This window comes from Vicia villosa, linkage group LG3 (assembly GCF_029867415.1).
Source record: "Vicia villosa cultivar HV-30 ecotype Madison, WI linkage group LG3, Vvil1.0, whole genome shotgun sequence".
NCBI lineage: Eukaryota > Viridiplantae > Streptophyta > Magnoliopsida > Fabales > Fabaceae > Vicia > Vicia villosa.
In genome coordinates this window covers 79,426,392-79,498,480 of record NC_081182.1, presented here as the reverse complement: position 1 = coordinate 79,498,480, position 72,089 = coordinate 79,426,392, and the positions used below count along the sequence as shown (strand labels likewise).

At 34.6% G+C, this 72,089-nt stretch overlaps 1 protein-coding gene and 1 long non-coding RNA gene across 8 annotated transcripts; both read left to right on the top strand.

Annotated features, from left to right (window-relative positions):
- The first annotated feature begins 8,216 nt into the window (after positions 1–8,216).
- LOC131662005 (uncharacterized) lies at positions 8,217–11,145 on the top strand. 7 transcript variants are annotated; one of them, XR_009301346.1, is made up of 8 exons: positions 8,217–8,456; positions 8,557–8,595; positions 9,110–9,154; positions 9,370–9,467; positions 9,858–9,930; positions 10,049–10,161; positions 10,568–10,630; positions 11,058–11,145. It is a non-coding gene; the product is annotated as an uncharacterized LOC131662005 (long non-coding RNA). The 7 variants fall into 7 exon arrangements; XR_009301347.1 differs by having other exon boundaries at positions 10,054–10,161; positions 10,568–11,145; XR_009301343.1 differs by having other exon boundaries at positions 10,568–11,145.
- A 49,240-nt stretch (positions 11,146–60,385) lies between these two features.
- Positions 60,386–64,366, top strand: LOC131662004 (WAT1-related protein At4g08300-like). The gene is made up of 7 exons (XM_058931673.1): positions 60,386–60,700; positions 60,886–60,948; positions 62,507–62,623; positions 63,055–63,298; positions 63,401–63,559; positions 63,658–63,809; positions 63,947–64,366. Exons 1-7 carry the CDS (start codon positions 60,483–60,485, stop codon positions 64,149–64,151), a joined length of 1,158 nt encoding a protein of 385 aa, XP_058787656.1. The 5' UTR covers positions 60,386–60,482; the 3' UTR covers positions 64,152–64,366.
- The last annotated feature ends 7,723 nt before the right edge of the window (positions 64,367–72,089 follow it).

Sequence of the window (72,089 nt, the reverse complement as noted above, 5' to 3'; positions counted from 1 at the left end):
GGCGGAGATCACTTTGCAAGCACAGTTCAATGAGAAGAACAAGAAGTCGAAAGTAAAATGGCCCATGAAGAGTAAGGGTAATTTTCATAATTTTGTTGCAAAAGATTCACAAAATTTGAAGAGTTCGACATGTCAAAGGGGTGAGAGCAGCTGCAACAAAAATGATGGTCAAGGCAACTTTAGAGGTGACAAGAATTTTGGCAAGAGTAAGGCAAAAATGCTTTAATTGTCAAAAGCTTGGTCATTTTGCAAGAGAATGCAATGTGAAATAGAGGAAATCTCAAGGAGATGAAGTTAAGGTTTCTAGACTAGATATTTATGATGATAATATGCTCTGGGTCATGATCACACAAAGAGAATGTAGCAGTAATAGGCTTCCAGGCAGCAACAGCAGCAGCTCCGGGAACACTGCAAAAATGTTTGCGGAATAAAATGTTATGGTGACTGTGAGAGAAGGAGTCCAATGCAGTGAAGATTGGTACTTGGATTTTGGTTGTTCTACACACATGACGGGCATGAAGTATTGGTTTGTGAAAATCAATCAAGAGAATGGATGATTGGTACGCGGATGACACCATTTTAGGGGCCAATGGGATCAGTGATGTTTTGATCATGAGAAGGGATGATGGTCATTCCTTGATCAAAGATGTATTATACATTCCAGGAATAAAATTTAACCTTATAAGTATTGGCCAATTGATTGAGAAGGGATACAAGATTCTAATTAAAGACAAGACATTGCGCGTTATGGATGCAAATGGGGTTTTGGTCCTTAAAGCTCCTATGGCTACTAATAGAACTTTAAAGATTAAGCTGAAAGTGATGGAGCATAGTTCTCTTGCTACAGCGGCAAGTCAAGATGAGTGGTTGTGGAATTACCGTGTTGGGCATCCCAATTTTAGAGATCTCAATGTGTTACAAAGGAATAGTATGGTAATCGGGTTGCCATCCATCAAAATTCTAGCTGAAATTTGTGAAGAGTGTGTGAAAGGGAAACAACACGAGAGTAAATTCACCAAGGATGCAGGTCATAGAATCAAGCATCACCTTGAGGTGGTGTATTATGGGCTGATACAAGTTAACTCGTGTAGTGGAAAATAGGTACTTTGTCACTTTTATCGACGATTATAGTAGAAAGCTATGGACATGCCTAATCAAGATAAAAGATGAGGTATTCGAAGTGTTTAAGAAGTTCAAGTCCATGGTTGAGCGGTAAATCGGTCACAAGCTCAAAATTCTCAAAACGGATGGTGGAGGCGAGTATGTCTCAAATGACTTTTGGAAGTATTCTAATGAAGAGGGGATAATGCATGAGGTTATACCATCCTTTACACCGCAGTAAAACTGTGTTGTCAAGAGGAAGAATCAATTGATTATGAACATGGTGAAAACAATGTTAAAAGGGAAGAACTTACGAAAAGAGTTGTGAGGAGAAGCGGTTTCCACAACTGCCTATTTGTTGAATAGATGTCCTACAAAGAAGCATGAGAAGATAACTCCAGAAGAGGCATGGTATGAATTCAAACCAAATCTAAATCATTTGAGAGTTTTCAGTTCCGTAGCATTTCAACATGTTTCCGGTCAACTTATAAAGAAGTTGGACGACAAGGGTGAGATGATGATACTTGTTGGTTATCACCCTACTGGAGGTTACAAACCATTTGATGTTGAAAACAGAAGGATTGTGATCTACCTGGACGTTGTAATCGACGAATTGAAGCAAGTGGAACAACTTGTAACCGGTTACATGCAGACGTTAAGTGGTTACATGCAAGCGTTAACCAATTACAAGAAAGAAGTAACCAGTTACACACACAAAATTTTGGATTTTGGAGAATCTGAAGTTGCTAAACAGCCACGCGTTGAAACTAGAATGGAGGAAAATGTTAGACGACCAATTAGGCAATGGGGTTTGCCTCAAAGACTCCAAGATTGTGAGATATTCCATGATAACAAAATCAATGATGATGGTGACTTCGGCCACTTTCTACTTATGGTCGAATCCGAGCTCGTTAACACAAAAGAGGCATTGAGTGATCCAAAGTAGGATTATGAAATGAAGGAGGACACGTAATTGATTGAGAAAAACAGTACTTGGGAGTTGGTTGATCTACTGAAAGGAAAGAAGCCGATTAGTGTGATATGGCTCTATAAGGTGAAAGCAAATCCCAAAGGTGAAATAATCAAACATAAGGCTCGATTAGTTGCGAAAGGATTTTTACAAAGAGAAGGTATAGACTTTGATGAGATATTTGCACCAGTTGCTAGGATGTAAAGAATAAGGCTAGTTGTTGGCATTCCGAATAGCAAAAATTGGTCTATCTATCAAATGGATATGAAGTCCGCATTTTTGAACGATCTGTTCGAGGAAGAAGTGTATGTAGAACACCCCTGGTTTTATTGTGAAAAATCAAGAAGGAAGGTTTTATAAGTTGAGAAAAGCGCTATATGGTTTGAAGAAAGCTCCAAGAGCTGGGAACAAGAGGATAGATGGTTTCCTAGTTGATGTTGGCTTCAAGAAATGTGTGGGCGAGCATGAAGTTTATGTGAAGTTGGATACAAGTGAAGGTGCGATCCTACTTTGTTTATATGTTGATGATTTGTTGATCACGGGCAGCAACGAGAAAGGTATTTCTAAGTTCAAGAGTGAGCTTATGAAAGAATTCGAGATAACTGACCTTGACATTATGACATACTTCCTTGGCATAGAGTTCCACAAGTCCAAAAAGGGATTGGTTATGGGTCAAAGGAGATATGCACTTGAGATATAAAAGATGTGTGATATAGAGCATTGTAATGCTGCCATTACACCAAATGAAGCATGGTTGCAGCTGTCCAAGAATGACGAGGAGCAGAACGTGGATCTCACTCAATATAGAAGGTTGATTGGATCATTACGTTACTTGTGGATTACCCGGTTATATTTGGTTTTTTGTGTCGGTATTGCGAGTAGATTCTTGGCTACCAAATTCTCTTTCCCGCAACGGATACGAGCAGAAAATGAAATTTGCTTTGTTTTACCGATTCTAATTGGTGCGGAGATAATGATGATCGTAAGTCTAAAGCTGGATACATCTTAATGTTCAGAGGGGCACCAATCTCATGGTGTTTGAAGAAGGAACCGGTAGTTGCGCTCTCGTCTTGTGAGGCCGAGTATATTGTCGTTTGGTTATGTGCGTGCCTAGCCGTATAACTTATGAATCTATTGGAAGAGTTGGACATCAATGAGGGTGAGGCTGTCACACTCTTAGTTGATAATGTTTCAGCCATTAATCTTGCTAATAACCCAATTGGACATGAGAGGAGCAATCACATTGGGATGAGGTTTCACTACTTGAGGGAACTTGTGAGCGAAGGAAAATTAAGATTGAGATATTGTAGAAGTGAGGACCAAGTTGCTGTTTTGTTGACTAAGGGAGTCACAAATGATGTGTTTAAGAGGTTCAAGATGAGCATGGCGTGAAGAACTTTGAGCACTTGAATTAAAGTGGTGTGTTGGATGAAAAAACCAATAATTCAAGTGCTATAACCAGTTAACACGGGGGGTGTAACTGGTTACAACTAGGAGAAAAACACTTATGCAAATGGAAAAAGCTGGTTTTGCATTGTTGTAACCGGTTAACCAAATATGTTAACCGAATACACCTGATACTGAATTGTTTTGTTGAGTTAGTAGTAACATGTTAACTAAATGTGTTAACCTATTAGCATCCCAAATTTTTGTTTTTTCTTGTTTTTTAAGTTGTTGTTTTAGGTCCCAATTATTTGAAAACTCTTGTATAAATGTACAAGATGCATCCTCATCTCTATTAATAATAGTTTTGATTCAAACACATTCTCTCTAATTCTATCTTCTTCTCTCGTTACCTTCTTCTCCACAAGCCCTAAACCTCCATTGATTTACCAATGGTGTGATTTCATGTTCTAATAATTAACAATACAACAATACTATAAGTGGTTAAGTTGACAGTTTTTCAGTAAATTCAAAAACACTAGATGAAGAGATTATGCATAAACTATCCTATAATTTACTTTCAGATATTTGTGCTCTCAATTAATTGATACTATAATTTTTTTTTGACAGAAAATAAATGATATTCATTCATTCAAATCGATAGAGTACATCGTTGCAATACAAATTCAAAATCGCCAAAAACAAAAAGGATGAATCTGCGAACAAATCCACAGCATCCATGTTAATAGCATAAAACGGCAAATTGCATTTGCCTACAAATATTAATGTATTGACTGTATTGAGATGTCCGAAATATTCATGCTTCCGGATCTGTAGCGTTGACGGCACCAAAGTCATTGATTGAATCTGCAATAGATCGAAACTAATCTTTCAACCTGAAACAAATGAACATTTGAATTAAAGAGAATAATAATGAACAAGCAATAACTAAAAACTACATACCTGTAAGCAATTTCTAGTACTAGTTTCTTCATCTTACTTTCAAAATATCTAGTTCATTAGCCATGCTCATCTTGAAATATTTTTTTCATCAAACAAAAGTCACTTTATTTCACCTTGTATCAAACAAAAAGTAAAATATATAAATTCAAAATCAATCTTGTACGTACCAGCATATCAAAGAGAAAATATACCACTACATAACAGATAAAACAAAATACCCAACAAAAAAAACCAACTACGAAAATGCAAACTACAACACAAATTGTGGGGAATGAAGTCTTGTTAAAACACGATTATCTTCATGAAGCTCTTAATGCGCTAACTGATAAATCAAGCAACGACAATATGAGAAAGGAAATGTGATTACTGAAATACATAAACATAAGCATGTCGGGTCTATTTGTTTTGTATGTTATCTTTAGACTCATGACCTATGAAAAACAGATACTTTAAAATTTCTATCGATACGTACCGCCACATAACAGATAAAACAAAATACTCAACAAACAAAAAACCAACTACGAAAATGCAAACTACAACACAAATTGTCGGGAATGAAGTTTTGTTAAAACACGATTATCTTCATGAAGCTCTTAATGCGCTAACTGATAAATTTAAGCAACGACAATATGTGAAAGGAAATGTGATTACTGAAATACATAAACATAAACATGTCGGGTCTATTTGTTTTGTATGTTATCTTTTAGACTCATGACCTATGAAAAACAAATACTTCAAAATTTCGGTCGATCCGTACCGATACGTCCATACGTTATACATTTTGATATGTATAGAAGGAATATCCAATTTTATCTTTTTAAATAAATAAATAAATAAATTTGATACGGCTGCGATACCGATACGCTTCCGATACTTCTAAGATACGTGACCATCCATTTTTTTTAAGATTTTATTTTTTTAACGACTCTTCATTTCTATTTTAATGGTCATTAATTATTTTCCTATTTAATTCTTTTCTAATCTTATCAATTTTTAAAGCTGATTTTGCTGAAACTGTTTTTTTACCACTTCAGTTGACGTAATCGGTTACGTTGTTTGCCGTAACCGGTTACGAACCCGTGAAACAGGGTTATTGGTATTGTTGTAGTAGCGTAACCGGTTACGCTGTTTGCCGTAACCGGTTACATTGAAGCTGAGTTGTTTTTTCTATTTCTATTTTGACAGTTTGTTAATTCCAATCACTTTGTAACTTGTACTATATAAGGAGCTCACTACTCCTATTATTGTCTAATGCTAATTTGTCCACTCACCCTTCATTACTCTCTCTCTCTCTCTCTCTCTCTCTCTCTCTTATTTTCTCTCAATTTCTTTAATCTTCATCTTCTTCAATTGTTCATTTTGTCCATTGATAAGCCTTAATTTGATTCGTATGTTCCAACATTTGGCATCAAGAGCACTGGTTCTGATCCGATTTCGCTGCAACAATGAGTATGATCGAATCCCTACCAATTTATCAATTCTTAATTCGAAGAATTATGATAAGTGGTCTAAGCAAATGAAAGTCTTGTTTGGATATCAAGAAGTTCTCGATATCATCAACAATGGTGTCACACCACTTGAGGCTGAACCCACAGCTGCACATCAAGCCACCATCAAGGAAGAGAAGAAGAAAGATTACAAAGCTCTCTTCTTGATACACACTTGTGTCGATGGTGATAACTTCGAAAAGGTCGGTGATTGCGAGTCCGCGAGGCAAGCTTGGTTAATTCTGGAGAAAGCATATGCTGGGGTTGCGAAGGCGAAAGTTGTGAGGTTACAAACTCACAAGAGGTAATTCGAGTTAACGCAAATGGAAAAGAAGGAAACGATCAACGATTATGTGACGCGCATTACGCGTTTGGTGAATCAAATCACGTCGTGTGGGGAAACTATCCTAGAGCAGAATGTTGTGTCAAAAATCTTACATTCTTACGTCAAGATTCGACAACATTGTAGTGGATATTGAAGAGTCGAAGGATCTTGCATCGTTGAGCAAGGATGAGCTTCAAAGTTCCTTAGAAGCACATGAACAAAGAATGGATGAGAGAGGAAGCGATAAGGCAAAAGCGGAGATAGCTTTGCAAGCTCATTTCAATGAAAAGAGTAAAGGTTCGAAAGGGAAATGGCCTTCAAAAAGGAAGCAAGGTGGTGGTGATTCTCAAAATTTGAAGGGACAAAAGGGTGAGAGCAGCGACTCAAATGGTTATGGTGATCGGAGCAACGCGAAAGGTGGAAAACCAAGAGACATGAGCAAAATACAATGCTGGAAATGTAAGAAACTTGGGCATTTCCAAGCAAGGTGTGGTGCTAAATAGTGGGAATCTAAAGGTGATGAAGCCAAGGTTGCAAGGCAAGAGGTGGATGATAAAGCCACACTCTTAATGATAATTACCGGTGAGTTTGGTGGCACATAGAGGTGCTGGACAGCAGCTGTAAGTCACGGGACAATAGCTGTAGTAGTGCAGAAAACGCGACAATTTTGGGCTCGGAATAAAATGTGATGATTTCGGTTCGAGATGGAACCCAAGGCAGCGAGGAGTGGTACTTATATTCCGGTTGTTCAACGCATATGACGGGGAGAAAAGATTGGTTTGTGCAAATCAATCAAATGGCAAAAAATAAAGTGAAGTTTGTAGACGACTTCACTCTCATGGCCGAAGGCGTTTGTGATGTGTTGATCGAGAAAAAGAATGGTGGACATTCTATGATCAAGGATGTGCTATATATTCCAGGTATTAAGTGTAACCTTTTGAGTATTGGCCAATTGCTCGAAAAGGGTTACAACATACGTTTGGAAGATAAGATCTTACGGGTTGTCGATGCTAGTGGTGTGTTGATCCTAAAGGCTCCTATGGCTACCAATAGGACTTTCAAAGTTGAGCTGAAAGTATTGGAGCATAGGTGTTTAGCTACAGCTGCAAGTAGAGAGGAGTGGTTATGGCACTATCGTCTCGGTCACTTGAATTTTCGTGATCTCAAAACGTTGCAACAAGAAGGTATAGTTACCGGGCTGCCCCACATTAACATTCCAGCTGAGTTGTGTGAGGAATGTGTGAAGGGAAAGCAACACAAAGGGAGTTTTAGCAAGGATGCAGGTCAAAGGACCAAAGCACACCTTGAGGTGGTGTACTCCGACGTTTGTGGGCCTATGCAAGTAGACACATTCGGTGGCAATAGATATTTTGTCACGTTCATTGACAATTTTAGTAGGAAGTTGTGGACTTACATCATCAAGAGAAAGAATGAGGTGTTTGATGTATTCAAAAGGTTTAAGTCCATGGCGGAGAGGTAATGTGGTCACAAGTTGAAGATTCTCAAAACGGATGGTGGAGGTGAGTATACCTCGATTGCGTTTGAGAAGTATTGTGATGATGAGGGTATAGTGCGTGAGGTTGTACCACCCTATATGCACTACAATATTTTTGGCCTATGGCCACACTAAATTTTTCCACAACTCAAAAATTGTGGCCACATATATGCTTTGGCCCGGGTTTTTAAATCGTAGACATATGTTTTGAAAAATTGAATCCGGAGTGTGAAACTGTGGCCTTTACTTTATTTGCCACGATTAACAAACTGTAAATATTTTAAGCCGCAAATAAAAACCGCAGCATTATAATTTTCACTTCAAACTATGACCCAACACAAATAAATATATCCCTCCAGAACTTCCCATTTTTTTTAATTCCCTCTTGTTAATTAGTTTCTCTCTTTTCTAATTTTTTTTAAAATTGAAAAGAGGAAAAAAAATTGAAAACTAAATAATAAGTCTAACCTAATTTTATTGTGCTGAACCCTAAAAGAAACACTCAACCGCTTCAAAGAAACACTCAGTCGCTTCTCCTCTCCCTCTCATCACCTGCCTCTCTCCCTCTCTCGATTTATCCAAACACTCAGCGGCCGGAGGAACAAGTTCAGATGGCGCAAATGGAAAACGAAACGAGGATCGTGTTCGATGGTGAACGAATGGAGGATCGAAACAGGGTCGTGTTCGATGGAGAAATTTCTTGTTCTCACTTCTCTCACTCACTCATTCATGGTAAATTTCTTGTTCTCACTTCTCTCACTCACTCATTCCCAGATTTCCCAGATTTCTGTATTTTTAATTTAGGGTTTGTGATGATTGTTGTTGTTTACAGGTGAGTAAAAGACTTTGAACCAATTATCTCACTCTACAGGTGATTAGGGTTTGTGTTTTTCGTTTATTGTTATACTGTTTGCATCAATTTGTTTTTGTACTTTAACAATAACAGGAAAGTGAACAGTTTGATTGCTACTTCTAAATTTGATCCATGAGGGTGTAAAGTATAAAGTTAAGAATTTTTTGTTGAACAATGTCATAAAGGGATTTTTAGTTATTGGAATATTTTATTTATTTGAATGACATATTCCTTAATTATTTGTAGTTTGTGTTGAGAATTTTAAGAATCTTCTATCATGCCTAATCTTTTTCTTAAACAGTCTTGTTAGTTTTATTCTACTAAAAGTTCTCGAAAACTATAAGCTCCACCGATTCTCTATATTTCTCTTTCACATTTGTTTCACTTATTTTTGGTTTCTGCTACTAGCTGATTTCGTATTTCAAACCATATTTGATTAATAAGATGATGATATTAGTATAATAGACGGTTCTTCTGAAAAATTAGTATAATAGACGGTTCTTCTGAAAATGGTGAAAATGATATAATGCAGGTTGCTGGGAAAGATGGCATAACTGCATTTCAGATGGACAATAAGGTAAGTAGTATAAACATCTTTTATTATAGTAGTAATGTCTTGACATTCTTATTTCCTTTTTTCTTGTTTGTTTTGATTATGAAAAACTGCTTATTTTCTCTTAAGGTAAATCATTTATTAATAGGCTTCTAGTAGTTATTTTTTCCGGAATAAGTAAATAATAATTTTCTCTTGTTTTTGATATCTATTTTTTTGATATAATATTATTCTCTAAGGGATATTAATGTATTGGCATTACAAGTTGCTGGCATTACTTTGCCCATAATGAGAGAAGCACTACTACAGGCAAGAGATGGCAGGAAGCATATACTTGGTAAGTTCAAGGGTGAAACTCATTAGGTAATGTTTAAAAAAGATGATTACAAGTAAATTGATACTGTAAAATTGATTTACTTACAATTGAGTTTGAAGTGAAGTGATTTATAATTGAATGTTTTTACTCAAAAGCATGTTTGAAACAAAACCTAGTGTAAATTTTCAAGCCAATCAAAAGCTACTTTTTATCATTTCTAGTTAATTAAGGAGGGGAAATTTTCAAGCTACTCAAAAGCATGTCGAGAGAAGATTAATTAAGGAGGGGAAAGTTTGATCTATTTTTCTTATCTGAATTTTTGAAGTTTTAAGTTAGAACAATTTTGGTTGTTTTAGAAGTCCTACATATGTTTGTATTTTCTTGCTAATTTATTTTTATTACCTATTCTAGGAGAAATGATGAAATGCTTGCCCCTCCAGCTAAAAGTCTTTCCAAGTATGCTCCTTTGATTCACATTATGAAGGTTTGTTTGTTATTTTACTTCTTTTCTCAATTTTTTTCATTCAGTCGCACATTTTATTTCCTCATCCCAGTATTTTGATCTACAACACATGACATCTCTTTCTTATATCTATAAAAAGTTTAGGTCAGACCGGATAAAATAAATCTTATAATTGGCTCTGGTGGGAAAAAAGTGAAGAGCATTATTGAGCAATCTGGAATAGAGGCTATTTATACCGAAGATAATGGAACTGTATGTCAGCAATCAGCTTATTTTCTCTGACTATTGCAGTACTTTTTGTGGATATATCATTAGTAATTTGATAATAGTTCCAAATATTGGTGATATGTATAAGTAAATATCCCTTTATTCTTCTGCTTATATTGATATGTTACTCGGTTCCAACTATTGGTAATATATGAGTAATTATTTCTCTTTTCTTATGTTTATATCGGACTGTTGTTTGAACTGACATGACTATTTTCAATGGTATAAGCAAGTGAGCTTAAAAAAAATACTTGAAAGTATGTAATTTTTTGAAGTATTCCTTGAGAGTGAAACATTTGCGAGTGATCCAGTGTTCAAAGTATTCCTAAAGAGTGAAACATTTGTCTTTTCATGTCTTGTTTCTATGACTATTCATATGTCTTTTGAACAGGTTCATGGTTGATCCATCAGGTTTTCTCCTCCAAAGAAAAGGACTGGCTGTTACTAACTTAGGGTATGTTTGGATTGATGGAAGAGAGTGGAATGGAATGGAGCGGAATGGTATTAACTTATGTTCCATTGTTTGGATTGATTAAAAACGGATGGAATGGAGCGGAACCCGATGGAATGCATTCCATCCCATTCCATCACTTTCCATCATTTTTTATACCCTCCGATTTGGACGGAATGACAAAATATTTATATTCCGTCATGAAATACCCAAACAATGGAACGCCATCTTTATTTCATTCCGCTCCGTTCCGCTCCATTCCGCTCCACTCCATTCCGCTCCGTTCATTTTAGTCTATCCAAACATAGCCTTAGTGAACTAGCAATTATAACTACTTGATGTATTTGGGTAATATTCTTTATTAATCATGTACATTAATCATGTGCTATATGCTTTACATTTATAACATGTGTGTGATTTTCCTATTCAGGTCTATATGTATTGATACTGTTGGGGAATGTTCGGGTTGGTCAGAACTAAATTTTGAATACAAGGAAGCACCTCTAGGGATGATTATTTGTTTGTAGTGTTTATAGCAACTCTTTGTCACTCAAGTTTTTATATTTAGTTTTGGATGATTATCTGATTTAATGCTATTGTCACGTATAGACAATAAAATAATTTGTATTCATACAATTATAGTAATCAAGCTTTAAATTCTTTAAAATTGGAGCAAGTGATTGGTGTGTTGGTTTGAAAAAGAAAATTGATTTAACTATTGGAGTACTTAGAACTGATTCTAAAACTGATTTTTGATGTGTAAAATTGACATGTTTAATTGACATGTAAAATTGGCCTACATATAGCTGCGGTTTTAATTAGTGGCCATAAACAAACCGTATGCTATAAATTAAATAGAAACCGTGGTTTTACGATCTGGCCACAGTTTTGTACTCATGACAAAAACAAACCGCGGCCTCAATCTAGATACCTAAACTATGGCCTATACAAGCCACGGATGTCCATAAAATGTGGCACAAAAAAGAAAATCGTGGATTATACTTTAGGCCACGCCCACATATCCCACAGTCAGTTTTTCGTGCCCAAATCGTGGCCAAAGCGTTACACCACGGTTATTTTGCATATAGCCGCGGTTTCGTGGCCGTGGCAGGAAACCTTTTTTTTTTGTAGTGACGCCACAGGAAAATGGTATTGCCGAGAGGAAAAATTGCTCAATTATGAACATGGTTCGAAGCATGTTGTTATACCCCAAAATTTCCCCGCGTCTTTTTTTCAAAGAGAAGTCAACAGACTTCTGTCTAAAAATTTGAAGTTTTATACAATCTTGGATTTTTATTTCATAAATATCCTGATTTTATGAATACTCAATTTTTATAATTTTTTATACAGTATTTTGGTTCGCTGTTGAATTTATTCTTACATAAACGCCAAATACTGTTTATCACTTCATACACTGTTTATTTGAGATTTATTTTCAAATAAATGATGCTGACGCAGTTGGTACAGAATTAAAATTTGCAGGCGCAGAGTCCGGGGTTTCAGATTATACTGGTAACAATTAAATTATTATTGGTTTTATTTCCCACTAATTTTTATTTTATACTATATTATTTTTCAAAATCTCTTCTTTTCTTTTCAAATCTCCTTCTTTCAAATCAAATCCTAACTTTATTCTATACCTTTTTCTTTTCAAAACCTACCATATTTTTTTTTCAAATCCTACTACCATTCAAATTTTCCCTTTTACGGTGCCACTCCATTCCCCAACGTCTCTATCTCTCTCTTTTCACTCTATAGATACTCCTCATTTTTCCCATAATTTCTCACATCAAATTTTCACTCATCTCCCAAATTTCTATCATATTATCTTCCATAAAATCATTTTCTCTTCTTCCTCGGCAAAAAATGGCAAAGTGGGTGGAAACGTTTCTTCTTGTGGTCATCACTATTTTTGTGGTGATCATGTCTTTTTTTTTGTCTTCATAATCCTAAAGAATGCGGACCTGGGTTGTTTTCACTCCCGGCCATCTATCTACTGTTGTTTATAGCGTGGGTCTTTAATCGTCATACTTAAAGTTTGTCGTATTTGTCGTTTTCAAATAATGTACCGTTCGTGGTATGTGTTATAATGTACTGTTCATTGTTTTTGTCATTATTTAATATTTGTATTGTTCGTATTAAATATCGTACTATCTGTTGTACTGTTATTTAAATATTGAAATATTGTTTATGTTTTATTGCTAGTTAAATATTTATTTTTCTGTGCATTAAATCATTTATCGTTTTATTTTCAATATTTGTTCGCGTACAATATATATTTTTATTTATTATGTTTTTGTTTTTCTAACAAACCATGTAAATAATTTTTCACCATTAACACAACAAAAAGAAAAAGAAAAAATTAACTTTAACTGTTAAGTTTTCACTTTAACTGTTACGTTAATACCCGGACAACCAGTTACCAGTTAAACTCGTTATCAGCGCAATTCTCCGTGTCTGTACCAACAGTCAATTCAATTGCCACACCTCAAGGTGTGCACTTCAAATTTCCAAGATTTTTGTTCTAGAAGTCTTCTGATAATCACATGATCAACAGAGACTCAAAACTGCACAAAAATCAGGTACGCCTAACTGTCTCCTACACAAACAGTCCCTAACTAGGGTTTTTGTTTTTTCAGGAGAATGAGTTTTTGAGACCTCAAATGGATTTCATGGATTTCCATATGTCTCAAAGTACCACCAGACAAATTTTTAAACTTCGATTCGCTCGGACGCACAGTCAACAGCTCAAACGGTCAACAGACGACCAGTTTGACCAAAAAGTCAACAGACAGTCAAAAATGCAATTTTTTGTCAACATCCATATTTTGTCAAAATATTCATCATTTGATCAATGGTTGATCATAATTCATCAAGAAAAGTTTAGAAATCGACAAAATTCCAAGTTTCAAAATTAGGGTTTTTACCTAAAAAGTCAACTGAACTTTGACCGGCCATAACTTTTTCCTGAAACATCAGAAAAATTCCAACCAAAGCTCATTTTGAAGGAAATTCAATTATCTTTCAAATGAAATTGGTCCCATGATCATTGGATTTACCATTTGGGAGATATGAGCCAAGACATTACAGGTCATTTTCAAAGTCAACAAAAAGCAGTTTTTTGTCAAAGCCCATAACATCAAGATAACTTCTCCAAATGTAAAAAAGCTTCAAAAGTGGCTTATAGAGGACATCTTGAGGATTCTAAAAAGTACAAGAACTCCTTCATATGATCAAAATTGAAAGAGTTATGTCTTGTTGAAGTTGGTCATTTTTTGGGAAAATACATGAAACCAACATTGACCAAACTTGTTTTTTTTCCAAATGGGCCTAATCTTTTGTGATCCAAACATGTTTCTAAGATGTTTAGGACCATCCACGACCCATTCTTGATCCATGACCTTTTTATTTCATTTTTGATTTAATTTTATTCATTTAAAATTAAATTAAGAAGAAAAGATTCAATATTGCCAAAGTCTTTGGTCCTAGAGTGGTTGCCATTCAAGGATGGTTATCTATGTGCAGAGGGTGCAGAAGACTTATTGGCAAGAGTGGTTGAAAGCAATGATCAAAGATGGCCACAAAATTCAAAGTTCTATCCATGGTGGGAATATAAAATGGAAAAATATTCTACACTTGATCCAAAGGCCAAACTCAGCATTCAATCTTTCTCTATAAATAGAGAGCAAGCTTCGGCAACAAAAGGGGACGAAATCACAACCAAAGAATAGCTCATACACTTGCAAAAAACTCAAAAAATATCAAAATTCTGTAATTTTCGTTTTCTATTTTGTAAGCTTTTTTCAATACAAGATCACTCTAATCATCTTCTGGGACCTAATAGAGTAGATTTGGATCATTAACCATGGTTGTACATCCATAGAACTCAAGTTCCAAATTTCACATATTCATACATATTTCAATTTCTCATATTTTTTATTATGGTTATGTTTTAATGAAATATATTAATTCTAACAAGTTCCTGGAACTCATTAGAGAAGGTCTAACGTGAATCATGAAGCTTTAATTCCCAGAACGAAGAACACCATGTTAGAACATAACCATGGCTACGTTGCTCTAATAAAAAAATAACCCCACCAATGAACTCAGGGCGTGATTTTACATGGATCTGGGTGCCCTTCTTTTTTTTCTAACATGTATTTTTAAGTTTTTTTTTTTTGCAAGTAAATTGTGGCGTTTTTGCCCGCAGGGAATTATGGCGGTTTAAAACCGCCACAATTTGCACAGTAGTAAGGTTGAAGATGATGAATAGTATCTGCTGCGAAAATGGGTTTTCTCCTTGCTGGGTTGGACTTGTTACTATTCATACCAACTTTTTCAGTTTGTACCCCCCTGACATAATTTATTTCTTTTTTTTTTCCTTTTGGTTTGTTTTGTTTATTTTTTTAATTAACCATAAAAAAAAACCAAAAATGATTAAATTTTAGATTTAGGTTTCAAACACCTTTATTTAATCTTTAACACAAAAAAATAATATTTATTTTAATATTTAATTATTTTCTTGATTTAATCTCAATTAACTTAGAATTAGAGTTTTATTTGATAAAATCAATTCCAAAAAAATCACAAAAAATTGTTTTCTCTTCATAATTAAATTAAAAAATGTTTAATCAATTTTAAACACAAAAAATATTTTATTTTCTCTTTATCATTTAAATTAATTTGTATTTTAATTGTTTCTCCTCATAAAGATAATTAAAAATACCACAAAAAAATCCAAAAAAAAAAAATGATATCTCTTGTAAATAAATAGGATTTATTTTAGATGTAATTTATCTTATTTATTTTAACTTTCTAGAGATTGATGTATAGGTTGTAAATAGTAGTAATAGCGTAGATTAAATTTCTCGCATTTACATTTCCTGTACCTTTAAATATGTAACTGTCCCAAAGCCTTGTAATAGCGTAGGACATTTATTTTCCGCATTTAAATTCCTGTACATATTTAACTGCGTGTATGGAAAGATAATTAATCAAGCGCTAGATCACTAAAATCAAAAGATAAATATTTGAATACAGTGCACACTTTGCACACTTGCACCTCTTAGGGTAATCCCTGTTACTCCTTTCAAATCGATCATACTGTTTTAAACGCAATTCAATTTTTAAGTTTATATCCGATAAAGGAAAATTTTCTGAAAGAATAAGAAAAGGACCTTACAAACATAGGGTAGGCCTCCTAGTTGCTTGCTCAATCAAAAAAATCAAAAACAACAAAAGTGTTTCACACATCACTGTTTTCCAAACGAATTTCAAAGATAACCACTTTGTATACATCCACACAAGGATCATTACAAAGTTAATTCTTTTACAAAATGTTTTAAACCACATACAAGCATTTCAAGCAAATCAAACGATTCAAACAAAGTGAGCTAAGCAATTAAGAGCCCATGGATAACCATGGATACAAAGGGTGCTAACACCTTCCCTTTGTATAACCTACCCCCCGAACCCAAAATCTCTCAAAGGTCTTTTCCTGTTTCTTTTATAAACCTTTCCTTAATTGGATAAAATAAAAGTTGGTGGCGACTCTTGCTATCCGAAGCATTCTTTTTTTACTTCGCTTTGTTGTTTTTCAAAACGTTAAAAAAAACAGTTTTTCCGTTTTGATTTCTCTGAAGTTTAAAAACCATGTTGACACATGTTAAGCGGTAAAAACCTATCGAAGCAACTATGGGGAGAAGCGGTCTCTACAGCCACGTACTTGTTGAATCAATGTACTACAAAGAAGCTTGAGAAGCTTACACCGGAAGAGGTTTGGTGTGGATTCAAACCGAATCTAAGTCATTTACGAGTTTTTGGTTCGGTGGCTTATAGACATGTGTCGGGTCAACTTAGAAAGAAGTTGGACGACAAGGGAGAGGAAATGATTTTCGTTAGATATCACTCTACAGGAGAATACAAGTTGTTTGATGCAAGAAATCAGAAGATTTTGATTAGTATGGATGTTATTTTTGAAGAAAATAGCAGCAGCAGCAGCAAGAGTGTAACCGGTTACGGCCAGCCAATACAAACGGGCGTAACCGATTACGTGCAGGAAAAATAGAACAGGATTTCTACAAAGAACAGTGTAACCGGTTACGGCCAGCCAGTGCAATCTGGCGTAACCGGTTATGAGCTGAGCAGAATCCCAACAGCATTACTTTTTGATGATCTAGTCAGCCTCGAGACATTTCTGCAGCCTCCGAATGATGTTCAAACTGAGGAAAATCGTGAAGATCAACAAGGCAAAGGGTGTTTCCTTTGAGACTCCAAGAATGCGGGAGATTTCAAGATAACAAAGTCAATAATGAAGGTGATTTCGTCCATTTTGCGCTTATGGCCGAATCCGAACCGGTGAATACAGAGGAGGCTCTAAGTGATCCAAAATGGATTTGTGCAATGAAAGAGGAGCTGGAATCAATTGAGAAGAATGGCACTTGGGAGTTGGTTGATCTACCTCATGGTAAGAAACCGATTGGTGTGCGTTGGGTCTACAAAGTGAAAGCAAACCCGAGAGGCGAGATAATAAAGTATAAGGCTCGATTGGTAGCGAAAGGGTTTTTTCTACGTGAAAGAGTAGACTTTGAGGAGGTGTTTGCACCTGTGGCTAGGCTTGAGACCATTCGGTTGGTTGTTGGTATTGCAAATAACAACAATTGGAGCGTTTATCAAATGGATGTCAAATCTGCATTTTTGAATGGTCCACTGATAAGGAGGTTTATGTTGGGCAGCCCCCCAGATTTGTAGTGAAGAATGAAGAGATGCGATACTACAAGTTGCATAAAGCTTTATATGGTTTGAAACAAGCTCCAAGAGCTTGGAACAAACGCATAGGTGGCTTTCTTATTGATATTGGTTTCAAGCGGTGTGTGTCCGAACATGGCGTGTATGTGAGATCGAATGCTAAGGATGGTGTGATAATTCTTTGCCTATGTATGGATGATCTCTTGATTACCGGCAGTTGTGAGGAGAGTATCTTAGGTTTCAAGAAGGAACTCATGAGTGAGTTTGAGATGACGGACCTTGGGATCATGAGATACTTCCTTGGCATAGAGTTCCAAAGGTCAAAAATGGGACTGCGCATGCACCAAAGGAGGTATGCACTTGAGATCTTGAAGAGGTGTGAAATGGAGCATTGTAATGTTGCCATTACACCATATGAGGCAAGGCTACAGCTGTCCAAGAGTGAGGATGAGCAAGACGTTGATCCAACTCAATATCGAAGATTGATTGGATCATTGCGGTATTTATGCAATACACGACCGGACTTGGCATTTAGTGTCGTTATTGCGAGTAGATTCATGGAGAGACCTAAGGTATCTCGTATGGCAGCTGTCAAGAGGATCCTTAGATATGTTAAAGGAACTCTTGGTTGTGGAATTCTCTTTCTGGCATCGAATACGAGTTGAAAGTATGATTTACTTGGTTTTACCGATTCCAATTGGTGTGGTGATAAGGATGATAGAAAGTTAACAGCTGGCTATAGCTTTATGCTTGGTAGGACACCAATCTCTTGGTGTTCGAAAAAGGAACTGGTGGTATCACTCTCATCTTGTGAGGCAGAGTATATTGCAGCGTCGTTGTGTGCTTGCCAAGCCATGTGGCTTATGAATCTATTGAAGGAGCTTAATAGTAGTGAGGGTGAGGCTATTACACTCTTTGTTGATAATGTTTCTGCGATTAACCTTGCAAAGAATCTGATTGCACACGGAAGGAGCAAGCATATAGAGATGCGGTTTCATTATTTGAGGGAGTTAGTGAGCGATGGAAAGTTACGATTGAGATATTGTCGAAGCGAAGACCAAGTGGCTGATTTGTTAACCAAGGGGGTGACAAATGAAGTGTTCAAGAGGCTGAAGATGAAGCTGGGCATGATTGACTTGGACCAACTGAAGTGAGGAGGTGTGTTGAAACTGGTGTTTTTACCACTTCAGTTGGCGTAACCGGTTACGCTGTTTGCTGTAACCTGTTACGAACCCGTGAAACAAAGTTATTGGTGCTGTTGTAGTAGCGTAACCGGTTACGCTGTTTGCCGTAACCGGTTACACTGAAGCTGAGTTGTTTTTTCTGTTCTGTTTTGGCAGTTTGTTAATTCCAATCACTTTGTAACTTGTATTATATAAGGAGCTCACTAATCCTATTATTGTCTAATGTCAATTTCACCACTCACCCTCGATTACTCTCTCTCTCTCTCTCTCTCTCTCTCTCTTATTGTCTCTCAATTTCTTTAATCTTCATCTTCTTCAATTGTTCATTTTCTCCATTGACAAACCTTAATTTGATTCGTATGTTCCAACAAATTTCAATTCCTATAATCTCTTATATCAATTTTCAATATTTCATATTGAATATAATTATCATTAGTTCCTAATAGGCGATACCCGTACACAGTTTTAATTCTCATAATCTCGTATCAATTTTCAATATATCATATTTAATTATATTAATCTTAGAAATAATGGTAGTACATTGTAACTTCCTATTTATACCGCTAACTCGTGTCGTGACCTAATCTTTTTGAACAGGAACTTAATTTTGGATTTGTGGGACTGCTTAATGCGCTCCCTATTGCAAGACTAGTTGGGATAGTGGCAATTTTAATGATTCCAATACATGGAAAAGCTTACCCTAGCATGAAATTCCATTTTGTTGTATATTGTCTCAACAACAACACAATTTAAAATCGCATCACGATATTCTTTTACATATTGCGATAGCCGATACGACTATGATATCACACCCATATTCTATAGTTTTTTATCTTTGTAGGATTTTTCTCAAAAGACCCGCTATCAAAAAGGTACTATAAATCAAATCTGTAGTCAGAAATTACTATAAACCTCTATATACATAGAGGCAAAAGTTCAAAGAAGCAACAAAACTAAAGTTCAAAGAAGCAACAAAACTAAAGCTAACACGATGAAATTCTATATCAAAAATTTTATCATTAGAGAGGGTTACTTTTACAACATAAATAGAATAATCTATAGTGTATTAGAATGGAATAAGGAAGGTTGCTGTCAGAAATAAGGAAGTTGTAACATCGTGAGAGGAAGAAGGAAGATTGTTGGAAGAATGATAATCGTTGAAATGATATATATTTATATAGCAATTAAATAATCAGCCCCATTTGTTCAATAACTTGTGCACATAACATTTTTTTTTATAGGTTTTATTTTCTAAAAAATCACGTGTAAATAAAACTTGTCAACTTAAAATGACAAGTCATTGCTATTAGTACCATATGATTAAAAATTAATCTCAAATTAGAAAGGGATTAAAATAAAAAAACTTCAAACATAAACCAAAATCTAAATTTTTAAAATGAGGACTAAAAAATGAAAATAGTGACGAAGTTGTAATTAAATAAATTTTTTTATTTCTTTTATAATAACTGAACCTTCTATTTAAATATGGTAGAAAGTATTAAGAATGAGACATGGTTAAACTTGAGAATATATGAAAATTTTGTCATAAATTTAAAATAAAATTATTTATATTTTACATATTATTTTAAATTTAACTTAAATATATTATATTATATTATACTATAAATGAAAAAAAGAACACATTCAAATTAGAAATATTTTAGGATATGATTTAAATAAAGTTTAACCTTTCTAAAACAAAATATTTTCCCAACAAATATTTGTATCAATAAAAAACTAATATCCATAATCATATGGTTATTATAATGTATTAGTGTTTTATTTTCATTTAAATGTTTTTATGCTACAATAGACCAAGAAAACAAATTGTAAGTTATAGGGTTCAAAAAAAAATGATTGTTCCTTTATAAATCTATAATCGTGAGAGAAATAATAATTATTTTATTTATTAATTGATTAGTTTAAATATAAATCCATCATTGAAAACAGAGGTGTGATTACCAATATCATAAAATAAATATTCTAACTCTTTTTATAAAAGTATAAATTTATCATCCATTAATAAAATAATTAAAATATGTTTAATAGTTAATTAAAAAAATTTATTAGTTGAAAGATTAAAATTTGTAATCATTCTACTTTGCTGACAAACGTCAACCTAAATTGATAAATATTATTTTCTTCTAATGTTTTTAAATATGGATGAACATAAATTAAATATGATTCTCAACATGATTAAGATGAGACTCGCTCCAAAGTTTCGTATAAAAAGAAGAATAATTTTTTAATTAATTTATATAATAAAATTAAATATTTAGATGGAATTGACATTTAAGAGAGAATATATCTCAAAATTTGGAGGATAGTAATTTGTGGTAGTCATTCATTTGCAAAAGTGTATTTTATTTTAACTTGTTTGTAAAACGAATAAAGGGAGAAAAAAAAGAATACAAAAGAATAGATTAAAATAAAATAAAATAAAATAAAACTAAATAATGGTGTTGATATTTCTTGTCTTGTTTGAAAGTGGTAATTAAATGCAATTTGTAATTTATTTATTACAATATTAAATTATAAAAATTTAATACGATTATTTTTAAAAAAGTTAATTGGTAGATGATAGATACACAATACATAAATATATAATGGGTTAAAGTTTGCAGTCATTTTTTACCTTCATATATATATATATATATATATATATATATATATATATATATATATATATATATATATATATATATATATATATATATATATATATATATATATATATATATATATATATATATATATATATATATATATATATATATATATATATATATATATATATATATATATATATATATATATATATATATATATATATATATATATATATATATATATATATATATATATATGCATTCTCGAACGAAATAGATGATTTAGTGAGATATATTTAACAAATGAAATGTACTATTTGCATGATATATTGATGGTTCATGCATGTAATTGGTGTTGATGTTTGTTAGTGAAATGCATGCCACTAAGAATCATATTTAATTTATCAGAATGTTAGTAAATCAATTGTGTGTGACTTATCTACTATATGAAATTAAAAATTAAAACTAAAATTATTTTTTTTATTCAAGATATATTAAATGGAACAAACGTTCACAAAACAAGATTATAAAAGAACGGTCGAAACCGCGGAGGAAAATTGCCCACCAATTGAAACCTAGCTAAAGTATAACAAAGGGTTTTTGTCAAACTCATAAAAGTTACAGTTGGGTTGAGAAATATTTCCAATGAAAGCCCATCTCCATAACAATGCTTTCACCCCCCAAACCGCATCCCGGGAATTCCAAACTCAATCCTTGAAAATAATATTGTTTCTAAAAACCCATAAACTCCATATAGTTGCCAACCACACGCACCCCACCTTCCCTTTTTTCAAATTCTTCCTTCTATAAAACAAATGTCATTTCCAAAAACTCTCCTTAAAATCTCCCGCTTTATAGTCCAACAAACCAATCCAACTAGCAATTTGCAACCAAACTTCATCCACCCTCCGACAAAGAAGAAGAGAATGGGAAGAAGATTCTGCACAACCATCACAGAAAACACAAGCTAAATTAGAAGGGGCAAAAGAAATACCTCGGTGCACAAGCAAGTCCTTTGTTGCAATTCTGTTTAGAAAACACTTCCATCCAAAAGCTTTGCATTTTAACGGGGCTTCAATCTTCCATAAATAATCCCACACGAAAACAAAACAATTAGGAGGGCCATAGTGTGTGTACCTAACACATAACGCTTCGTAACACGATGAAACCGAAAACCAAAAATCCTCCGTCCTCCTCCACCTCGAAACGTCCGCGCGAACCGTCGAAAAGGAGGGTTGCTGCCCCAACAATAAACGCAGCATCGCTGCTGCCCCTGTCTCCGAATCCGACAAAATCAGAATTCCAAAATCATTCCAATGCCACTCCCCATTAATCCAACCTCCCATACCAGCAATGGAAGCATCCTGCAAATGGAAAATAGCAAAAAGAGAAGGAAATAAAGAACTAATAGTTCCCTCTTTCAACCAAGAAGAAAGCCAAAAGGAAGTAGTAAAACCATCACCAACTTTGAAATCTAAATTGTTCACAAAAAAATCCTCCGAAATTTTTTTATCAAGTAAAAGAATATCCAACCACCATAGAGATTTAGAGGTATAGTCATGAACATTCCCGCCATTTCCAGCTACTCGAATCTTAATATCGTCGTACCGCGCTTTCAATATATTCATCCATAAAGAGTTCGAATCAACCAATATATGTCATCTCCCCTTAAGAAGAAGCGCCACATTAAAGTCTTCCAATCTTCTAATACCAAGACCTCCCTTAGCTACCGGCCGGCAAATGTCATTCCAACCAACCCAATGAATGTTCCTTTTTTCCTCCACCCGTCCCCAAAGAAAATTGCTTTGAATTTTGTTGATCTCATAGATCACTTTCTTTGGAGCCTTATAAAAAGAAAGAGTAAAAATAGGTAAGCTACCTAACACCGACTTCAAGAGAGTTATTCTTCCTCCGAAACTAAGTCATCTTCCTTTCCACGTATTCAATCTCCTCCTAACACTCTCCACCAAAGGCCTCCAAGCATTCACCCTCCTAGGATTGATGCCCAACTTAATACCGAGGAAATTGAACTCCTTCGACTCAACTCTACAATCAAGGAAATTAGTAGCAATATCCAAGAAGTGTGAATTGATATTTATACCAATAAGCTTGCTTTTGTTGAAATTAATTTCGAGACCCGACACTAAATCAAAAGCACTCAAAACCGCTTTAATAGCCCAAAGGTGATTCCAACTACCGTCCCCACCAACAAAGTATCATCTACAAATTGAAGCACATCTATAAAACAATTTCCATTAACGTCGCAACCCGCAAAATCCCCATTCTCCATCGACTTCTTAACCAACATATTAAGACCCTTCGCCGCAATAAAAAAATAAAAGGGGAAAGAGGATCCCCTTGTCTAAGCCCCTTTTCCACCACAAATTCGCTAGTAGGACTACCATTAACTATAACCGACATCTTGCTAGAAAAAATCAACGCCTCCATCCATTTCATCCAAATCTCCCCAAAACCCATCTTCCTCAACATAAATTTAAGATAATTCCAATTTACTTTTTCGTAGGCTTTTTCGAAATCCACCTTAAAAAGGAGACAACCTCGTTTCTTCCTATTAGAGAAATCCACCAACTCATTAGAAACAAGAACCCCATCCAACAATTGTTGGCCCGGAACAAAAGCGCTTCGGTTTTTAGAAATAATGGAATCCAACACCTTTTTAATTCTCCTCGCTAGTAACTTAGAGATTACTTTGTAAATACATCCCACCAAGCAAATTGGCTTATAATCATCCAATCCTAAAGGATTAGAGGATTTAGGAATCAAAGGTATAAAAGAGAAAGTGATAGCTTTATACAACAAAGCTCCCGAATGGAATTCGTTAAAACAAGGAATATAATCCTCCTTAACAAACGACCAACAATTCTTCACAAAAAGAAAAGTAAATCCGTCGGGCCCCGGACTTTTCGATCCTTCACAACTCCACACCGCCTCTCTTATTTCTGCCTCGGAAAACGGGATCTCAAGAGAGGTACTATCCTCCAAACTCAACATTTTAAACGGAACACCTTCCATACAAGGCCTATCAAAATAAGACTATTTAAATTTCACACCAAAATGATTCTTCATTACCTCCTTCACCTTTTTAACCTCCTTGAAAACTCCATCATTAGTAACTATAGGGCCAATATGATTCCCTCTCCTCCTTTCTTTCAAAATACTATGAAAATATCTACTATTATTATCACCGTCATTCAACAACTTTATTCTAGATTTTTGAATAATCATATTCTCTTTGATCTTAAGATTCACCCCAAATCTACTACAAGCATTTCTTTTAACAATTTGAATCTCCTCACTACAATCCTCCAAATCATCCGCCTCATTAAGCTCTCTTATACCCTCCTCCATCTCCAAGTCATACCTACCGAAATGTGTTTTAGTTTTTCATTAATTACTAAAGCATAAGTATGTATATGTGTGTGTTGTACATGGAAAAGTTTGTTTGAAATAAATTTAAAATAAAATCTTTAATATTTTATATTCAGTTAGGAACTAGAGATGAATGATGAGGTGGTGAAATTATATCTTACTATTGTGGAATAGTACTTTCAACGTGATAGAGCGAGGATGGCCTATAAGGTTAGAACTTTAATGTTTAAGTCAGTGAGAGAAATTAGAAGTAATGTGAGTACAAATGGATTTGAATACATGAAATAACGCGTTTTACCCTTATATATATATATATATATATATATATATATATATATATATATATATATATATATATATATATATATATATATATATCAAGAGTAGTTGAAACCGCCCACATGTGATGCAGCGTGTTGTGCGAACAAACGTCAAATTGAATTGGATGATGATTGATGTGTTGGAGAGCGGAAATTGTTTGCTTCTGGCTCAACAAATTTTTACATGTATCATGCACTTCTTATCTCAAGTTTTTCTCTTGAGACTTTTACTATGAGCCTAGCGAATGAATCATAAAATTTACCCCCAAGCCTTTATCTCTATTTTGAAGAGTATTAATTTTACCATGCACATCTTTAGGTTGGATTTTGACATAAGTGAAGAGTCTTAATATGACGTTATTAGCATTGAGAACAAATGCATTAAATTTCCTTCTCTTGATAAAAAATGTTTCACAAGGAAGTCTTGGCATGTGTCCCTAGGATAGTCAAGTATTGTGAACTGTTCCCGATGAGATCTCGATCGTTGGTCATGTGACTTGCACTCTCTAATGTGGTAGATCACTTGGTTCACTGCTGTGAAAATGCATATAAGAAGTTTTTGGACTTTTAATCTTTTATTTGCTTCATGTGGATTTGAAAAACTCTTCTTTTTCTTCTTCATTTATAATTTCTTCCATTGTTGTCAACTTTCTTGTACAGTTCTTCTTTTATAACTAGTTCGTGCCCCTTCTTTCACCGTTTGAGCTCTCAACTTTACCTCTTTTAAGATAATGCTCAAGTCTCCCTTTTTTTAATATTTCTTTATTAGGATTTCTAGAGAAAAAGTCCACGTGGTTTGATAGATGAAATTTTTGCTGATTGACAGCTTCTTAGGTTGTCGCATGTATTTTAGCACGAAAAACATACTTAACTTTAAACATGCCTTGTGTTGGCATTTATGTTCATTTATTGCTATAAAGTACATCTAATCCGAAAGTTCATAAGGAAACAAGAGATAACTCATCGATGTGAATGGACCAAGGAATACTAAATACTGCCTCTACCTTTGCAGGTGAGGGTGGTTTAGACCATGCTCTCACGATAGTGGGACCTCTTAAGATTGAGAGTGATTCTCCCTAAAGAATACAAAAGGATATGCAATGAATATAACAATTTGTTTTCCCCTTTATTAATTTCCCCTTCATAATTGCATCTGATGTGCTAGGCCTACATCAAGTTCTTCCAGTATTGGTGTGAATATAAGAAGGGTGTACCGATCATGTTGCTCTTCTTAGATCTCTTTAAGGCAGAACACAATTTTACCGATTCGACACGAGGCCAAGGTTTGATATCTCTAAGGCAATGTACTAAGATGTTTAAGGTTTATTCAGAGAGCATGAAACATTTAGAATATCGGTACTTTCTAGTGGCTCCCTGTCATATTCTAAAATTTTAACCTAAGTTTTCAACCGCATCAGCCTAACATGCTTATTTCGTTTGATCATGCATTCCATCAGTCAGAAGCATTCATCGGGGTTTAGATGAAAAGTTAGGCGTAAAGACTCTAGAGAAGAGAAATCACAAAGAAGTGGGATGAAGCAAAGGCCGAGCCGCAGCAATAATGGGCGAGACGCGCCAAACCTTCTGACTTCGTTTCGCGCCTCGCCAATCCGTGTCGCGCCGTGGACTCTTCGTAAAAAGAAATAATGTTATAAATAGAAGCCTTAATCCTCATAAGAGAGGGGTCTTTGGTGAGCGAAATTGAGAGAGCATTCCTATTCAAGAGCAGAAAACAACATCCGACGGAGAATTCAACATCAATTGAAGACATTCCCTTGATTGAGATGAATCCATCTATGAAGTTTTGTGTGTTCTTCATGTCTATGGAGAGCTAAACCCCATTGTGTTGAGTTTAAGGTAGTAGTTAACCTATGAAGATGCAATTACTGTGATTAATTCCTGTGAACAATTGTTTAAGTTTTATTATCAATAAAGAACCTTGCTTTTATTTTATATCATCGTTGAACTATCAATCGAGAGATAGGGTTCATACTTTTGCCCTAGTTTCTTATATTAACTTGTTGATTAATCCTCAGAGATGAGATTTTGAAGAAGTTTTCATAAATCATCGTGTTTAATTCCCTTTATCCTTATAGTTATTCTGAGAGATTGAATATCATACCGAAAGAGGTGGTTCTAAATTGATCTTAGACATAATATCTATTTTGAGGATGAATGAAGATAATAACTTATATAATGGTTCACTTGTGGATTAATTGATCATTTCATATGAATAGGTTGATGAACCCTAGAACTCAACATATTCATCACCATTGTTACTCATTCTTTAAGCTTTTAGTCATTTAATTCCTATTCTCTTATATGCACTTTTGGATTAAACAATCAAAACCAATACTTTTTACTACTCATCATACTTTGACTATAGAACGACACTACTATTGACTCAGTCTCTGTGGATACGATATATTAGAAAATATTTACCCAAAATACTTTCAACAAATTGGCGCCGTTGCTGGGGACTGTGTCAATATTGCACGCATTGTAATAGTCATATTATTTTTAGTTATTTACTTAATTTTAGATTTTTTGTTTAGTTACTTAATTTTAGATTTTTAGTTTAGTTCCTTTATTTTAGATTTTTAGTTAGTTACTTTATTTTAGATTTTGTTATTGCAATAGTCTTTTAATTTTATTTTTTATTATTATTATTATTATTATTATTATTTTATCGTGTCATTTCACTTGGTTGCTAGTTTTGTAGATTTTTGTTTGTCGGAATGTTGGACCCAAATATAAATGTTGCGATTCATGCTCAAAACGAGATCCTAACTCAACAAATGGAGTATCTCCTTCAAAGTGTGTCACAGTTCACACCTCAAGTTAATGAGTTTCATGATATCGGATGGTGCACACCGGAAGATGCGATGGAGTATCATATGGCTAACCATGAATATCAACAACAAAGGCTTTCACACTATAATTCAGGTTATCAAAGAGGACCCTCTGAGTTAGAGGAAACCATGAATCAATTCATGCAATTCTCTTTAGCCATTCAACAAAACCGGGAAACTCAAGATGTTCAACTTACCAAATTCTTAACCGAGCAAAACGTAAGTCAAGTCTCAACTTTTCAAAACCCTACGACTTGTGTAGAAACTTGCAATACTACTTCTATAAGGAGTGTAAAAGTGATTGGTGAGGATGTTGGAAAGAAGAGAGTGGAGGAGGAAGTTGATGACAAGGAAGATGTTGTTGAAAAGGATAATATAGAGTATGTAAACATCAAGAAAAATATAGAAGTTGAGTATGAGCTCTCAATGAAGCTACCTTATCCAAGACCTCCTAAAAAAGTAGATGATGTGTTAATCGAAGGAACTAAAAAAGAGGATATAATCGAAGAAGTCGTGAATAAGTTAGAAACTTCAAAAGTTGAAACTTTTTCAAAAGAGAATGTGGTGGACTTAGAGTTGAAGAAGAGTAGTAATGCAAAGGAGCATAAACTCTCATTGGAATTACTTCCTCTACAAGTTCCTAATAAAGAAGGGAATGAGAGTCATTACTTTCGGCCAATGGAAATGCTTAGCCGTTTGCAAATCACCATCCCATTTTTAGAAGGTTTAGAGTTAAAGCCAAAATGTGTCAAATTCATCAAAGATAGGTTCTCAAAGAAGAAGAAATTAACGGATAAGGAGGTTATCTCTCTTGAGGAGAAGACAAAACAAATGAAGGAAGAGAAATCGCGAGTTGAAGTGGTAAGAATTAAGGATGAAGAAACCAAACAAGCAAACATTAAATACTTTTGGGGTTTCACATTGGTAAGAAAAGTACCAAGAAAACGAGACAATGGTTAATGATTCAACCATGAAACGTCAAGCCATGCGACGTTAAACAAGGCGCTTTGTGGGAGGTAACCCACACTTCTAATGTTTTATTTTGTTTTGTTTATTTTTATTTCAGGAAATAATAAGGGGACCTTTCTGGTGAAAGCTAGGAAGAAGCAATTGATATGGCAATACCCTTTGTGAGTCAACCCTCTCGGACTTGTTCTGAAACATTGAGGTCAATGTTTAGTTCAAGTTTGGGGGTTGATTTACTTTTTTGCATTTTTCAATTTTCTATATATTATTTGTTTGTTTTATCCCCAGTTTAGAATGAGTAGTTTCTACAGCATAATGAAAAGCTCGAGTGAAACAATGAGAATGCCAACAATGGAGCAGCATGCATGAAAGTGGTAGTGAGTGGAAATTTTTGAAAAAATTAATTTTTCCCTTTCTTTTTCAGTAAAAGTGATAAGGCAGGTATGGATTTTCGAACTCTGACTCTTAGTGTGTGCATGAAACTTAGGTTGTTAGTAAATACCAATAGAAGTTCTTTATGGTACACAATTTTTGTTGGATCGGCTTAGCCTTAACCATTGTGAGGAAAGCTTTCCACTGTTTACTATATGCAGGAGACCATCGATTACTTTGACATGTTTGTATTTTGCTAAACCAGTTGTCGCATCGTTTTGTGGAAATCTGTGAAAATGACTTAGGCACTTGTTTGAAATTGAGAGTTTCTTTGAGCCTATTCCATCTTAAAGCTTATTTTTTCTGTGAGAGTGTGATCCTTTGCTAACCATTCTTTGAGACTGAGGTCAAGATAAATATCATAATATGCACCAAGAAAAATATCTAGTGAGTTCTTGATCTCAATAAAAAGTTTTGTTTTGGACCATCAACCATAAAATTTGGTGATGTATTTTCTCTTTTACCTTTATAGAAAGTAGGGGAGCATTCATAGAATCTGAATACAGGTTGATCTTCAAGTTGAGGAGATTCATAATCAAAGGAAGAGTAAGTACAGGTGGTGTTTTGCAAAGAACAAAAGAAATTCGTAGCTTGAGAATAAAGAAAAACAAAAGAAAAACAATGTTGGAACCTAGAAAGTTGAAAAAAAAAAGAGAAGGAAAATGTTTAAAGAAAAGAAACATCGAGCTACGAATGAAAAGATGAACGGGTGAGAAAGCTAATGGTATAGGGAAAAAGGAATGAGTTGTGATTCGGATGCTTCCCTAGAATAGGAACAACCCTTGAATATCTTCTTTTCTTTGAATCTAAACCACATTACAACCCTATAAAGACCTTCCGATTCTCATATTCCACAGGACTTGATGCTAACAATACGGTGAACGTATGATATGGATATTTGTTGATTTAATTGTTTGGATGAGTGTTTAACCCCTCTTTTATTCATCATACTTTCTAATGAGAGTGATTAGTGCTGATTCAACTGCATTTGTGTAGTGTTTTGAACTTCTGGAGGTAATGTCCTTTCAGAATCTATTTCATGTGCATGTTCTGAGTTTACAAGAAGAAGAAGAGTATCTGAGTTGATCACTGAATTGAGCCATTTGAAAAAAATTTTGAAAAACTTGTTGCATGATTGTTGGTATGTGTTGTTGTAATCACTGAGGTAAGTAATTTTGTTTAGGGACAAACAAAACTCTAAGTTGGGGGAGAGTTTGTTAGGAGTGAATTAGTAGTATTTTCAGGTGTTAAAATAACTACCTTTTGATCTGAATTTGGACATATCTCATGATTTTTAAGGATTTTATGGTTAGAATTGAACTCTAAAGGTTCGATGCTAATAGTAGAGCAAATTGTATCACTTTGGGTGTTATTTGTGCAGGTATTAAGGTTCAAAACTAGGGACGAGGAAGCGCGAAGGCGTAAAGACTCTAGAGAAGAGAAATCACAAAGAAGTGGGATGAAGCAAAGGCTGAGCCGCAACAATAATGGGCGAGACGCGCCAAACCTTCTGACTTCGTTTCGCGCCTCGCCAATCCGTGTCGTGCCGCGGACTCTTCGTAAAAAGAAATAATGTTATAAATAGAAGCCCTAATCCTCATAAGAGAGGGGTCTTTGGTGAGCGAAATTGAGAGAGCATTCCTATTCAAGAGCAGAAAACAACATCCGACGGAGAATTCAACATCAATTGAAGACATTCCCCTGATTGAGATGAATCCATCTATGAAGTTTTGTGTGTTCTTCATGTCTATGAAGAGCTAAACCCCATTGTGTTGAGTTTAAGGTAGTAGTTAACCTATGAAGATGCAATTACTGTGATTAATTCCTGTGAACAATTGTTTAAGTTTTATTATCAATAAAGAACCTTGCTTTTATTTTATATCATCGTTGAACTATCAATCGAGAGATAGGGTTCATACTTTTGCCCTAGGTTCTTATATTAACTTGTTGATTAATCCTCAGAGATGAGATTTTGAAGAAGTTTTCATAAATCATCGTGTTTAATTCCCCTTATCTTTATAGTTATTCTGAGAGATCGAATATCATACCGATAGAGGTGGTTCTAAATTGATCTTAGACATAATATTTATTTTGAGGATGAATGAAGATAATAACTTATATAATGGTTCACTTGTGGATTAATTGATCATTGCATATGAATAGGTTGATGAACCCTAGAACTCAACATATTCATCACCTTTGTTACTCATTCTTTAAGCTTTTAGTCATTTAATTCCTATTTTGTTATATGCACTTTTGGATTAAACAATCAAAACCAATACTTTTTACTACTCATCATAATTTGACTATAGAACGGCACTACTATTGACTCAGTCTCTGTGGATACGATATATTAGAAAATATTTACCCAAAATACTTTTAACAATGGGGGCCAGAAAACCATAGACCTTTGGTTCCACATGGTAAGAACTTCTTGTTCCACGTAGCTGAGATGCTCTTCCTAGGTGATTTGGAAGACTCTTCAAAGTGCAGATACCAACCATTAGACATTGGTTGGAATAAATCCAGTACTCACACTAATCCCTTGAATGATTTTTCATCAGACCTAACTTCATAATATGAACCTCCAGTGATACTTCAAAGTACTTACACCTTGACAGGTCTTGACTGATCATATATAATAAAGTGCTGAAGTGTCTCACGATGTCAAGTCATTAATAGTAACATTGCAGCTTCAGATTCCTCCAGATAAAGAGAGTTTTCAAAAACATGTTCATCTTTAGATATACCAGGACCACATTGGACATAATAAGCAAGAAGATTCTCTTAATTAAGTTCAAACGATAGCATATCAAGATCCTCACTCCCGCATGAAGAATTTGATATTAACACATATAGCTTCACCTTCTTTCTTTATCAATAAAAAAATATGTATCCTGGACAACTTGGTCTTCAATACCTACTGAAAAACTTCCATGTCATACACCCTCAAGTGAAAACAATCATCTCCTGATCACTTCTTTAACACAGAGGTCAACCCAGTCATACTTTACATCTCAACCAAGTGCTCTTCTTCTCCTTTACCATTGCACCAGAAAGTATCACCCCTCGATCTCATCCAATTGAAATTCTGGTATGACAGAACCCGAATGTCATATATGATGTCGTGACATCTGGTCTGTTATAAAAGCTGCAATGGTAAAATAGGATCATCTACAATTTTGGTTCAACACTTGAATGCTAACAGATCATAAGAATTTTGGAACCATTTATAATGATAACACGGTTATCACATGCAAGCTTTGATCTGGGGTGGTTTAATAAAGGCACAAGCTTTGGAAGTAATCCCTGATGTCATATTCGATGTTATGACTTCCATTACTGAACAGATTAATAAATCAGTGCAGAAAATAAATAACACAATGAATTGCTTACCCAGTTCTGATTCACAATCCTACTATGGGGGCTACCAAGCCAGGGACAAGTCCACTAAATAGAATCAATTCATAGACCCTCAACAAACAACCAGTTTGCGATCTAATCACTTAATACTACCCGTGATATAATTTTACCTAAGACTCACCTAGGTATGAGGCCCTCCTCAAACCCCTTCAATCACAACCATTGATAATATCAACTAATAAACTGAAGACACACTTCAAGACAAACAACTTGATCTTACTTAAAAGCTTTGATCAAGAAACAAATCACTCAACTCTTACCTACAGGATTCGAGTGAGAACAATACTTCTCTTACCTATAGGTTTTGAGAAGAACATGGCAGCCATCCCACAACTCGGGTGATCTACCTTAACAAACCCTAATGATTACATCGTTTCAATAATTGGCTTGCTTATTAAACTAGGTTACAAAACTTCCTATTTATAACATATTCCCAACTGGACTTGGGCCTTCAATCACAGCCTTATTTGCTGTTACAAACCAGCAGAAAACTCCTGCTAAAAGAAAGGTCTTTAATCATAAGTTTCCTAAATTGTCTCCATAATTAGAGACTACAAAATCTTCAATATTCTGGCTTGATTCTCTTGAACTTTAAATCTGCGCCACATATGATTGCATAATATTCCATAGAATATTCTGCATCTGTTGATTACATATTGAGTCTTCATATTTCAGCTTAGCAGGCGCGATGTCATGAGTTTCTGCATATGACATCTCATAAGACATGTTGTCACAGAGCATGTCTCAACATTTCATAGAACATCTTGCTGTTGTACCTGTTTTATACCTGTCATATATCTACAAGTTCTATACATCCTATTACATGTTGCTGCTACTATATTTTAGCCAAACATAAATGCCAATCACATACTTCAAGGCATTAACAAACGATGTTTAAACTTATCTTATACATTTTATGCATGCCATCAACATTTCATTTAGACAAAGTGAACTAAATCATTCATTATTGTCCTTGCATAGCATTACACTTGGCATTTTTTGAAAATCAATGGGAGTTGGTAAGTTCTAAATTAGCCTCTAGGGCTTAGTTCATTAGACTATTTATTAAGTCAAGTAGATGGCAAATTCAAAAGGTTAAATTTCCATTAGGACCTTGCATCATCACTTTCATATGCCTTCGTGGTTTAATTCTTAAGATAGTGTTGATTTTGATTTGTCAAGAGGCTATTAAGATTGGTTAGTTCACATTTTAAGTTGGCATTTCATGGCATATACTAAAGAACTTGATCTAAGTCATCTAACAATATTGTGAAATTGTCTTTAGATAAATTCAATCACATTTTAATGACGACTGATTTTAGATAAGCTTGCATTAAAATAAAGGTGAACACTCCAGTACCCTGGAATTTAGTTGGGTACCGGTACCTTCAATCAATCAAATACTAGAATTCAATGTCACGTCACTTTTGATTTTTCTTTTATTTTAAAATAAATTAAAATTAAAATATAATTTGTACTAAAGGTACTAGTACCTAACTTAAACTCATGGGTACCAAAGAATTCACCTAAAATAAAATGGAGTTAAAGTACATGATACAATTTCTCGAATAAAACAAAAATACGTTATTTTGCTTTACAATATTGCAGTTACATAAAGTGTTTACATGAAAACTACAACGCATCATCATAAAAATGCAAAAAGAAAATGGAATTTATGTCATGCTTCTAAATGCTCTTCACCATTCCCCCCGATTAACAAAGACTTTGGGCCATGTTCTCGAGGCCCATACGCTATGCCTTGGTACCTTTACTATATCCTTGCTCACACCTCTTTGATTGTTTTTGCACCCTTTTCTTTTTTCTTATATTCTTTATTTTCTTTATTCGTGTGAATAATTTATTTGTTATTTCTGTGACTTATTTTTGCTTGCATCACATGTGTACATTATCATTGCTTTTATTCGGTTTTACTTTGCTACTATTACGTTTTGGCATAGTAATATATGTTAATAAAAATCCAAAACAAAGCCGGTTAAAACCAATTTCTACTAAAATAAATTCAAACCATTTGATCAATATCAAGTGTGTTTTCATGAATAATTCACCCCTCTCCACCAATTGCAAAATAAATTGTTTCGTCCTTAAATCTCTTTTCAAGTCAAACGCAAATAAACCCTTGGTCAACACCTAGTTATTTACATAATTGAAAATTCTTTTCAAAATTCTTTTCATAATAAATTCGGATGAAAAAGGGATGGTTAGGGCGTACTTATCCTTTTCGTTTCTCGAGTATTCTGATTGCTAGTCGTACTTAGCTTGTGGTTAGTTGCTTGTTTCTCGTTAAGGACTTACGATCAAACTCGCCTCACAAGGTTCCTAAAGACATTTAGGATGAAAAAGGAATAGTATGGACGTACTTATCATTTCTATTACCTGAGTACTTGGATTGCTAGTCGTACTTAGCTTTGTGGTTCGATGCTTGTTTTCCACCAAAAATCAATTCAACTCATCAAACTATCTTTTTACACCCTTACGTCCGAAAAAACTTTAGAAACACATATGCTTAGTCCATTTTGACGCGGACTAAACTAATGCTTCAGCCTCCAAGAGCAAGCAACAATCAATGGTTAACCGCTCAACGCAATTCAGGTATATATCACTCTTTAAAAGCAACTAATAAACTTGTGATTTTTTATCATGAACTAAGGGGCTCTGATTTTCTCATTGCACTTGAGAATACGTAGGCACAAGATTTTGAAATCTTGGCAAGCACAATAATAAAAAACCCTAAAAATATTTTCTCTCTCTCTTTCTCGTATAATAAGTACAAGATCGCAAATTAATATTATGCCAACATTCATTCGCAAAATTAACTAAATGGGTCCCGTTGAGTACAACAGATGCAAGGGTGCAAATACCTTCCCTTTGCATAACCGACTCTTGAACCCGCTCTTGGTTTAAATGACCATATTTTTTGTTCTTTTAGGGTTTTATCGATATTTTCCCTTTCCTTTTGGAATAAATAAAGTTCAGTGGCGACTCTATTGTATTTTGAGTGTTCCTTACGCTTGGGGTATTTTTTGCGCCGCAACAGCTGGAGACTCTGCTGGGGAATTCTCCTAAGCGAGTCCACCCTAGTTTATTTTGTGATTATGTTGAATGTTAGTTTTTATTTACTTGCTTTCTCTTCTCCTTGTTTTCCTTTATCATTGTATATTCAACTACTGTATAATCGTGTATGGTGTCGTTGGAATGCTCTAGTTATTGGCACATTATGGGGAAAATCTTTATACCCGAGCTAGGAGAAAAAATATGTTTAGGATGGTGGTTACGTAGTATTGTCCTTCTTGACGTAACTGTCTCGTTGGGTTGGTGAAAAGACCCCGTCTAGAGTAGATTCTTTTTGGAAGTATTGTTTGCGTGCAAGTTATTTGCAATGACGACAATATTTTCAATTTAGGTCTGTGACTCTTAGGACCTTTTGTAGAACCTTAAACCAATGGCTTGAAAGAACTCTCTCAAAATAAATCCTCTTGAAGGTGTTACTGTCTTGTGATTAATCGTTGAGACGATAATATCTTCAAACATGATATATGGCTCTAGGAATCATGTCTAGAGATGTGCTTGGTACCACATGTGGTGATTCTTTCTAAGTTCAAAGTACCCGACTTTGAGAAATACAAGGGCCTCAACTGTCCTAAAATCTATCTGAAGATGTATTGTTGCAAGATGGTCGCGCACGCTAGAGACAACAAACTGATGATCCATCGTTTCCAATATAGCTTGACGGGGGAATCTTTGAGTTGGTACATGCAGCTTGAGCGCAACTATATGCAAACCTGAGATAAACTTTCTGATGCTTTCTCTAAACAGTATAAGTACAATATGAATGTGAGAAAAATACACAAGAAAGGGGGAGTTGAATTGTGTTCTTATAAATTATGCTCTTTTTCAAAATAGCTTTTGAATCTGACCAAGTTCAGATTCTAAGATGGAGTATGCAACAGCAAAATAGTTTAAGTACAAAAGCAATAAGTAAATAACACACAATCATTATCCTGGTTCCTCTATAGTGAAAGTAGCTCAGTCCCCTTGCCATGCAAGAGATTTTACACTATAACCCGAACCTAATTACAATTTTCTTAGACACACCTATCCAAGACTTCTTGATCAATCTCACCAGAAAGAGATTTCTTGCTCAAACACACTATCCAGGACTTCTTTGCTCAATCTACTTGAAAGAGACTTCCTTGCCTAAACTACTTATTCAGGACTTTCTTGCTTAATCACACCAAAAAGAGACTTCTTTGCTCAAGTACGCATGCGAGAGACTTCCTTTCCTAAACAACTTGTTTAGGACTTCTGTGCTCAAACAATAAGCTCGAGACTTTTTAAAAATTCTAAACAAAGTGTTTAAAATTACAAAAAGATGTACGTGATATACAATCAGAGGTACAAATAATACAACACATGCAAAGACCTTAGTTTTCAAGATTTCTAAGATATACAAATGTAAGAAGCTTATCAAGAATATGTGTTGACACAACAATTATGTACAAAAATTAAAAGTGCACAACAACTGTTGTTCTTGTTGTGTCTTCTTATTGTATTATCTTGTTACTTTCTTTTTGAAAATTCAGCTCCTTATATAGAGATAACAAAAGAGACATTAGAAGTTTCTTGCACAAGTGTCTTTACTGAAGAAGAAGTTTCCAAGAGAGAGACGTTGGAGTTGGCACGATGAGGATATTCATCTTATGAATAATCTCTTTATCCTTTGTGTCTTTCTCAAAAAAGGTTGTCAATAGGCATGGAGTGGCAGACTGAAGAAATCAAATTTTTCGGTCTTAAGCCATATGCTAAAACGTCTAGCTGACTTTCTCCATAATTCCAACAAGTTGATAAGATGGCACTAATTTTGCACAGAGTACGGTTAGTGATTGTTTGTACTTGTGTTTCCAGCAAGGTGATTAAAGCTCAATTTGAATATCACTTGCTGAGTTTGTTTTAGAGCGAAGGTTTTATTTCAAATCCAGATTCTGATCCTTTGAAATCTAAATTTCATGCTTCTTCTATACAAGCTAATTAACTAGGTCAAAATCAGGTTAATAACAAGCTTTAATGAACCTGCACACTTAATCAAACATTAGTATACCCTTTTGTTCTTTAAGTACTTTTGTTATCATCAAAACCCAAGGAGTATGAGAATGAACATATTTTGTTCCAACAATCTCCCCATTTTTGATGATGATAAACATAAGTATTTTAAGAACAATTGGTTGGTCAGTTTCAAAAATTTGACAACATCAAATCTAAGGTTTGTAAGCTCACCCTAAGTTTAACAGTCCATAGGCTGAGGTTTATAAGCTCCACCTAGGTCCTATCCAAAATATTTAAACAAGTTTTAGTAACTTGACAATATCATAGCATGAGGTTTGTAAGCTCTCTCTGAGTCTAACATTTCATAGGTTGAGTTTTGTAAGCACCCCTAAGTCCTGTCAAAGTCATTTAACCTTTTATTTTAAAATAATTAGCAAATTAATTTTAGAAACTTCAGAGCCTGAGGTTTGTAAGCTCTCTCAGAGTCTAATAAAACATTGGTTGAGTTTTGTAAGCTCCCCTAAGTCTTATCCAAGTTATTAAACCTTTTATTTAAAAATAATCAGCAAAGTAAGTTTGGCAAGATCAGAGCATTAGGTTTGTAAGCTCTCTCTGAGTCTAATAAAACATTGGTTGAGTATAATATTTACTATACTCAAAATCTCCAGTGAAAGTGGGAAAAAAGGCCAAGTGAAACAAAAAGAATTCACTGGCGCAAAACTGTTGAGCGCACTAAGCGAGACAAGGCGCACTTAGTGGTAGCATGATAATGAAAAAGAAACAGAACAACATCTGAATTCATGCAAACTCTCCATTAACACCTACACTAACTTAACTACACAATGTATAGAATTTATAAATGTTGGGTTGCCTCCCAACAAACGCTTGTTTTACGTCATTAGCTCGATGTCTTTATTGTGTTCAGATAGTAACTTCCTCTTATCATGCCATGGTGTTGCTTCCCCGTACAAACTTAAAGAAAGTGTCCTAACCAAACACTTGAACAAACGTTACGGATACAAATACATACAACACTTGCACGAACATAAAAGAAAACACAACACATATTTACACACACTTGAACACAATAAAAACACATACATAACAAGTGTGGAAAACAAACATAACTAACACAAAAATAGAACATTAAAACAACTACTATAAACATACTAAAAGACCGGGTGAATTTGGAAAAATAAGTTAAGAAGTGAAAATTTGAATTTCAGAACTGGTCCAATTTCAAATTGTTTAGCCAACATTCACCACACTGCCTATAGTAATATGTAAACATATACAAATAAAAATATACAAGTGAAAATATTCAATATATACGATTTATACAAATCCCAAAACCATAAAAATTATTGGGATTCAATTCCATATCAAAACATCAATCCCCGAGAACTACGCCATTTTGTTGACGCGGTAAAGCGGCAAACAAAAGATTGGAAGTATTCCTGGTTTTATCGTATCCACGGGGAATGGTGCGAGGGAAAGAATTTCGTTCAACAGTTTATGCGTTTCTGAGCATGGGTTAAAATGTTTTAAAAGTAAAGTGCGGAAAATAAAACACATGAACATAAAATAAATACATTCTTCCGATATGAGAGAACTCTCGAGATTGAATTTTATATACCCGTCGTATACTTAAACCTACTACTTAATCATACTCAACCTAAATTATTTTTCAATATCACCATGTATCACTCACAACAGAGGTTATGTCTAACGCAAAGTTGATATATCAATTGTTTTGTTCTCGTCGGCGATGTCTCGCGCAACTTAACCAACACTGAGGCATTAAGATTCGATACCCAAAGAGAATACTGTGAGGGAAATGAAGTGTTTCAATGATGTCAAAACGTGTCTTTCGAGTTTGGAAGTGACTCTAGTTGATAGGATAAAGAAGGAAGCATGAAGGATCACAAAAGTTGGCATTTTTGGATGTTTCAGGTGCATAGGTCGACCTACACATTATTCAGGTCGACTCATAGCTACAAAAATTGGAATTTTTTGATGTTTCAGGTGCAAAGGCTGACCTACACATTGCTCAGGTCGACTCATGGTTTTTTGGTGCAGCCTCGGGAATGCTCAGGTCGACCCATAGGTCGACGCATCCTGGAAGTCACAATAGCAAAGCATGTGTCGACGCATGGCCCTGTTTAGGTCGACGCATGATTATTTGGGAAAGCCTCGGGTTTGCTCAGGTCGACGCATGGCTTGCTGATTTTCTCTTTTGGCAGTCTCGGGTATGCTCAGGTCGACCTATTGCTCAGAAAACCAAACTTTTGCTTTTAACTTGTAGCTTGGCCTTGGATAACACATATAAGTCTTGTTTGGTTGTTTCATTTGGTGGATAAAAAGAAAAGTGAAATAGATACACAAGTATCTCATCTTCTTCAACCTCTCACTCATCCATTGATAACTACACATAACAATTTTTGTCAATCAAGGTGAGTTGATAACGTCCGATAGTAGAAGATTACGATCTTGTTCGGGTTAAGAGATTGTGGGTTTTTATTGAATAAAACCTTAGGTTTTTGTCCTCCAATATCATTGGGATTTGGGGGTTTTTGACAATTCTTTGCTTCATCAATATTCAGCCGTGCTTAAGGGATTGAGGAATCATGGGTTCGCTCAACAAGGTAGCAACAATCGGAGGATAGAGAAGGAAGAATTGGGGTCACGATCTTGGGATGAAATCATTCGAGCAGAGGGTTTGAGAAACGAATTGGGTTCTCAAAAAGGTAGCTACAACCAGAGGTTTATCAAAGATCGGAGACACACATGGTTCATCTCGAATCAAGGGAAGAGAAGAGTAATTGATCAATTTTCTGCAATTGTAAAATTGTGTGTTGGTAACTATTCTTCTCTAGTAAACACTTTGCAATTCAATATCATATATCCTAATTCTAAGTTTAGAATTAGGGGCAGACGTACCCTACACAAGGACGACAAGAGGGACTGCCTAAAAAAATCGTGTGTTGTTTTTTTATCGCACTTTACTTTCACTTAGCATAATTTGTATGATAAGACTTCATGCGTGTGATAAGAGACATGGAACTACGTAAAAAACATGTCAACATAGGTAACAATCTACTTTTACACTTAGTACAAATATTTATTGATATTCATTTGCTTTACTAAACATTTTTTATTATAGGGTATGCGTTGACGAAGTCCACATATATCTATTATATAGGAGAAATTCGAAGGGCAAATAGAGATGCTTTGGAGTGGATAGATAACATTCCCCGGGAGAAGTGAGAAAGGGCGTTTGACAGAGGACGACGATGGGGACACATGACGACTAACCTGGCCGAAGCAATGAGCTCTATGCTTAAGGAAACCTGAAACCTTCCAATAACTTCTTTGGTTCAATCTACATATTTTTGGCTGGGAGCATTGTTTGGTAAACACAGTCATGAATGGACAAAGATCTTGGCATCCGGTCAAACTTTTACAAATAATTGCATCAAGTGAATGGCTGAAGAAGTCAATAATGCAAGCAGTCATAATGTCATGTTGTTCGACCGGGAGAGGTTCTATTTCATGGTGGCTGAAATAATAAACCAAAACGATGGTCGACCATTTGGTACTTTCAGCATTGATCTAAGGAAGCAGATGTGTGACTGTGGAAAATTTCAAGCGTTTCATTTGCCTTGCTCCCATTTTATCGTAGCATGTGCAAGTATACACCAAGAATACACCATTCACATATCTGACGTGTTCAAGATTCACAATATTTTTTTAAGTCTACCAAGAAAGCTTCTTTCCACTTCCACATCAGGAAAACTGGCCGCAATATAGAAGAGTTGTCATAACGAGAATATGCGGAGGAAGAAATGAGGATGCCCAAATAGTACTCAGATTAGAATCGAAATGGACGATGTGGAAAAGGAAAATACAATGTGTGGAATCTGTCGCGAAGTAGGCTATATCTGAAGTAAATGTCTAAATGTAGCAGGCCCGTCTAATAGCCCAAAGTGTTTATTTAGGCAATGTAATATAATATTTTTAATTCATCTTTCATTTCAATTATAAATAACATCATTTGAGGAGAACGAAATAAAGAAAACCTCACATAAAACAACAACACGATAAACAAATAAAACAGCTAAGCAAATCAACATAACTAAGAGATTACAACCAACAAAACAATATCGCCTGGTCCAAGCATCATCATAAGAACATCAGCGTTGTTTTTCATAAGTTTCCAGGAAGCGCTCTACTCCATTAGGGTTGGACATCGTAACTTTCCTATCAATTCTCCAGATCTTTTCACCATCCAAGTGTCTCCCTCTAACCAGCGGATTAAAGACCTCTGATATTGCTCAAAGGTCTGCGTGTTCTAGAGCTTCATCTTCATCGAAGGCTTTGTTGGCAAAAAAATAGTAGAGCATCTCTTTTGATAAGTGGAAATGTTGAAAGGGTGATTGAAGACATTTTTAAGAATGACCAAAGGATTTCGGTGGTAATTAATGTGAGTACCAAATGATCGTACACAATCCTATTTATATAAAACTAAATATAAATAAAATATTACTCCGCTGATCCAACGGACGGCCGAACCTGCACTAAAAATGTGACAACCTGGATCACTTTCTCCAACGTGTGACATTGGTATACTCGTTTCAACTGCTTGACCATTGAATCACCGAACATCTACGTGCAAATTTGAATGTAACATTTAAAATATTAATATAACAATATTATATATTATATTGTATTATATTATATTATATTATATTAGTTTATACTAAAATTTAAATATTGTATTAAATTATTAATTAAATTGATTAATTAATAAAATTTATTATTTTTATAACATTGAAACACAATTTAAATATCAGAAAAAACAACAAATTAATTTCAAGTACAGGTTCGGTCATTGATTGGCCGACCCCGGTGGGAAAAAATGCATCAGTTCGTCCAAAGGTTGGCCGAACAAAAACTGGAAAAGGTGGCATATTAAAATTTTTTCACTTTATGACATATTGGTATATTTGTTTCATCTTTGTAACATATAGGTACAAAAATCGGTTTTGACCATAATATGCACTACATCCATCAGAGATTGAGAGCTACTATTGTCATCAACTAACATGTATGCACCAAGAAGGGCAAACAAGAATTCAAAAATTCAAGGTTCCAAACATGGCATGACACTCCATAACATCTCACCCATATAACCCTCTTGACATCTGAAGCTTTCCAAGGCCTAACTTCTTTGAACCATTGGTTTACTCAATCCCTATTGTCTTCCACCAACACCTTGAGAAATCTACATGCCACCCCCAAAATAAACACGGCACCCCCCAAACCTATGAAAAGACCAAAATGTTCAACCATTTTTCATTACCACATACTAGTCGAAGACCCGTGCTGTCGCCCGGGTGCATTATTTGTGGTGTAGTCTTTTATAAACGATACGAAAAATGTGAAGTAAAGAAGTTTGACCAAAACGTATATAAGAAATGGAAATTAACAATATAAAAAAAGTTACTAAAAAGATATTAGTAGTAAAAAAATTAGGTTCTAAGTTAAAATAAGTATTATGGTGCTAGTGACCCGCACGGATAAATTTATTTTTTTAACTCAAAATAAAGATTTTGTTTTTTAAATAAAAGTCATTGTTAATTAAAATAAAATAGACATTGTATTGATAGTGACCCGTAAGATTAAACATTTTATTATCTTAAAAATTAAATTAAATTAAATAAATATAAAAAAATAAATAAAATAAAAAAGAACCAATGAAGAAAAAAAAGAGGAAAATTTTAAAGCACAAACTTTGACATTATCATTCCAAAAAAAAACTAATGACAGTATCAGTTTTATGATGGCTAAGTATTGTTACAGCACAAGTGTATCATAGTATCACAACATTCATATTCAATTGAGTTTAAAACCAGTGTCCGAATAGAATTTATTTGCAATTTCATGTTTCTTCTTTTGCTTGTGCTAATTTATTTATCAAAAGAGAGAGGAACAATCAATATTTTTATTAATCATTTAAATGATGTACATATAGTTACAATGATGAAAGCAGACGTAGAAAACAAAAACTAAACCCAAATTAAATTTAACTTCCTAACTTAGACACAATGCATTTCTGGAAAATCTCTCTTTGAGAGATCCCAATCTATTGACAGTCCATACTAAAAGCCTGCAAAATGCCTGTGAGCAGCAACAGCGACTGCTACAGCACCAGCTGCACCAAATTGAGATTGTGCTTGCAACAATTTGGCGTCAATAACCATGACAGGATCATTTAACAGATCATTATTGGCCTGCTGGGGATATGGATTGGTATTAAGATCGATAGCTGGTCTGGCTGGAAAAAGAATGCAGAAAAGCTCATCCTTCAAATAAACATTGTAATCACTTAAACAAAGTAACAAACACACTAAGAGCTATTAAGCCACAATCCACACATGCATGTAAACAAATCAAACCAGAACAAAAATTATCAAAAGTAAACTCAACAAAGATATCTAGTTAAAAAAAACTCGTAGATTCACATGGATAAAATCATTTCTATACATTAACCTCACATAAAAAAATTGTTCTAAAATAAAATTTGTTAATAAAATTCTCAAGAAATAGCTAATTGTATTTTGTGTTGATTTATACAATATATGACAATAATGGTTTAGTTAAATATATACAATACTCATGAATGAATTTGATTTTTGAAAACGGGTTAACCTGATAAATCATTTTCTATGAGACAAAATAGATGTGGGGAATGGTGAGTATTTCATTCTTATTGCCACAGTATCACCTCACGTGTTTTTTGTTGGAGATTGTAGTAGCTCTTTTATGTTGCAATTGAAATCATTATTCCATAAACATACATAAATTCCATAAGAAAGGTATAATGTCTCACATGTTGAAGCAAAATTACGTTTTAAAGTATTTCATATATGTAAAACATGTCATTCAATTACAAAATCCGAAAAATTCAGCCTCAATTCACCATTGAAGAACCTATAAAGAACTACCTGGGGACATTTATCAACTATGGCCTCACAACATCATCTACTTTCCTGATAACCATTTACCATTCACCGTTTTTTTATGTATTAACCCTTCTCCATTCACCATATTGACTCTTAGTATATAATAGAGAGTAGATTAAAAAATCCAGAGTTATAGATGATGTAACCTAAACTTAATCGGACCTAAGCATGAGTCTGAATGATAATTGTTGGTCCAGAATAATGCTTATCTTTATCTTGTGTGTAGGTAATAAACTTGTTTGCATAGGAATCCTAAAGTGTAAAGATCTATTTCATTTACACTTTTTGAAAAAATGGGACTTCTTGAAGGATAGAAAAACACTTAGAAAGGGGGGGATTGAATAAGTGTGACTTTAAAACTTGGACGATAAAAATAAATTGCACAATTATTTTTATCCTGGTTCGTTGTTAACGAAGCTACTCCAGTCCACCCCCGCAGAGATGATTTACCTCAACTGAGGATTTAATCCACTAATCGCACGGATTACAATGGTTTTCCACTTAGTCCGCAACTAAGTCTTCCAGAGTCTTCTGATCACAACTTGATCACCCCAGGAACAACTGCTTAGATACCCTCTAAGACTTTTCTAGAGTCTACTGATCAACACGATCACTCTAGGCTTAGTTCACTCCTAAGACTTTCTCTAGAGTATTCTGATCAACCTGATCACTCTAGTTACAAACTGCTCAGCCAACTGCCAAGACTTCCTAGAGTATACTGATCAACACGATCACTCTAGTTCCTTACAACTTAATGTAATTCTAAGAGTATTACAAATGCTTCTTAAAAGCGATAATCACAACTGTGATATTTCTCTTAACGTTTAAGCTTAATCTCACTAAGATATTACAACAGCAATGTAGTGAGTTGATGAAGATTCTGAGTTGTGATTTGAACAGAGTTTCAGCAAGTTAATTTGAATTGTATTGGTGCGAAATCGTTAACCTTGCTTCTCATCAGAACTTCATATTTATAGGCGTTGAGAAGATGACCGTTGAGTGCATTTAATGCTTTGCGTGTTCCGTACAGCAATGCATTTAATGTTATACGCTTTTGTCAACTACCTCGAGCCTTGTTCACGCTGTGTCTACTGACGTTGCCTTTAGTAGCTATAACGTTCCTTTTGTCAGTCAGCGTAGTCTGCCACGTGTACTTCCTTCTGATCTGATGTTTGTGAATACGACGTTTGAATATCATCAGAGTCAAAACAGCTTGGTGCATAGCATCTTCTGATCTTCTGACCTTGAAGTGCTTCTGAGCGTGATACCATCTTCTGATCTTCAGTGCTTCTGATCTCATGTTCTTCTGATGCTTCCATAGACCCATGTTCTGATTCTGCTTCGACCATCTTCTGATGTCTTGCCAGACCATGTTCTGATGTTGCATGCTGAACCATTTGAGACACAACTTCTGAGCGCTGAATTATGCATACTCTTTATATATTTCCTGAAAGGGAAATTGCATTGGATTAGAGTACCATATTATCTTAAGCAAAATTCATATTATTGTTATCATCAAAACTAAGATAATTGATAAGAACAAATCTTGTTCTAACAATCTCCCCCTTTTTGATGATGACAAAAACATATATAAATGATATGAATTTGCGATCAGAAAGAGTAGACGGCAAAAGACAAATTACACAGCTATAGCATAAGCATATGAATATGTCTCCCCCTGAGATTAACAATCTCCCCCTGAGATAAATAATCTCCCCCTGAAATAAATACTCGAAGAACTTTGATAAAAGACTTCCCTGATTATTTCGGTAGAGACGATCATATAAGCTTCTGCCTTCAGAGAATTCATAGCTTCTGACTTCTGCTTCCATTGGACAGCTTCAGAACTTGAATTTCTTTAGATCCTTAGAACACTCACAGCTTCTGATTCCTGCTTCCATCGTGGACAGCTTCAGAACTTGAATTTCTTTGATCTTCAGAACATTCACAGCTTCTGACTTCTGCTTCCATTCAGGACAGCTTCAGAACTTGAATTTCTTTGATCTTCAGAATATTCACAGCTTCTGATTTCTGCTTCCATTCAGGACAGCTTCAGAACTTGAGTTTTCTGGATCTTTTAGAACATTCACATCTTCTGATTTCTGCTTCCCTCGGATAGCTTCAGAACTTTGAATGTCTACCAATCATCACTTCATGCTAGATTTGTATCAGAACATTGTTGAATGTACCAGAGCATCATCAGAGCATCTCTACATCCTGAAATGTTACAGAACAAAAACTAAACGACAAAAGTCAGCATGAGCGAGTTAGAACATAAAATGTATGTTTGAACACATTATATGTATCAGAGCCATATAGGCTGATATAATGTATCAGAGCAAATAATGTATCAGAGCCATAACATTATATGTATCAGAGCAAATAGAATTTTGTCAGAACAGGATAGACAATGATATTCAAATTCTATTATCAGTGCTTCTGATTCATTCTTCTTTCTTGCTTCTGATCTCTGAAGCTTGACAGCATTCAGCTTGCTTCAGTTTCCAAGAGCTTATTCCTTTTACAGAATAACGCTTCTTATGGTTTTGCTTCTAGTGTTTGCTTCTGAAGATTCACTTCACTTCTTTGTACCTGCAAAACACTTAAACCATATAGAACTCGCAGTTCTTGTTAGTGAATGCAACTGATTAAATCAAATCATTTATCACAGTATTTCTCCCCCTTTTTGTCATATCATCAAAAAATAGAAAAGATTCAGATGAATAAAACAGAACACATGGAGGAAGAAGATGATTTCAATAAGGTTCAACCAATGGGTACAAAAGTACAGGATGAAAAAATCAGATGCACAGAAACAAAACAGATGCAAAGAAAAGAAAGAAACAACACAGACTCAATCTAAGATGGCCCTAGTCTTGACAAGATCTTGGCCAGCATCTCTTTAACATCGTTGTTGTGTCCTTCTTGCCTTTCAATGAAAGCATCATACTTCTCATTGAGTGAGCTTTGCTCATCCTGTCTCCTCTGAATCGCTTCTAGAGTCCTTGCAAGACGAGAAGGTTCATCAGAAGAAGCTTCACCGCTTTCAACCACAGGAATGGCATGTTGATCTGCAGCTTCCATAGATAGATCATTTGCTGGGATATCCTCAACAGGGTCTGATTTAGCAACATGATCTTCAGCATCTGCTTCTTGCATAGAAGCATCTCCATACTCTGCAGCAGGAATTTCAGAGACTCCATTCTCTAGAGCCTGAAGAATGGCAGCTAAATTCCTGGGAGCAGAGGGACCTTCAGCTTCTGGTGGGTCAACAACTTCTGGAATGACCAAGCTAGGGTCTTTCTTAGAAGGGTTTTCCCTCAGAAAGTCAAATAAGGTCTTGAAGTCTCCAAGCAGAACAGGATACTCAGGAATCCAGAGAACCATGTCCCTGCATGGGTTTGCTTCCATTGCAGCAGCCAGTTTCAATACTTCCAATTCATCCACAAAGGGCTTCTCTTCCAAAAGATATCTTCCTTTGAGGCGAGCAAACCAGAAGTCTTCATAATCCCTCAGAATTCCACGAGGCCGTGGGGCAGCAGCTACACAGGCTTCCTGAAGTTCTAAAAATAGAGCATCTGATTTTCTGCGAAAGATCCTCCAGAAGTTCTGCATAGCAACATCATTCAATCCAGAACTTTCAGCAATTCTGAGAGTATCAAAGGTACTTCTGAGATTCTTCTTTATGTTTTCAAAAACTACACCAATAGGATATACAGGGCGGGATTTTAATTGGGTTTTTGAAAAGGCAGGGTTGGAGGTGAAGTATGGAAGAGGTTCTCTATCCAACCTATAAGAAGATTCTGCTTCAGTATCAGAATCTAACACTACCACTTCAGCTTCAGGACGAGGCTTGGGAGTGTAGTTGCAATCACGGAGCAGCTGCTCATGTGATGCAGAGGTTGGAAAAGGAGAATCACAAGGATTGTTTTGAGAGGTGGAGGGAGTATGTTCAAGAGTGGTATTGGGATAAGGTTGAGATGGAAAGAGAGTTTGAAGGGGTTGTATGTTCAGAACAAGATTGTCAACAGCTTGGTCAGAGACAAGATTAGTGGAGGGTGAAGGAGACGGAATGGATTGAGGAGATGGTGGAGTTTTTGTGAAGGGAAATGGTGAGGGAGGAAGAGAATTGGATTTGTTTGCATGTGAAGAAGGAATGGTTATAGGGGAAGATGGTGGTGTAAGAATATGGACAACAACGGGTGATTCTGATGAGGCTTTTTCTGGTTCAGGGGTAGGTACAACCTCTATTGGTGTAACTTCTGAACGAACAACAGGAACAGAAATAGGTTCAGAAATGCATATGCCTTTGGAACCTTTCAGAAGCGCTTTGGTCACATCCTCCGTTTTCTTCAGCTTTTTACTCTTCGGCTCTTCAATAATCTTTGCTTTGCCTCTAGAGATTTCTTTCCTTCTGACATAAGCCTGAACTTCTTGTTGGTTTTCAGCTTCTTGAGGGATATTGTCTTCATCAGAGCTTTGAATAATCATCTTCCTCTTCTTGGTTATCTTCTTTTCAACAGCTTCAACCATCTCATCATTTTTGTTTGACTTCTTCTTCTTTTTCTCTTTCTCAAAGTCATCAGATACGGCCTTAACAACAGTAGCAATCACCTTTTTAGAAACCTCTTGTTTCTTAGAGACAGCAGAAGGATAATCATGCTTTCTTTTAGTCCTTTCTTCCCTCTTGCGATTTACTTTGAAAGGGACACCTTTGTCTTGATCTTTAAAACTCTTATTCTCTTCAAGAGATTTCAGATAGACAGTTTTGACTTCAGGTACCTCACTATTGAAGAAGGTTTCAAAGTCACCCAGAACTGGTTCTCTTATGGTTCTTGTTCCAGCTAGAGGTTCAGGAACTTTGAGAAAAGTGTCGATGATTTTCATCTTCTTTAAAGAGAAGGCATTCAGACAAGCTCCAGTGGTGACAGCAAGATCTTTGATGATACCTTCAGACTCCAGACTTTCAACAATCTTGGAATGTACCAGAAGGTTTGTAATAATCCTACCAAAAGGAATGGTTGTTCCAGCATTTTCCTTTCTGAAAGCATTCCTCGAATCCTTTACTGCTTTCCACATATGGTTGAAGATAATGTAAATCGCATCAACCTTCTTCTGAGTGGCAATGCAATAAAGAATATACCTTTGATCATTACTGATGAAATCCGAGGCATGAGTTGATTTCCTATGGTAGAAACACCCGAGAAGGATCTTTGTCCAGATTCTGTAGATATCTTTCAAATTCTTAACATGTGTAGTTTTCTTGACATTTGAATAGAGAGTGGATAGAATATCTTCCACATCTTCTCTTTGATCAGACTCAAAAACCCCTTCAGGATTTTTCAGATCAAACATCACTCTTAGGATGTTTTCAGTAACAACAACAGACTTTCCATGGACGAAGGAGAGTATAGCTTTTGGTGCAACCACAGCATGTACCCAGAACTCTTTGACAAGATCCGGATAAACAGGGCCAACGAACTCAGCAAACAACGAGGTCCATCCTTGAAAGATGATGTCTTCTTTAAGATGAAATTGATTTTCTTCAAGGTTATCAAAGTCGACCATGAGTTCACACAAAACTTCCAATTTATCTTTGGGGATGGAGCATGCAACAACAGGGGTGAGTTCCTGGTGTGTTTCATCGTGCATATGAAGAAGAGTAGATGAACCAGCAAAATGAGATGAAGGAACAGCCATTGAAGCAGAATGAACGAAAACGAGCAAGAGAAGCGAACAGGGTTTTCGATTAGGGTTTTTAGAAAAACGGCTAAGAACTTTTCAAACGAGAGAATGCAAGGAGAGAGAGAGAGACAAAGGAGCGAAAAAGATGTATGATATGATTTGAAAAACATATATAGAGACGGATTTGAAAAAAAATAAGAAATATAAATTGAACAGTTCCAGAATCAAAGGAAATCAATTTTATTAAATGATGAGTGACGTGAGGAGAGAGAACGTGGTAAATGAAATAATTTAATACAGTTACCTAGGTCGGCGTCTTTTCAACTGCACGCTTTGTACAAACCGTACAGACACGTGTTCATCATCAGAAAGTAGATGACAGCTGTAAATATCAGAGAGATTTTACGCCTTCAGATTCAGATCACTGCTTCTGAATTGATCTAATTTCTCTTCTGGAAATACTCCTTCTGAAGTGTGTTGATATAAGTCTGAATGATCTTCTGATCCATTACTTCTGATATACACAGCTTCTGGAGGTTCACTTCTTTGTTCTGCAGCTTCTGATAAGACACAACTGTATCTGCAGAAATTCTTAAGCTCTTTGTTTCATTAGAAACAAGTTTATCATCAAAACAGATGTTTATTGATTTGTCCACAATCAATGTTTCAATGTTGTATATTCTGTAGCATTTAGAGCATTCAGAATAATCAAGAAGGAAACATCAAAGCCTTAGAGGCAAACATCATAGATGGTTCCAAGACTAATAAGCTTCTTTTCTGAATTCCTACAAACATAGTTTCTTCAACAGATTTAAGAACCAGAACTTGAAAGACAATCTTTCTTCCCTTCAAGTGTTGAGACCAACTTGAATCCAGGTGTCAAGTCATGTTGAATGTTGTCTTCTTTGTTATCAAGAGGATCTGCAAAAGAAATAATCTTTTTCTTTGGTACCCACATCTTCTTGGGTCCTTTCTTGTTAGATTTTCTCAAGTTCTGATTGAACTTGGGTTTTACATTATAAGCAGTAGGAGGAACAGCATGATAATTTTTAATATGAGTTTCATGATATTTCCTAGGTTGTGTCACATGCTTCTTGGTGTGTGTTATGTGAAAGCTTTGTGCATGTGAAGTGTGCCTAATATCATGTGAGTGGCCATACTTGAACTGATCATACAATGGCTTGTATGTGAGTTTCATTTCATCAACAGGTTCAAGTTTGTATGGGGTTTCACCCTCATAGCCAATGCCAACTCTTTTGTTTCCAGACACAGCATATATCATAGAAGCTAGCTGACTTCTGCCAATACTTCTAGATAAGAACTTCCTGAAACTTAAATCATATTCTTTCAGAATATGGTTTAGACTGGGAGTGGATTTTTCTGAATTAGAAGGAGATCCAACATCATTGGATAATTTTAAAAGTTTATCTTTCAATTCAGAATTCTCCAACTCAAGCTTCTTTGTTTCAAATTCAAATTGCTTTTTCAGCTTTTTGTATTTGAGACTAATCTGAGACTTGAGTTCCAGAAGTTCAGTTAGACCGGAAACTAACTCATCTCTAGTAAGTTCAGAAAATACCTCTTCAGAGTCTGATTCTGATGTAGATTCTGATCCGTCATCTTCTGTCGCCATCAGCGCACAGTTGGCCTGCTCATCTTCTGAATCATCTTCTGACTCATCCCAGGTTGCCATAAGACCTTTCTTCTTATGAAACTTTTTCTTGGGACTTTCCTTCTGAAGATTTGGACATTCATTCTTGTAGTGTCCAGGCTCATTGCATTCATAGCACATGACCTTCTTCTTGTCAAATCTTCTTTCATCAGAAGATTCTCCACGTTCAAATTTCCTTGAACTTCTGAAGCCTCTGAACTTCCTTTGCTTGGTCTTCCAGAGTTGATTTAGCCTTCTGGAAATCATGGACAGTTCATCTTCTTCTTCAGATTCTGATTCTTCAGGATCTTCTTCTCTAGCCTGAAAAGCGTTAGTGCATTTCTTGATATTTGATTTTAATGCAATAGACTTACCTTTCTTTTGAGGCTCATTTGCATCCAGCTCAATCTCATGGCTTCTCAAGGCACTGATCAGCTCTTCCAGAGAAACTTCATTCAGATTCTTTGCAATCTTGAATGCAGTCACCATAGGACCCCATCTTCTGGGTAAGCTTCTGATGATCTTCTTTACATGATCAGCCTTGGTGTATCCTTTGTCAAGAACTCTCAATCCAGCAGTAAGAGTTTGAAATCTTGAAAACATCTTTTCAATGTCTTCATCATCCTCCATCTTGAAGGCTTCATACTTCTGGATTAAGGCTAGAGCTTTAGTCTCCTTGACTTGAGCATTTCCTTCATGAGTCATTTTCAAGGACTCATATATGTCATAGGCCGTTTCCCTGTTAGATATCTTCTCATACTCAGCATGAGAGATAGCATTCAGCAAAACAGTTCTGCATTTATGATGATTCCTGAAAAGCTTCTTTTGATCATCATTCATTTCTTGCCTTGACAGCTTTGCGCCTCTGGCATTTACTGGATGTTTGTAACCATCCATCAGAAGATCCCATAGATCACCATCTAGACCCAGAAAGTAACTTTCCAGTTTATCTTTCCAGTATTCAAAGTTTTCACCATCAAATACCGGCGGTCTAGTATAACCATTGTTACCGTTGTATTGCTCAGCAGAGCCAGATGTAGATGTAGTCTTTTCACTTTCATCAACCATCTTTAAATGAAGCGTTTTTCTCTTCCTGAATCTTTTCTAAACACGGTTAAGTGCTTGCACCTTAGAACCGGCGCTCTGATGCCAATTGAAGGATAGAAAAACACTTAGAAAGGGGGGGATTGAATAAGTGTGACTTTAAAACTTGGACGATAAAAATAAATTGCACAATTATTTTTATCCTGGTTCGCTGTTAACGAAGCTACTCCAGTCCACCCCCGCAGAGATGATTTACCTCAACTGAGGATTTAATCCACTAATCGCACGGATTACAATGGTTTTCCACTTAGTCCGCAACTAAGTCTTCCAGAGTCTTCTGATCACAACTTGATCACCCCAGGAACAACTGCTTAGATACCCTCTAAGACTTTTCTAGAGTCTACTGATCAACACGATCACTCTAGGCTTAGTTCACTCCTAAGACTTTCTCTAGAGTATTCTGATCAACCTGATCACTCTAGTTACAAACTGCTCAGCCAACTGCCAAGACTTCCTAGAGTATACTGATCAACACGATCACTCTAGTTCCTTACAACTTAATGTAATTCTAAGAGTATTACAAATGCTTCTTAAAAGCGATAATCACAACTGTGATATTTCTCTTAACGTTTAAGCTTAATCTCACTAAGATATTACAACAGCAATGTAGTGAGTTGATGAAGATTCTGAGTTGTGATTTGAACAGAGTTTCAGCAAGTTAATTTGAATTGTATTGGTGCGAAATCGTTAACCTTGCTTCTCATCAGAACTTCATATTTATAGGCGTTGAGAAGATGACCGTTGAGTGCATTTAATGCTTTGCGTGTTCCGTACAGCAATGCATTTAATGTTATACGCTTTTGTCAACTACCTCGAGCCTTGTTCACGCTGTGTCTACTGACGTTGCCTTTAGTAGCTATAACGTTCCTTTTGTCAGTCAGCGTAGTCTGCCACGTGTACTTCCTTCTGATCTGATGTTTGTGAATACGACGTTTGAATATCATCAGAGTCAAAACAGCTTGGTGCATAGCATCTTCTGATCTTCTGACCTTGAAGTGCTTCTGAGCGTGATACCATCTTCTGATCTTCAGTGCTTCTGATCTCATGTTCTTCTGATGCTTCCATAGACCCATGTTCTGATTCTGCTTCGACCATCTTCTGATGTCTTGCCAGACCATGTTCTGATGTTGCATGCTGAACCATTTGAGACACAACTTCTGAGCGCTGAATTATGCATACTCTTTATATATTTCCTGAAAGGGAAATTGCATTGGATTAGAGTACCATATTATCTTAAGCAAAATTCATATTATTGTTATCATCAAAACTAAGATAATTGATAAGAACAAATCTTGTTCTAACACTTCTTAGTGATTAAGACAAAAACAGTAGAGAGCAATAAACATATAGAGTTTAGGAATCATACGATTCATCTTCTAAGGCCAATGTTGACGAATTCTTTTTTACCTCTCATGCATTTTGTGTCTTGACGACATCACGGAGAACCCCAATGACATCTGCGTAATGTAGATAACGGATAAATGAATGGGGTTAAAAAACACAGTGCTAAAGCGAGACGTAATACACACATTCATTATGAAGAATAAGTATGATAAGAAAGTATAGAAGCAATACCGTATAAACAGTCAGCTTGAAAGTTTCCCGTTAACAAATCAACAATAGGCTTGAAAATGAACTTGTGTTTTGAAAATGAACTTGCCCTAGACATGAAAGTATTATTTAGTAAAGCTATTGAATGTACCACCATTGAGCTATGAACAAAATCAAAATGTGTACCTTGATGTCATGTATAATAGTTTCAAAAGGCTCCTGTCCATTTTGTTCTTTCATGGTCCAGAGGTCGCGACAATACGAACGACAATCTTCCCGATAATTTTACCCTTGTTTAAATCAGATATCATAATGGGAGGTCTAGACATGATGCTGTGAATTGAAAAGTACAAAATGGAAAAAAATCATATATCAAAAAGTTCGAAAACTGAAAAACCAGAACCTAGGAGATACATTTCCTAATCAAATGAACTTATATTGTTGTAACTCATACCTCAGTAACATATATACAAACATACATTATTTATGCGATACATCAATAACAGAAATCTTCTACAAAAAACTATGTTGGCTAATCCGGAAAATGTTGTGTTAAAGACACAATTTAACACATCCAATAAGAAGAAACACTTGATATTACAGAAATTGACAGTAAGAAACACTTATGGGTAAGAGAAATTTATGGGTAACATTATTCCATGAAATGAACTTGTGATGTGAGTTATGCATCAAATGAAAATCGAACAAAGAACACTGACAAGTAACTGAAAAATCCATCTCTACTTCAAGAAGTTAGCTTCAATACCTTTCATATTAGGAGCACGTGAAAGAAGAAGAGCTGCCATAGTGTAGCTAAACTATAAGTGTAGCTAAACCATAAGTGATGTAAGATAAATGAAACACAATGAGAGATGTAAGATAAAACCCTAAAAATAAACCCTAAAAAACTGAAATATGAAAAAGAAAAGACTTACAGATCTAGAATGGCGTCTTTGTTTTCTTCACCAGTGATATAAGCTGTCAATGCCATAAGAAATACCTACGCCGTTCAAAAAGTTTCAAGCAAGTCAGAACTTATGTTACATCTAAGATTCAAAACCAATGAGAGTCTACTCTCTTCCTTCTTCTTATACCTTTGCAGAATCACCCGTGATGGTGTGACGACGACTGAGTGTGCAACAGCGGGGAGAGGAGTTCTGACGGGAACTGTGTATGCGACGGTGGGTATGAGAGTTTTTAGGGTTTGAGGAGAGAGACGAGGGAAGGAGAGAAAGAGAGAGACGGGAGAGGGAAAAGCATTTCAAAATGAGAGAGAAGTTTGTAAAGATGTGTGTAAAGGTTAGTACATAACTTTTTAGAATAAACCAATGAGAAGCATACAATTGGCACATAGCAATTTTATTTTGTTAATTACTTAGATAGCCTTTTGTTAGTGTAAGAAAAATTTAATGCAAGGGTAATATAGTAAGTTTGGGCAACATTTTAGTATTGGGTAGATAGTTGATTTCCAAATTTACGTGAGGCACCAGATATTTCAAATTTTTGGATGATACCTGAGATTTCGAGGGCATACCGGATATTTTGCAAAAACAAGTAAGACTTCCGGTACTTTCTACCTGAAATTTCAAAATTTAAGGTATATTTTATCGGAAATTTCAAAATTTACGGTATTTTCTACCGGAAATTTTAAAATTTGGGGTATTTTCATTAACTTATTAACATACCAGAAATTTTGAAATTTACGGTATACCGCAAATTTTAAATTTTCCGGTATTTCTTTTTTGGGTTAAATATACAAAACCCCCTGTAATATAGGTGAAATTCGATTTTCCCCTCTGTAATTTTTTTTCAAACATCACCTTGAAATATAAAAATACTATGCTTTTGTCCCATAAGTGTAAAGTTTACCCCCTGTAATATTTTTTTTTGTTTGGGCAACATTTTAGTATTGGGTAGATAGTTGATTTCCAAATTTACGTGAGGCACCAGATATTTCAAATTTTTGGATGATACCTGAGATTTCGAGGGCATACCGGATATTTTGCAAAAACAAGTAAGACTTCCGGTACTTTCTACCTGAAATTTCAAAATTTAAGGTATATTTTATCGGAAATTTCAAAATTTACGGTATTTTCTACCGGAAATTTTAAAATTTGGGGTATTTTCATTAACTTATTAACATACCAGAAATTTTGAAATTTACGGTATACCGCAAATTTTAAATTTTCCGGTATTTCTTTTTTGGGTTAAATATACAAAACCCCCCTGTAATATAGGTGAAATTCGATTTTCCCCTCTGTAATTTTTTTTCAAACATCACCTTGAAATATAAAAATACTATGCTTTTGTCCCATAAGTGTAAAGTTTACCCCCTGTAATATTTTTTTTGTTTGATTCTCCCCCCCCCCCCCCCCCCCCCCCCAAATTTTGGTGTTTAAATTGCTCGCTTAGGGGGGTAATTCAAACAAAAAAATATTACAGGGGGAAAATTAAAAAAAAAATATTATGATGGGGTAAAGCGAATTTCGCCTATATTACAGGGGTGAAAAATGGTATTAAACCTTTTTTTTTATTTTTAAAAATACTATTTTTTATATAATTTTAAATTCCGCAGTGAGGACTAGAGGCAGAAAAGGTTCTGTTGCGGGACGGGCTATAGATAGAGCAGCTGCTCTTACTCGAGCTGCTGATGAGGCGCAGGCCTCAGAGTTACGTGCTGGAAATCTCCTCCAACTGATTCTAACCATAAACGGATGGCGGAGCAGTACGCGGGGAGGGGCTTTTCGCACCTCACCGCCGGACTGGTAGAGTATCCACTTATGTGGAGGAGCATGTGGTTAATGTTGAGGAGCCGGTTCCTGAGGTTGGGGAGTCGGTGGCTTTTGCTCGGGAGTCGGTGGCTGATGTTCGGGAGTCGGTGGCTGTGGTTAAGGAGCGTCCGACTGGGGTTAATGAGCCAGTGCCTGTTGCTGAGGAGCCGGTGGCTGTGGCTGAGGTTGAGTTGGCTGAGGATCAGGTAGGTTAGGAGTGGGTGGTGTAGGATACATACATCACCACCAGGGCATCTACGGAGCCATCAGTACACACTGATGGAGCTTTCCACAAAGGACCTTATGACAGGTCCGTGTTGGTGGCATTGATCGATGGTTTCAGAGCCACATCATCATCTCCCCCCGTGAGATTATGGATACATCCATTGCGGTTCAACAGCCTGGGCAGTGTCAGGATAGATACTTGAAGTGGTTCCTCAGTGTCTCACACCCTAGGGTCACACCATCTTCCGCGACATCTGATGTTCCATGGCCTTCACGTACCATAGTTTCTTCCGATCCACCACCACCACCTCTACCTCCCGCAGGTGACCAAGACAATCGCCTGCAGTTCATCGCCGTACACTTAGATAGCCTCATGGGCTTGGTGAACCCTGATGGTGAGGTTCATCGTATTTTAGCTAGGCTGGCCGATGTTTCCCGTGGAAGACCTATGTAGATTTATTTTTTATGATTGTATTATTTGTATATTTTGTACGAACATCTTTTTTATTGCATAATATCTTTTTCTAGTACATGTTGCGAGTAGATAAAGTAAATAACATCAATAACTAACAAACATCAGATGACAAACAACAAACAATACTCTGAAACATGAAAATCTAGGCACTAACGGATGACTCTGGATGTTTCAAACACTTCATTATGTCTTCCATGGATCTTTGGATCTGCGCATCCAATTCGATCGGACGTTTAGTTATCCTACGGCGAAATGATTTCCACATGGCCTTCACATCTTCATCATTCTTCAACTCGATTAAGTTGTATTTCACCCTTCCATTTATATCAATCCAGTCCTCCCGAAACTCGATCTTTGTCACCCTTCTGTTATCGGAATCAGGCAGCAAATTATTCAACGTTTCTTTCAAGGTGGCAAAGGATTCGGGCCCATCTAGAATCTTGGTTTAAACAGCAGGGTTGCGGCCATTGAAATACACTTCTACATTAATCAAATACTTTGTTGAAATGATGTGTTATCCAATAACCCTAAGACCCATATTTATACAAATGGTGGTGCATTCTAGACCATACATATGTGTCGCAAAATCTCAACCATTGAAAAAACCTAATATTCAAACATACCGGAAATTTCAGTTATAATGAAATTTCCGGTACAGCCCAGAAATTTGAAATTTACGGTATATTGGAATTTTCATTATAGCTGAAATTTCCGGTATATTTCACTGGAAATTTCAGTATAACTGAAAAATCTGATATCTTGTACTGGAAATTTAGTAGAGTCAACCGAAAATTTCGTCCGAAAATTGCCTGTAACTCACCAGAGGCAAAGTTGAAATAAAAGAAGGGGGTTGCCATGTATAAAAATAGGGGTGGCATGTAGATTTCTCCAACACCTTGAGCTCAGCTTCTTCCTTTTCTTCAAACAAATACAAAATAGCACCTTGAGGCATAACTGTTGGGTGCAAGTGTGAGTGATTAAAGTTTCATATTGTCTATGAATGGGTGGAATGTTGGATTTATAAGAGAGAAGACTAATTTACCTATCAACTTAATATTTTAGATGAAGATGTGACGTCTCTCTCTCATGTGATCTTGGAGTATAGGTCTCATTAGTACTCCGCAACAGTAACTTGAATAGATAAATAATCTTCGCGTTAAAAATATCATCTCCAACGACAAACTCCATGCGATCAAACAATGGGTTAGAATCGAATTAAGATCCTCTCCATTTTTTATCATCTCCACTTCTTTAATTACCATAGTTTGAAAAACATAAATACAATAGTGTGACATTAGATAGATTTTATGATTTAATATATATTCCAAAATATCTGAATACTATAGTAATAGAGACAGGAAATGGAAAGGATCCTATGTCGTTAAAATCCCACTTGGAAGACCTAGCCTTATTTCTCTTAAGCATATTTGCATAGGAATTAGTTTCTGACCCCACCAAAACCTCCTGAGCCTTTGGGCAGACCCTTACAAACGCACATGTAAGTAGTAGTTTGTATTTAAAACAATAACTTATAATATCAGCCAACTTATTGAACGACACTAATATTAATGTTACGTATATATATCTAACACAATTTAGTGTAAACATGCATTTAATGCCTTCTTAAGCGTGTGCTAAATTTAGCAATGAGTCTTATAGTGTCTTCCACGACTCCAAGTGTTACTAAGCAATTTCAACAAAGATTTTATGATAAGTTTTCCTTAATGAGAATATCATATTCCTTTTCCATATGTTCAATCCAAATAACATCTTATTAAGAATTATCAAGAATTGATTTAGGGTAATTAATAATTAATAGAGGTAATTAATTTTAACTCATTCATATCTTTAAAATTGGTGTCCACATGTACAACACCCACTCTTAACATCACAAAGGAACATTATTTGCATGCGTCATGACAAAGCACTAAACTTAAATTCCATTTGATGGTCAACGAAATCAAAGACTTCCCACTTCCCATAAATTAAGCAAACTAAAAAGAAAGTGAAGATGATACTATAAGAGAACAATAATTTTTATTTATCTAATCTATACATTACTTTTTACATTGATTCTATTATAAACATAAAATAGGATTCTAGTAATTGATTTGTTTTGGAAAATGGATAAGAGAATCTATAATGTGAAAAATTGAGGTGAGAGAGTTAGTGGCATTATCAAGTGCCGGTGTTGTGTGAAATTGGGATTTCTCTTTCTTTTCTTTTTTTTTTTTATTAAAATTAATTTAGCTTTTTTGGTCTATAAAAAGCCCGTTTTGCGTTTTCATGATCACCCACAAACTCACAATTCACATAACTTATAGTTTTGTGTGTGTGCTTTGTGTGTGTGTGTACTTTGTGTGTGAGTTTTTCTTAAGAGATCAATGGAGGATCAAAATGCTATTGAGAAGGTTAACAATGGTTCACTACTTCGGAAGATGAAACCTTACCTTGCTATATTGTCTCTACAATTTGGTTACTCTGGGATGTATATCATTACTATGGTTTCTTTCAAACATGGTATGAGTCATTGGATTCTCTCGGTGTACCGTCATGTTGTGGCCGCAATTATAATCATCCCTTTCGCGCTTGTTCTCGAAAGGTACCTTCTTCAATCATTTTCTTCCTCTTTATGCGTCTCTTTCATTGAAGTTAAATTATTTATTATGAAGATTTGAAATGAAAAAAGAAAAAAAAAACCTTTGATTTTGAGTTCTTTAACAATTGACATATTTTATTATTTCTAATTTATTTTTGTTAGTAATTATGTTGCTTTTATTTTTACAGGAAAATAAGGCCAAAGATGACTCTTCCTATCTTCTTGAGGATAGTGGCACTTGGTTTCCTTGAGTAAGGCTCTTCATAAGATATTTCCATCTATGATATATTCTCATGATCTCATAATCAAATCTTTTATATTTTGTGTCATTCTTGTGTCATAGTCATGCTAATCTTCTCTATATCGTTCCAATACATTCTTGCGCTAGAGTTGCGTTAATCTTCTCTATATCGTTTTTTAAGGGACACGAATCTTTTATATTTGATTCTGTTAATTAATGTCTTCAATGGAATATTTGGATACTTATAATGTGTTTTTAAAGTATATTTGCATGCATGCATAAGTAGCTATGCCTATAATATACCCTTTTCCTAATCCTAATTTATTTATTTATTTGAATATATAAAACCCAAATTCTTTTGTTAGGTGAAGGAAATAAAATAGATTCCTAGGAAATAATAATAATCAAACAATAAAATATAGCTAACTTTATATTTCATCTCTATTATATGATCTCAATATCATTTTCTTGATCTTGCACTTTTTTCACTAGTTTACTAGTTAATCAGAAATACAATAGTTTACTACATTAATTTGTTGAGGAATGATAATCCTACACCGAATGTTACAAATACACCGTATTTTCATACGGTTTGATTTGTTTTATTATATTTAAAAATTATTGTTCACTTTTTTCAATAAAAAAAAGACATGATTTGCTGTATTTTACATGGTGTAGATATATGGTGTAAGAATTTTAGTGTAAGAATAACCCTTCTCTAATTTGTTTGCATAAAAGAATTATAAACTAACTTACTTATTGGTGAATAAAAAAGAGAACTAACTAAATAGTTTTTTTCTAATGACATGAGTTAATGAGAAGTTACACAACCCATCAAAATAGAATCGAGTTATCATTGGTTTTTTTTTTTTTTATGTGTGAGAACATTATTTATAGTCCATTATTGGCAGAATAACCAGCAAGAAAAGTATTTTTTTTATTTCATTGATTGATTTTAATAAATGATAAAAACTAGCTAGATATCAATTTAATATTTTTTTTAGCAAACTTTTTTTGTACACAACTACTAATAATTAATTGCTATATTAATTTTTTTCATTGACATGAGTTGGAACTTGTCCTTTAACACTTTCAACTTTTAACTAAAAGAACAACTTAATGCATAAGTAGTTGTGTTTACAATCAACCATTTTCATATCATTAATATCAATTTATCAATAATAATCATATTATTGATGTGAAATATTTATTATTTTTGGTCCTTACTAATTTCTACATAAAAAGCTATATGTCTATTTTTAGATGAGTTTTCTTTTCAAACTTTTTTTTTGTTTTTCACTCATACTTAAAACTTTATTTAAGATAAACGGAGTTTAGTTCTAATAAAATCAATGTTACCATATTTTCTTTTGTCTTATTACTTATTAAAAATATCTAATCTTTTATATCTTTCATGACATTATTTAACATACATGCTTATTAGTAGTAATATGATTTTTATCCTAGTCATGATTACTTTTTTATGCTAAAATACAAAATGGAGATAATAAAATTGAAGTCAAATATTAATAGTAATTATAACTTTTTTTGGTGATAAAATCAAACAGGCCAGTACTAGATCAAAACTTATACAACATGGGAATGAAGATGACTTCAACAACGTTTGCATCTGCCACTGTTAATGTCCTTCCTGCTCTAACTTTTATAATGGCACTCACTTTCAGGTAAAGCTTCAATCACTTCACCATGCAAAGAAAACAAACAAAAATTAATGTGTATACACAAGACTTAAAAGCTAGCTATAATTGTGCATGTGAAAAATAAAATAATTAAAATCCAACATTTTTGAAGCATGGGGCCATATAATTAGTGGACAAATTTTTGTCCCTAACTACTAGTTTGTCACACTTTGCAAGTTTCATCTTTAAATTGAATAAATTAAAGCTTGATTTAACATAGTCCAAACTCAAATGTGTCAAGTTGAGATAAGCAACAAGTAATTTTCAATTTTCAATTTTCAATTTATGCATATCTAATCAGATTCCTTTAGTTTTCTAATCTTTGATTTACTTTTAAAGATATATATTCTTAATTATTCCAATGAAATTATTGACATGGTAATTATTAATATATTATTATTCTACTAATTAACCAGGTTAGAATCGGTAAACTGGAGAAAATTTCATAGCGTAGCCAAAGTAATTGGAACGGTTATAACCGTTTCAGGAGCTATGGTTATGACTTTGTACAAAGGACCTGCCTTCCAGTTCTTAAAAGGAGGAGGAATCAGCCACCACAACGACGCTGCGGCCGATGAACCTATGCAACAAAATTGGGTGATGGGTCCAATTATGCTCATAGGAAGTTGTGCTAGTTGGGCTGGATTCTTTATTTTGCAAGTAAGCATAGCCAACCCAAACATTATATATATAATTAGTGTTAATGACCTAATTAATTAAATAATCAGATCATTAATGTGTGTTGCTATTTTTTGGAATTAGTCATTCACATTGAAGAAATATCCAGCAGAGCTATCACTCACAGCATGGATTTGTGTCATGGGAATCATTGAGGGTTCAATTGCATCATTTATATTTGAAAGGGACATGAGTGTGTGGGTCATAGGTTGGGACTCAAGGCTTCTTGCTTGTGTTTATTCTGTAAGTCTATACATTTTAATTAATTTTTTAAATAATGATTAATTTCTAATTAATTATTTAATTAATCAAAATTAATTTTTTGATAATTATATAACCAGGGTGTGATATGCTCTGGAATGGCATATTATATACAAGGAGTTGTAACAAGAGAACGTGGACCAGTTTTTGTAACTTCTTTCAGTCCATTATGCATGATTATCACTGCTGCATTGGGTTCACTTGTCTTAGCCGAACAAGTTCATCTCGGAAGGTAACAAAAATAACAAAAAAAATTATTTTTATTTTTAGTTGATAAGGAGTTGACTCACATACCGAGAAATCATCTAAGGTCAACTCATGTGTGTAACAAAAACTAATTAATTTTTTTTAATGTTATTAATTTTATAGTATATTTGGAGCTATACTCATTGTTGCTGGACTTTACACCGTGGTGTGGGGAAAAAGCAAAGATCGTCGTGAAAGCGCGAAAGAAATCCAAGAATTACCAATCAAGGATGGTACAAATTCAGAGACAGACATTTTTCATGGAATTGAGATTAATGTTGCAGACGAAAAGTTGAAAAAAGGAGCAGCAAAAAATGTTCCAACATAAGCATGATCATGATGAAGTTGTTAATGAACTAATAAGAACAGTTTATGTATCAAATTTTCCTATTTTGTTAGAGGTTATTAAAGATTTTCTGCGGTGTGAAAATCTTTTTTAATTTAAGTAGCTTTACTTTTGTTTTTGTTACCTTAACTTTTTCTGTTCGGAAAGTATAATGTTGTGAATCAATAATGCAATATATAATGCTTTTGTTTTGTCTATGTTTTTGTCCTTTCTAATACTTTTGATTTTTATTATTTTTTTATTTGTCATGTTAGTTACTTATCTAATGATACGTGCTTTTTAAGCAAAGATTCAGTATGTAAAATAAACAGTGTCACTGAAGCTTAGGAATCTATTCTTAAAAAATTGTCACAAAAGTCAAAGGAATCTATCACGTTAATTTTATTTTACTTCATGAATTTCATTATAATATGGTTGGTAGAATTGCACTTGATTTAACACGTGCTTTTTGTATCTTTAATTTTTTTTTTTTTTGATAACAAACATAACCATTCATTAGATGAAAAGGAGAGAGTACAAACATAGTGAAAGACAATGTGTGAGGGCATTTCCCATCCACATTTTAAAACTAACTCTAATAAATAAGTCAATCAGGATTTGGACAACAAACCATTTTGAGAAGTTAAAAAACAGTGGAGCATTACAAATCCAATTTCTTGATCCAAGCAACCCACCAAATAACTTCCACAAAAGATAAAGGAGTTTGGGAACCACAATCTTTAAATCTATCCAGTTACGGATCATTTCTTTGACTTTATCACGCACAATTCGATTATACGGGTTCTCTGACTTGAAAAAACTCGCCATCTTTGAAAGAAGCATTTGTTGAGTGGAAGACAGAGTCTGGCTTGTAATGACCACACTTAGAGTTTTACTCAAAAATACATTGTCTCCATCCAAACCTCTTTGGGGCATTTCAACAAACATCTTGAATACACACTTAAAATAGACTAAACAACATAACATGCAACACTGAAACAGACAGAAAACCAGAATAACAATAAACAGAGAAACATTAATCAATACCCAAACACTATTTCTCGTCGATATCGAAGCTTCTTGTGGCGGCGGCTCTGGTGGAGGTCGTTTGCCGTGGTTGCTGTTCCAAATCTTTGGCCCCATGGTTGGTGAAGCTGGACTTGGAATTGCGGCTGTGAACAGCTGATGGTTGTTGACGAAGAAGGCAGAAACCATGGTGGATCTTGAAGGAAGGATATGGCAAGAAACCATAAGAGAAGGATAGTTCAAAGGAAAGGAAGTGAGAGATGGAAACCCCACAAAGGGAGAGAAACCTCCACTAGGGAGGAGGGAGCCTCCATGATGGAGGAGAGAAGCTCCGAAATCGGAGGGGAGACGGCGGCGGCGCTTTGGTACCACAAAGTAAAACCCTAGTTTTAGAGAGAGGGCAGAACTTCTCTCTCTAAAACTCATCTCACGCCCCTTCCAAATGATTTGTATCTTTAATTGTTCTTGAATAAATTTGTGATATTTGGGATCAATGTGAAAGAAAATGAAAACGAATAAAATCAATGAACATACACTGTATAAAAGGAAAATTTAGACATGAGTTATAACTTCTATATTCTCTTTTAAGAGAATTATAAGTTTTTATTTCCACGAAAAAAAATGCAAGAAAAAGAATTATATTCTCTGCTTAAATATTTATTTAAACAAAAAATTATTTATTTATTTAACTTTTTTTTATATCAGAAACAAATGTAGGTAAAAATAATTGAAAATATTCTGACACCACCATTTGATTTTTTTAAAATTCAATAATTCGAAGATCCGGCATTTTATCTTCACTGACAAATTAATTTTTACTTTAATAATCTGTGAAAATAAGATAATATTCTGGGTAAATAATGTAGTTTGTAAATAAATTAATTTATTAATATTCTGTGTAAACAATGTAACGGAATTTTTTTTTTAAAAAAAAAAGAAAAAATAATCTATCTTACCTTCAATTTTATTTATAAACCGAGAGGTATGATGCGCTAGTTTTGAAAATAATAAAAGTGAAAGTTATCTTACTCATGTGTAGATAACTCTACACCTTGGTGTTTTAAAAACCGAGGGGTAAAGTGGCAGTTTTTCATGACGCCCTTCGTTACCTCGCTTCTGTAGACGAGGTCAAATACATTTTACGTCCGAGGTGAAATGTGTTTTTTGTAGAAGTGAACGCATTTTTTACATCTTATGGTAACATTATTTACTTTATTATTCTTTATGGAATTTGTAATTGTGCTTCTACGGAGACTCCCTTAAGGTTGCTATGCGAGCAATTGGACTCTTTGGACTCTTTAGCTGACTTGAATCTCCATAATATTTATTGATGTGGATGTATTTTTTTAGCATTCACAATCTCTTCTTGAAATTGAGCAGTTTGGGAAGCAATATAGGCTTAATGAGCAGCCATTTGAGAATTTTGAGTAGCCAAATAAGCATTTTGAGCGATTATATTTCATTGCGATCTCTCAGTCTAATTTCTTTTGATGAGTTACAAATTGATTTTGTAGACCTCCTTAGTAAGTCTCTTGTCTTTGAGAGGTGTTGAGAATAATGCAAAGGTGAGTGTGGGAAAAATAGTCCCATATTGGATAGGAATGTGGTGACTTGAGCATTTATAAGTGGGAGAATCCAGTAACCTATCACCTTAATCACCTTAAGGTTTTAGGTGGAGGAGTGGTTTGTCTCTCACAAAGGTGAATACTCCTCAACTTTGTATCAATGCTCCCTAGTGAAAAACTCTCCTAACAAATGGTATCATGAGCCTTTGGTTCGAAATAGGGATCGGCTCACTTGTATCGAAAAGTCCAAAAAATGGTTTTCCGTTGCAAGGTGTCAACGGCGGTAAAAGGAAGTGGTGTTCCGTTACAAGGTGTCAACGGCGGTAAAAGTGTGAGGGTGAGCATTGTGGATTCACACTTGAGGGGGAGTGTTAGAATAATAATGCAAGTGTGAGTAAGCGAGGAAATAGTCTCACATTAGATAGAAATGTGGGGAAATAGTCTCACATTGGATAGAAATGTAGTGAAAAACTCCCCTAACAAAATGGTATCAGAGCCTTTGGTTCGAGAAATGGACCAACTTACTTGTATCCAAAGTATCTCCACATGGTCGTTGGTATGTAATCTGCATGTGAGTAGAGTGTCATGTTGAAGCGGGGGTACAAGTGTAAGTGGAAGTTGGAGCTTCCACTTGAGGGGGAGCGTTGTGGATCCACACTTGAGGGGAGTGTTGAGAATAATGCAAGTGTGGGTGTGAGGAAAATAGTCTCCCATTGAATAGGAATGTGGTGACTTGAGCATTTATGAGTAATATTCGATGCATTTTTAGTAAAGGAACCAACATTCTATTTTGGTCGAGTTTGTGGTGGGGGGACCAACCTTTTCAATCCTGTTTCCCGGATCTGTATGAAGTTTCAACAAATAAAATGTGTACCGTGTTTGATTCTTTTAACAGGTCTGATGGTAGCTTTTGTTGGCAACCTTCTGTGTTCAGGGGCATTGTTGATTACGCAGTTTATGCAGCCACCAGTACTGCCTTCGGCATTCAATGGCAGCAACTAAATTCATTGCTGGCTGCGGTTCATTCTAGTGGCAGCGTGGAGGACAAGTTCGAGTGGAGTCCGAATCTTAGTGGGCTCTTTTCAGTGGCCAGTGTCTCGTTCTTGTGTGCCATAGCAAAGCTGTGTGCTTGGCAGCCCCAAACGGTTAGAGTTCTGAAAATCTCGTGGAAAATGTCGCTACCTTTAAGGATACAAATTTTTGCTTGGAGAATTTTTACTTCTAGACTTTCCACAAAAGATTCTTTGATTTTAAGAGGAGTTGTCAATATATCTAGTTCGTGGTGCGTTTTTTGTGGGAATCATCCGAAGTCTTTACCGCATATCTTCTTTTCTTGTCAAGTTTCTTTGAAGGTGTGGGAGTGGGTTTATATATAGCTAGGGGAAGAGGTTCCTTTTTCTTTTCAAGAGTTCAAGGAGTTTCTTGTTGTTCAGGAGAAGGTAAAGATAGCCAAAGCTAGGGCGAAGATTAATACGATTTGGATGACCTTAATTTGGAGCATTTGGATCATGCATAATTCTATTATTTTCGAGCAAACTTCTTATAGCTTTGACATGGTGGTCTATAATGTTATGTATTTCTCTTGGATTTGGTTAGCTAGAAATAGTTTGTACACTTCTTTTTCTAGCTTTTATGAGTGGTACAAGTTACCGCTAGGTTGTTTTTCGAACTTGTAGTTTGGTGTAAGGGTTGCACCCCTAGTGCAATTTCGTAATTCAATTGCTTTTTGAAAAAAAAAAAAAAGTGGGAGAATCCACTCACCTATCACCTTAAAGTTTTAGGTGGAGAAGTGGTGTGTCTCCTACAAAGGTGTGTTATTCAAACAGAAAGTCCCAAAAATAAGAATGTTTCTCGCTCGATCTTTCCTCGATGTTGCGCTAACAAGAGGCACCTTTTTGTCTCTCCATGAGAAATTCATATTGTTCCTCCACCTCACAATATTATAGGTGCAAGCATAAGGATTTGTTTATGATGGATTTGATTGTTGAGGTAATTCAACTTCTCTATGTGTCCTAATACACTTGAAGAGGCTTCACAAGATATGAGGATGTTAGATGACTACTACATCATTATGTGAATACTTTAAGAAAATAGAAAGAACGCACTACAAACACTCTTGTGTTGCTAGATTTAGTGTAAAAATTTATAACGCTTAAAAAAAATGTTCTAACCCTCTAATGTAAATATGAAAAAATAATCCAAAGTTACACACACAAAAAAAAACACATCATATATACTAGTAATAAACCTGTGCATACGCACGAGTTCTAGTCTGATACGCACATTTGTTTACATAATATATTTATTTTCAATAAAAAATTAAAAAAAATCAAATCAATAGTAAATTTTTTCGTGTATAAAAATATTTAAATCACTAATATATTTTTCGTATATAAAAATATTTAAATCAATTATGAATTTTTTCCCGTATACAAATATTATTTATGTTTAGGTAATATTTACAAAAATATCTGGATCAATAGTAAATTTTCGTATATAAAAACATTTAGATCAATAATAGTTTTTTTTTTTCGTATACCTTTTTTGAATCAAAATTTTGTGGATCATAAATACCATTTTTTCTATACAAAATATTTAGATCAATAATAGATTTTTTCCCATATACAAATATTATTTATGTTTAGGTATCATTTACAAAAATAACTGGATCAATAGTAAATTTTCATATATAAAAATATTTAGATCAATAATGGATTTTTTCCCGTATACCATTTTTGAATCATAAATATCATCTTTCGTATATAAAAATATTTAGATCAATAATAGATTTTTTCCGTATACAAATATTATTTATGTTTAGGTATCATTTATAAAAATATTTAGATCAATAGTAAATTTTCGTATATAAAAATATTTAGATCAATAATAAATTTTTTTTCGTATATAAAAATAACACCGTTTATAAAAATATATGGATCAAATACATTTTACCCTGTACACAAATATTATTTTTTGTAGGCATCATTTATAAATTAATTTACTTGTGAATTAAAAAAACAGAATAATACTCATGCACCGAAAGTGTATAATTATTTTACACATACAAAAAATAAATTTTGGACACAAAATGTCTCCAAAATGGTAAATTTAGTTGCAAAAACATAAATTTTGGACATAAAATGCCCCCAAAATGATGAGGCGATGGACAAAGACAAAAGATTAAAATAGTATTTTACAGAACGTCTAATTTTATTATTATTATTATTATTATTATTATTATTATTATTATTATTATTATATATATATATATATATATATATATATATATATATATATATATATATATATATATATATATATATATATATATATATATATATATATATATATATATATATAAAGACATTTGATATGTGTTACACAGGTCTTTTCAGCATAATTTGTCCTCACTCACACGGTTTCTGAAAAAAATTTGTAGAGTTTTTATGGAACGGGCTACCGAAAAGAAAATGCATCTTATTGGTTTAGGTAGTACCAATCAATTCTTATAAGTCTTTCTTGAACCATGTAGTCTCATCCCTGCACAACCTCAAAATCCCTCTCATTCTGATGTGGCAAGCACCCTTGCCCTCTTTGGTCTCAAGTGTTACATCACTCTTCACCCTTTTAGGCCATGACTGTTACATGCCCACCAGCTTCCGCATGGTTTGTCCCCGGACCACATCATACTGGGAGAAGACCGCTCAGATACCATTTGTAACACTCTAAACTACTTTTAGGATTAGCGACTGATCCTTACAACCAACATTTTAGGTACAAATGTGGAGTTTCAAAGTGATTGATGTTTTGTTTGATGCATGGTTGTAGGGAAGAAGGAGTTTTCAAAATAAAACTATTTTAGTAGTTTATAAATTGATCGCTTTAAATGAATTGAAAATGTGATGATTTACTGCTTATGAATTTGAATTGTGATGGAGTTTGATTGATTTCAAAACATTTTATTTTCGTTTAAACAAATAATGTTAATAATCTCTTAATCATATCTTGGATGAAAATCCAGAACGTACATACATGTCACATCTTTTATAAATTTATTATTTAACAAACTTAAATTAAAAGGTAAACATTCAAACGGAGATTAATCTCATAATCCGTCTCAAAAATAAACTTAATGGTTAATTTGAGTAGCCATATAAAAGTCTCTTAGGAGGATTCGGACCCTTGTCTTTTTAACTTTTTTATCTCTTAATTCAGCCAAGTGAATTATCCATCCATCATTTTATATTTATCCCGGATAGGTTAGATATACCAATGTAACAAACACATCAAAATTTAATAAAATAAAATAGCAATAATTATTCTCTAAATTTATAGATATTCGCTATCTTTCACATTGTGTCTGGCTATATATATAAAATTCCATCTTTGCTTGCAAGTTGTTAGGGAGATAAGAAGATCACAGAACAATTGTTAGAATTTAATGATTGATCGATGACGATGATTCTACTATATATGCAAATTATTCGAGTATTCTTTTATACAAATTAAATGGATTTTATAATGTGGTTTGTGTGTCATCAGCTCACTAAAGAATCAAGTAGCCAAAGAGCACTAGTACAAAATTAAACGTGAAAGATTCTAGACATGAAGAATCAAATTCAGATTCCTTTGAATCTTATACTTCTGTCACAAAGATCCCTACTAAGGACCTACAACCTACACCCAACAACATAATTCCTATCATAACTCAATAATGATGAATAGTACATACAATATACATAGAATCATAACTTTGAAGATTTATTTTATAGTTTTAGCCAAAATTATCATCCATTATAATAAACATTAGAGTGAATACCGGTCCCTCATAAATATTACACAAGTTAAATTAGTCTCTCATAAAAAAATAAATCTGATTTAATCTCTTACAAAATTTAACTGGATCATATTAGTCCTTCTGTTAATATTTTTTTCAAACCGGTTTTTTCTTACTTTTAAATCAGTTTTTTTTCATACTTTTAAACCGTGACTGAAGTGTCACATTGAATTTTATTTATTTATCATTTTTTAAATACTAAATTAATTTTTATTTTTAATTTCATTTTTAAACAATTATAAATTTATAATATCAAAAAAGCCAAAATTGTTTCGTATAAGGAATCAAACACAGGGTCTTTAAAAAACATCTCTGTGTCTTTACCAATAGGCCAATGTACATTTATGACAAGTAATTTTTCCATGATTTCTACTAATATTACCAAATTCTATCGTTAGTAAAGTGACTATCACTTACATCTAGACAAATTAATTTCTATTGTTAATAAATTGATTATCATTTACAACTAGACAAATCAATTTTTATTGTTAGTAAAGTGACTATCATTTACAA

Bases quoted from the DNA above. Each gene is read 5' to 3' on its own strand.
- LOC131662004 (XM_058931673.1), top strand. From the start codon at position 60,483: ATGGAGGATCAAAATGCTATTGAGAAGGTTAACAATGGTTCACTACTT. The intron at 62,624-63,054 runs GTAAAGCTTCAA...CTAATTAACCAG, and splicing joins ATAATGGCACTCACTTTCAG to GTTAGAATCGGTAAACTGGA. The intron at 63,810-63,946 runs GTAACAAAAATA...TTAATTTTATAG, and splicing joins GAACAAGTTCATCTCGGAAG to TATATTTGGAGCTATACTCA.